Source organism: Nicotiana tomentosiformis, chromosome 4, assembly GCF_000390325.3.
Source record: "Nicotiana tomentosiformis chromosome 4, ASM39032v3, whole genome shotgun sequence".
In the NCBI taxonomy this organism is placed as follows: Eukaryota; Viridiplantae; Streptophyta; class Magnoliopsida; order Solanales; family Solanaceae; genus Nicotiana; species Nicotiana tomentosiformis.
In genome coordinates this window covers 14,768,374-14,839,486 of record NC_090815.1, presented here as the reverse complement: position 1 = coordinate 14,839,486, position 71,113 = coordinate 14,768,374, and the positions used below count along the sequence as shown (strand labels likewise).

The following is a 71,113-nucleotide window of genomic DNA, read 5'->3' as shown; positions in this document are numbered from 1 at the left end:
ATTTGGCCCCAATTTTCCTTCGTTCAGGTTTCGGGTGCCCAGTGTGACCTTCCTTAGTACCAAGTCCCCAGTATTGAAGTGTCAAAGGATGGCCCTTCGATTGTAATACCTTTCAATCCGCAGTTTTTGGGCGGCCAATTGGACAAGGGCGACTTCGCGCCCTTCATCTAATAGCTCCAGGCTCGTACTCATAGCCTCATTGTTTGATTCCTTTATTGCATATCAGAATCTAATACTTGGTTCTCCAACTTCAACCAGAATCAAAGCTTTGACACCATAAACTAAATAAAATGGGGTAGCCCCGATACTTGACTTCGAAGTCGTACGGTTTGCCCATAGGACTTCAGGTAGTATTTCCTTCCATCTTCCTTTGGCATCAGTTAACCTCTTTCTAAGTAGATTCGGCTTGTCCATTCCCACTAGGGTGGTAGGTGTTTATAAGATCCTTTTGATCTTGTGGTCTTCAAGGAATTTGGTTCCTTTGCTTCGGATGAATTGTTTCCCATTGTCGCATACAATCTCGACTGACATTCTGAAACGGCATATTATCTGGTCCCAAATGAAATCGATGAATTCCTTTTCCCTGACCTTCTCATACGCATGGGCTTCCACCCATTTAGAAAAATAGTCAGTCATAAACAATATAAATTGAGCCTTACCGGGTGCTAATAGAAGAGGGCCAACGATGTCCATTCCCCACTTCATGAACGACCATGGTGACAAAACCGAATGCAATAGATCCCCGGGTTGATGAATCATTAGAGCGTGTCTTTGGCATTCATCACATTTTCGAACGAATTCCTTTGCGTTTTTTTCCATGTCGATCCAGTAGTAACCGGCTTTGACTAATTTTCGAACAAGCGATTCGGCGCCCAAATGATTTCCATAGGTACCTTCGTGGATTTACCTCAGACCCTAGACATATTTCAAGTGGGCCATCGAATGCTCCTCTGAACTGGGTTCCGTTTTCGGACATGCTAAATGAGGTTGCCTTTGCACGCAGGGCCCTCGATTCTTTTGTATCTGAGGGCAGTTTACCGGTCCTGAGATATTCCATGTACTTATTCCTCCAGTCCCATATTAGGCTCGTTGAGTTAATCTCGGCGTGGCCTTCTTCCATCACCCATCTCATAAGTTGTACGACCTCTCCTGAGTTAAACTCGTCGTCTTCGACCGGCGACCCCAAGTTAGCGAGGACATCGGCCTCGCTGTTTTGATCCCGAGGTACATATTGCACTGTCCATTCTTTGAACCGATGTAATGTCACATATAACTTGTCCAAGTATCTTTGCATTCGTTCTTCTATGACCTCGAATGTTCCATTTACTTGGTTTACCACGAGGATGGAGTCACACTTGGCTTCGATCACCTCTGCCCCCAAGCTTTTGGCTAGTTCAAGGCCTGCAATCATGGCCTCGTATTCGGCCTTGTTGTTTATCAATTTCACAGTCTTAATAGATTGTCCAATTATATTACCTGTTGGTGGCTTTAGTACGATGCCAAGTTCGGACCCTTTTGCGTTTGAGGCACCATCCGTAAAGAGGGTCCAGATTCCTGAAGAAGTTCTTGAGTTAATTAATAGATCTCTTTCGATCTCGAGTATTAGGGCCGGCGTAAAGTCGGCCACAAAGTCTGCCAAAATTTGAGACTTGATGATTGTCTAAGGTCGATACTCAATATCGTACCCACTTATTTCTATGGCCCACTTGGCCAACCGTCCCGAGAGTTTGGGATTATGCATAACATTTCTTAACGGGTAAGTAGTTATGACACATATGAGGTGACACTGGAAGTACGATTTTAGCTTCCTAGTGACGCTTAGCAGAGCGAGTGCCAGTTTTTCTAGGTGGGGGTACCTAGTTTCGGATTCATCTAAGGTTCTGCTAACATAGTAAATTGGAAATTACGTACCTTGCTCTTCCGGAACTAAGACTTCATTTACCGCTATCTCCGAGACCACCAGGTATAGGTACAATTGTTCATCTGCCTTTGGTGTGTGAAGCAGCGGTGGGCTCGATAAAGTACCTCTTGAGTTCCTCCAAAGATCGTTGGCATTCCGGGTTCCACTTCCGAGGTCCACGAGAAGATATTCTTCTTCTTCAACAGTGCGAAGAATTAGTGACTTTTGTCGGGTGACCTGGAAATAAATCGCCCCAGGGTTGGATACCATGAATCCGAGGAACTTACCTGACCCCACTCCAAACGCACATTTTTTCGGGTTCAGCTTCATATTGTATCGCTTCAGTATGTTGAAGGTTTCCTGCAAATATTTTAAATCGTCATCTTCTCGCAGGGACTTAATTAACATGTCGTCAATGTAAACTTCCATTGATTTTCCTATTTGTTCCTCAAACATCCGATTTACTAGGCGTTGGTATGTGGCACCAACATTTTTTAATACAAACGAAATTACGTTATGATAGTATGCGCCGTATTTAGTGATGAAGGAAGTTTTTTCCTGATTACCCAGTCCATCCGTATTTGGTTGTACCCGAAATAGGCGTCGAGAAAACTGAGGATCTCGTGTCCGGCCGTGGCATCGATCATACGGTCAATGTTGGGCAAAGGAAATGAGTCTTTGGGACATGCCTTATTCAAATCTTTGTAGTTTACACATATTTTTTGTTTATTCATTTTTTTAGGATCTACCACTACGTTTTCTAACCAATCCGGGTATTTAACCTCCTCAATACACCCTATTTTAAGTAGTTTAGATATCTCGAACTGGGATCTCCTCTTCTGATTGACCGGGTGAAACTTCAGGTCCAAGCTTAGCTTGTGAGTGGTTATCTCCAGTGGGATCCCTGTCATGTCAAGGTGGGACCAAGCAAAACAATCTTCATTAGTAATAAGAAATTGAATGAGTTTTTCCCTGAGCTCGAAGCTTAACCACATGCCCAAGTATACCTTTCGATCGGGCAAGCGTTCTCTCAATATGACTTGTTCCAGATCTTCGACCGTCAATTTAGTGGCGTCGGATTCATCGGGGGCTATAAAAGATCTGGTAACCCCGTAATCATCATCCTCGAATTCCCTTTGTTTGTCTGAATATGCCAAGGATGGTATCAGTGATTGCTATTTGGCCCCGTTTTTGACCATCTGGTTCGGATCCTTCGGTGTTGAGATTGCATATGCCGGTATCACCTCCTCGACCACGAACATTTCCTTTGCAGTCGGTTGTTCATCGTAGACTATTTTGACTCTGCCAGGTGTTGAGAATTTCAGTGCCTGGTGTAGTGTTGAGGGCACCGCCCTCATGCTGTGTATCTATGGCCTCCCGAATAAAGCGTTGTACCTCATGTCCCCTTCGATCATATAAAATTTAGTCTCCTGGATGGTCCCGACGGTATTTATCGGTAACGTTATTTAGCCCATAGTGGTCTCACATGCCATGTTGAATCCGTTTAGAACTCGAACTGCAGGCACGATTTGGTCTTGTAGACCGAGTTGCTCCACAACCCTTGATCGAATGATGTTGGCTGAGATACATGGATCAATTAACACACATTTAACCCAAATTTTATTAACGAGTACAGATATTACCAATGCATCATTATGGGGCTCTACGATTCCTTCCGCACCTTCGTCGCTGAAAGATAAAGTTCCTTTCGGTATGTAGTCTCGAGTTCGTTTCTCCCTAGTGATGGATACTTTGGTGCGTTTCAACATCGGCCCTTGCGGGATATCGACCCCACCAATGATCATGTTAATGACATGCTGAGGTTATTCTTATTGTGCATGTTTGTTAGAATCCCTGTTCCTAAAATGATTCTTGGCTCAGTCGCTCAAGAATTCTCGAAGGTGTCTATTGTTGAACAGTCGGGCTACGTCCTCCCTCAGATGTCGACAATCCTCTATTATGTGACCGTGAGTGCCATGATATTTGCACATATGGTTAGGATCCCTTTAGGTTGGATCGGATTGTAGAGGTCGAGGCCATTTGGTATCTTTGATGCGTCTGATAGCTGATACAATGGCGGCAACATCGACATTAAAGTTATATTCCGATAGCTCGGCACTTCTTTAGGCCCGATGGGTCTGTTGAAGCCATATTTGGTCATGATTCCCCGGTTACTTTGTCCTCGATAATTTCTTCTTTCGTTTCTCATGGAGTTCCGACCGGACCCACTGCTTCTCCGATCTCCACTATATGGCTGATACCGATCCATGTTTGGTCTCGGTTCACGATGAAGTCTCTCTTGATTTTGTCGAGGGTTCTAACAGGATAAACAGGCCCCGAGAGGGCCCAAGTTGGTCGTCTTTGACTCTTATTTTTGATTGATACTGGTTATGCACATCGGCCCAGGTAACAGCTAAGTATTCTATCATATTATGCTTCAGCTATTGTGAAGCCACTAAGCTTTGAATATTGAGTCCCTCAGTGAAATATTGAACATCCCAATCATCAACGACCAGTGGCAGATCCATTCGTTCCATTTTAAACCGGGACACGAACTCTCTGAGCATCTCGTTTTCCTTCTATTTGACTTTGAAAAGGTTTCATTTCCTATTCTCGACCTTGATGGCATCAGCGTGTGCTTTTACGAAAGAGTGTGCAAGCATAGCAAATGAGTCAATAGAATTAGGAGGCAAATTGTGGTACCATATCATATCTCCCTTTGACAAGGTCTCTCCAATTATTTTCAGCAGAACGGACTCTATTTCATCGTCCTCCAAATCGTTCCCTTTGATGGCATATGTATAAGAGGTCACATGCTTATTTGGGTCGGTCGTTCAATTATACTTAGGTATCTCGGGCATACGAAAGTTCCTGGGGATCAGCTTTGGAGCCGCGCTCGGAGGAAAATGTTTTTGCACGAACTTCATGGAATCCAAACCTTTTAATATTGGAGGCGCTCCTCAGATTTGGTCTACCCTGGAGTTGTAGGTCTCCACCTTTTTGTCATTAGCTTCGATTTTCTTTTCCCCTGATTCTACCCGTTTCGTCAGCTCCTCGAGCATCTTTATTATCTCGGGGTTAGCCCCTGATTCGAGTTCATTTGTCCTTTTTATGACCAGTTTATCCCTGGGGTGACTTCCCGGGGCGGATTGGGCTCAATCCCGCTTGGTGCACGGCCCTGGTTCTGCAACTGTGCTATCGCTGCCTCTTGAGCCTGCAGCATTTCGAAGATCATTCGTAGACTGATCCCGTCTACTTCAATGTTTTGTGTGTTTCGAGTTGCCGATCGGGCTCCACCACGAACGTTATTTTTGGGGTTGGTAGGCAAGTTTGCATCGATAGCCACATGTGAATTGACGTCGATCGGATCTGTGATCGGAATTCCAATGGGATCAGTACGTGGTACCTTATACTGGGCACTATGTTGTTGTTTTTTACCTTGATGACCGGACTCGTTGTCAACATGTAGGGGTGCTGATTGAGAGTTTGACATTTTGTGTTTTAGTATGGAATCAAAGACACTTCAAAGAGCAAGTGTAAAGTTGTGTGTGTTATGAAGATTCGTATCAAATAACCACTATTATCCTTTATCCCCACGGTGGGCGCCAAACAGTTTACCCTTAAAATCGGATAACAATTGAATTTATATATGGTTTTAAGGATACGTGGTCTAACTTGATACAAAATGAGAAATCAGATTAATATTGAAATAAGCAATGAAAAAATAAATGCAAACCACACAAGTTGAACAATCTTAGCCTTGAAGATTAATCACGCTCGAGTCAGAAATGCTTTTTATCGATACCGGAACAGAATGACAAGATAAATGAGAACTAGAAATAATAATATATTGCTTTGTGATACGTGTTATAATCTTTTGAATGAATTATCAGACCCCATTTATATAGTAGATGAGTCTTATTCTAGGTACATTTCTATACAAGGTACAAATCTCTTGATTTGCTGATTACCGGTTCCTTGCTGATACGTGACGAGATCCTCGCCGTAATATTCGTCCGGTCGCGGTTATTTCGGTCTTCTATTAGTTATCCTCGAGCTCGTTCAAGGCTAAAGTCGACACCAGACTCAATTTTCCATGAAGGCAGGTTTTTCGACCTCGGGTTCTAGCTCGGTGAGACTCGAGGTCGATCTTCAGTCTGTGGTCGCCATGTTCCAAACCTAATCAACCAAGTTGAAGTCGAGTTCGACTTCGACCGTATACAACTTCTTTCTTCTTCTACGTTTTTGTCTTCTTCTTTTTTCCTTTTTTAAGGCGAAGAAAAGAAAAGTCGTCGAGTGCCGAGTTGACGGGAAATTCCATGACGTCCCATAAAAGGATAAATCCATGATGGCATATAGATGATCAAATACACAACAACAACATATAGAAGGACAAATCCCTCACAACATATAGAAGGACAGATACATCACAATACATAAACGATAAATCTGCATCGCCATATGGACGGACAAATCCACATCACCATATAGACGGAAAAATCCACATCACCTATAGACTGAAAAATCCACATCACCATATAGAAAGATCAACTCGCAACAAGAATGGCTTAAGCTGAAAAGGAACTTCAATGTCCATCCTAAGCTTGGAAAATTATAGATCCTTTTAAGGGAAAACCCACTAAGAGGTCGACTTAAGGTGCAAAGGGACTTAAACATCCACCTTAAGATTGAAAAATTATAAAGCTTCAACCCGATGGTTTGGTGGACTTGACGGCTTCGACTTGAACACTTGGCAAACTTCGATGCTTTATCTCGAAGAGCGGTGGACTTTTAAAATTCTTACTTGAAAAATTAGCAGACTTAAAAACATCAACTTGAAAACTTAGAAGGCTTGAATACTTCAACTTGAATACCGGTGAATATGAAGGTTGACGGACTTGAATACTTCAACTTGAAGACTTCAGCTCAAAGACTTGCAGGGCTTAAATACTTCAACTTAAAGGCCAACGAATGCTTGAATACTTCAACTTGAAGACCGGAGGACTTACAAACTTCAACTTGAAAAATTGACGGACTTGAAGACTTAGAGGGCTTAAACATTTCAACTTGAAGACCGGAGAGCTTGAAAACCGACTAACTTAAAGACTTGGCAGACTTTGAATACTTCAAACTGAGGCCATAGCAACCAAGATGAATTCAACTTGGCTTGGCATTAAAAACTTCAATTTGAAGATTTGAACTTCCAATAAAAGACTACATCTATCCATCAGAGATGTCAATTTGCTACGAAGGCTTGCCCCTATTGAACCATCAATCTTTGATAAGGTACAAAGTTCAATCAAAGAATACATGTAAGCCCATTTTTTTAAGTCCCGGTCAAGTGGATTATATTCAATCATGCTTCATTCGAACAATGATTGGGGAAATCTATCTTTTGAACTCATGCGACTGAACTTAGAATAAAACTTGAAGCTGCCTTCGTACCTCGGCGAAGAGAATCAAATCATACCGTAGTTCATAATGGGTAATTTTTTTAGTGTCCTAACTTTTGCTTAGGCTACCTCTTTCGAGGTTTTCAACCTATCAGCCATTTTTTTAACCTGTACATAGTTTATACTCTTGCGAGCCAGGAGTAACATGCAATTTATGCTCTTGCGTTAAGGAATGTAGCAACATGCAGTTTAGACTCGTGCATTCATGAGCATAGTAATTTGAAGATTTAGCTCAAGTTTTAAGAGCTTCGTGACTTGAAGATTTACCTCTAAGTTGAAGAGCTTTGCAACTTAAAGTTTAGCTCGAATTTGAAAAGTTTTGCGACTTAGAGCCTTTACTCGATTTTGAAGAGCTTCCGACTTGAGTTTTTGCTCGAATTTAAAGAGGTTTGCAACTTGACCACTTTGCTTAAATTTGAAGAGCTTTACAACTTGAAGATTTTGTTCGAATTTAAAGAGCTTTACGTCTTAAAGATTTAGTTCAAATTTAGGGAGTTTCGTGACATATAATGTAGGCTTGTATGCCAAAAAGCCTTATAACTTGCAGTATAGGCTCGTACGTTGAAGAGAATTATAACTTGAAGTTTAGGCTCGTGCGGTGAGGAACGTTGCAACATGCAGTTTAGGATCGTGCATTAAGGGGCATTATAACTTTCAGTTTAGGCTCGACCGTTAAGGAGCGTTATGACTTGCACTTTAGGCTCATGTGTCAATGAGCATAGTGACATATATAGACTCTTTGATTTCATTATCGGATGAAAACTTGCCCCCATCCTCGCCTTCTTGTTCTTCTTCTTCATCATCATAAGGCTCAAAGACAATTAGCTCTTGGTCTCCACTTGTTGCCATACTTAGTTCCATATCATAAGAATAAGTTGCTAGTTCTTCAAATATTTTGGGATTTATGCCTTATAAGATATAGCGAAGACCCTAACTTATGCCTTGAATGCACATTTAGATGCTAAAAGTTTCGCTAAGGCGATATTTGCAGTTAAGGATTAAGCTCATCCAACAATTGATAAAGTCAATAACTGGTTCATTCTTTTGTTGATACGAGTGTAAGTTCAATCATGCTTATGATGCTTCTTGTGCTATAGAAATGATTGAGAAACTCTAGCTCCAACTGCTCCCAATTATCGATGGAACCAGATTCGAGATTTGTGTACCAAAAAAATTCATTACCTTTGAGAGATCACGCAAATTGTTTGACAAGATAACCGCCATACGTTCTAGCATTATTGCAAGTTTCAACAAAAGTTTGCTATATGTTGTCTCGGATTTCCCTTGTCATCGAATTGTTGCAACTTAGGAGGTTGATAACCAACATGCATCATCAAGTTATCGATTCTTTGCGTGTACTGCTTGCATATATGAGAGATAATTTGGACGACTCAAGCTTATCTTTGATAGCCTCTATGATAAAGTCCTTTAATTTCTCAACGGGAATCAGACCTTCAGCGAAGACTTGAATCTCCTAAGTTGTCGTTGCTTGCTTTTTGGAGGAGTCTTCTTTTTCTTGTGATATTTGAAGATTTAAAGGTGCTTGTGTGGATTCTCCTGCTACTATTCTATCCAATGTATTTGTTAAATTAGAAAGTTTAGCATCTTGATTACATGCGCTTTGACAAGCTGTCACGCCCTGAACCTGGGGAGCGAGACCGGCACCCGGTGCCTCACCTATCCATGCGTACCAACTTGCGACTAAGGGACTCTGAACATATAATATCATACTTTGGTCGTGGGCCACATTGTAAGACAATTTGCGAACGCTGGCTAAACATCAATATAAAGCTGGGCCGACAAGGCCGTCATAACTACTACAGCTGGCAAACCAACAAAATATACATATAAGGTTTACAATCCCAACATACTGCGCTAACTGACAGGAAATGTCTACAAGCCTCTACTGATGGATGTACTGTGATCGGAATAGGGACCCGACCTACTCATAACATATATACATATATATACAAGATGTACACACAGCTCTAGACCCAGCAACTCCGAAGGGCATGGCGCTTACCGATCAAGCTGAACTCGGGCAACACCTAATGAGGAGGTCTACCCGTCTATCTGTCTGAACCTGCACGCATGAAATGCAACGCCCCCAGTAAAGGGACGTCAGTACGAAATAATATACCGAGTATGTAAGGCAATAGACTGAAAGCTGAAACTAAACTGATAATATAATAAATGAAAGTAACTGGGAGTCAATAATCTAAAGATATGCTCACCTTCTGATACTGACCCAACTCCCTCAATATAATAAGTACAATAGTTGTCCGGCCTTATAAGGCTCGGTATATATAACTGCCCTGCCGTAGTAGGCTCGCTCATAGGCGCTCGGACATACTAGGCTTTGTATCTCGGCCAACTGGGCTTGCTCATAGGCGTTCGACTATAGTAGGCTCGGTATATAACTTACCATTTGATCAGAGGTTGCCCAATAAGGGCCTGCCCATCGATTATAGCTAGATGGTGGTGAGAATATTGTAATACTGTATATGTATATAGACTCTCTGCTCTCTTTATTGGAAGAAGATAATACTCAATTGAATATAAAGTCCCGATAAGGGAGAATACTGAAACTTATGACACTAGGATAATGTATATAAATTCGGGAGTATGAACTTCTCTTTATGCCTCGCTATTAAACACATGTAGTTACGAGATCATGCCAAAATGAAGGAAGGGCTTAGCTTTAACATACCTGAACCGATTCTCGTGACAATCCCTTTAACACCCATTGATTGCGACAACACGTAACGACGGATCGAAGTAGAAAAAAATCCGTATGATATTCTTGAGAAAGATTGCAACGCACTCCCTTAGAATCGCAAAATCTCACGTTGCTAAGATACTAAGAATTCTCGTTTGAATTTTTGAAGACGCTTGTGAGATTTTGTTGAATTGTTGAAGATGAAAATTCTCACATTACTCATGAATATGCATCTCTCTTTATGAAGTAAAGAGATCCTTAAATGCGTGAGCTCCATCCATTGCCTAGAATTGCAATTCTCTTAGAATTGTAAATGCAACATATGTATTTTGATGACTTATATTGGAATCTTTATTAAAGATAGGGGGACCACTTTAGGATGACTTGGCCATAAGATCTTCTAGTTGTGAAACCAAGTACATGACATAAGAGTCATTTTTAGCTAAAGCTTCTTGGCTTGGGAATTTGTCCTCACCTATTAATTATTCACAAATCCTTAATTGCATGATTAATTTCCTATTAAATCAATAATTAACTAATTACCCACATAATTAAGAATTATCTCAAATTACTTAAAATACTATTCGTTTTTAACACACTTTATACATCGTACCATCATGGTCATGTGGTACCTTGTATGACACTAGTCCATACATACCAGGTATTATAGCTCAGATCGTATTTTATCCCAAATTGTCAAACTTTGACGAAACTTATTTTCTTCGATTCGCTTACCCTCTCACTTTCACGAATTTACTTACCACTTGTTTGGAATAATATAATGCTTATAATCTCCAAATAATCTTGTCCTTTAACTGATGTCAATTATCTTACGACAAATTCAACATACAATACTACAGGGTATAACATCGTCGTAACATCGACGTAATACTGCTTGGCGTATAACAAGCCTTCGATTACTTTCGTCAAATTTGCAAGTTGTTCTTCTATGGTAGAAACTTCAATAACCATTGCTTGCATGGTCGACGTAGAAGATGGAGAATGATATAGATCATTATTGAGAAAAGAGCTTAGAGGTCACATTAATTGAGGCTAAAGTAGATTCAACGCTCAAGTCATCATCATCAGCTTGCATGAATAGTTTAACTAAGTTGGGAAAGAATCTTTTCAATCCTTTTGGTGACGTCGTTCCCTTTTTGGGTCGTGTTTACAAAAGATCTTACTACTTTTGAGGACGAAGATCCCAAAATAGGATTTGATACGCACGACACTTGTGTGTCCTAAAGAGCTTGCTTTGCTCCTTGTAACTGTCTCAAAGCTTTCAAAGGTAACATCGAGTATGCTTTCCACATCAGAAGAGAACTTGGAATTAGCAACCCTAATAGAAGTTGATATGGAGTTGATTTTCTGTGAAGCCATTTCGATGTTCTTGAACTTTGGTGATTGAAAAGTTGAGATGAGAAGTAGAGATTGTCCCACTGGGTGTGCCAGAATTTGTAGACAATAAATTTGCGTCGAGAAAAATAAAATCAACACCGAAAATATTACAACAATTGTAGTATTTTATTTCAAATAATATTTGAGTGTTACAATCTCTATGATTCCTCTGATTCTTCTTTTCAACAGTAAATAAATTCAAGGGCCTTTGAGCTTGATTTTGAATATATATTTGTTGTCACGAACGATGATCTTTAATTCAACTAGCACGAACTTTGATTTGAACTTGTACTCCTTCAATCTTGATTTGTTCTTCGTTCTTGAGCTTGAACTTGATTTCTTGAAGCTTGAAACTTGTGGAGGAATTTGCAACGTTTGATCCACGAGCTCTTTCTTGCTTCTTGTTATAACTTCTGGTCCTTTTTCTCAGTTATGAAGACCCTTATTTATAGTTGTGGGAGAGAAGAATTGTGATGAGAACAAACTCTTTCTGACCAATCAGATTGAAGCAATGCCGCATTTGTTGGCTAGAACATGTCACTTGCACATGTGGTGCGCTTTTATTGGTCTTTTAATTTAATTTGGCATACCTTGTCATTTTAACAGGTGGCACAATCTTATTAGATCTTTCATTTGACTTGGCGTGCCAAGTCATTTGACACGTGGTACCAAATTGGGCCCCTATGAAGATGACATATTGGGCCTAATAAAGTGGCTTATCACTTGTAGCTCAACTAAATGGTCTAGCCCAACCAATATTTATTGGACTTAAGTAATTAATCCAATTATATTAGTCCATAACATTTATTTGGACCAAAATATATTTAACTTAAGATTATATCCGAATAAATTTTTTGTACCGATACAAGTTTTATTTCTTAACCTAGCAACTTACCAAAACGATTAGTACAAACAATACAAAGCACAAAAATAGATCTTAGACAAGTTATATTCTCTTTAAAGACTCAATTAACTACTCCTATAAGTCCTAACATTCGGATAATCGAAAAGCTTGGTGGTCCCTTTCCCCCTCTATCTATTTTCCTTTTCCCTCCTCAAAGCGGGACTCTTATTTTTCATTTTTTTTATTTTCCCGCTACCGACTATAATAAAAACAAAATAATAATACAAAAGTCAGATTTCATCAATTTAAACAGAAGCCAACCATTAAAAGCGGTCTCTATCTGTAATCTTGTGCCTTTCAATTCAATCCTTTGTGTGCCGCACTCTTCACCCAGTTGTTTTTTCGCCTCTCTCTCTCTCTCTCTCTCTCTCTCTCTCTTTCTGCCTTTCTTTCTTCATCATCAAAAGTCACTGTAAGTTTGTTTCTCTTTTCTCCATTTTACGCTCTTTTTCTGCAAATCTGAAAACTTTCAAAACCCTAACTTTCAATTCCACATTTGCATTTGATGCTAAAATGTATGTAAAATTCGCTTTTTTATTTTAATTATTTCGATAAGAGTAAAATTTATGCATGCACAATTTTCTTAATGAAAATGCATATGTGTATGTATGTGTGAATCACATCATGCGATGTGGCAATTGAGTGCATTTGAATCTGGTTATGTATTTTCAAATTTTCTGATCTGTAATGGAAACTGTGGCATTTTTACCTTTAAATTAGGGTTTTGAAGTATTTGCTTTCGCTTTAAAATAAATGTACTAGATTTGCAGAAAATGTAGGTGAGAGTTACTTTTAATGTGTTCAGCTGTCAATGTAGTAGAAATTAATTGAATTTATGGTTTACGTAAAATTTGAAATATATTACAGGGCAATCATGAGCAATGAAGAAGAGAAAAGGTGTCCTCTTTGTGCCGAAGAGATGGACTGGACAGATCAGCAGTTTAAGCCTTGTAAATGTGGTTATCAGGTATCAATTCTCTAGCTTTTTTTCATTATAATTTCGATTGTTGTGATTTGCAATTATCTGATAATTGTAGAAGACACATTTAGTGCTAATTTATGAATGATATGTGTGACTTAGCTGCTAGTCATTGCTTCATAAAAAAAAATTGTGATCCAGCTGCTTAACTGCTCATCAAAACGCAAGCAACACTTTCTGGAGTTCTTTTTTACTGTGGATTTTGTGACCTTTTGGAATAGCTAATTGTGTTAAGGTGGTATGTTTGCGGGCTTTGGCACCACCATATGACCTCATGCTCTTCTATGTATAAAAAAATGCAACTATTGCTCTCTTGAGCTCTTCTCATTGTAGCACGCTTTTTACAAGTTGATATAAGAACATGGTAAAAGATTCGTTCCTTAGTATACGTGACTTTGGTTATACTCTTAATGTCATCTTTAATATTTACAAAACAGTAGAGGGTTGTGAGCAGTTGTTAATCTATTTGCATATCAGAATTGTCGTCCTCAGCTGGAGAAACCAATGCTAAATGATTATTTCATGTTTAAATTTTGATCCAGTTCAGAATTTTCAGCTATCTAAAGCCAATTGAAAGGAATAAATAAGATATATCTTAGCTATCACACTTCCAAGTAGTTGATGTTGTCCCCACTATTAGGTAATTGCTGAAATCTTGATAAGACAGCTCGCTTGATAATATGATATTTAAGGAAGGCATTCTAAGATATAGAATTTCAAATATATAAACTGTTTTCTTTTTAATTGCTTCTTTTTTACTTTTATTACTACAGGTGTGTCTTTGGTGTTGGCATCACATAATGGACATGGCAGAAAAAGATGAGTCAGAGGGTCGATGTCCTGCATGTCGAACAACATACAAAAAGGAGAAAGTAGTTAAAATGCAAGAAAATATTGAGAGGTTTTTCCCCTCGTGACTAATTTACTTTTGAAGGTGTTTGGAGACGGAATGTAACACACATTTAGTTTCAAACAGAGCAGGGAACAACAATGTCCACCGAAAAAGCAAACAATCAAAAGCAAAGCCAAAATCTAATGAAATCAAGAAGGATCTCACAAATGCTCGGGTCATTCAACGTAAAATGGCATATGTGATTGGGCTGCCTCTTAGTCTTGCAGATGAAGATGTATGGTTTTTTTTTGTGTTACGCCTTGCTAATTGCTTCTGTATCTTTCTTTTTTTGTTTCTTTTATTTTATATCTTTTAGTGAAGCAACTGGTTTTGTTTATTCCAATTTTTCTTAACCTTGTGATTATAGTAAAATTTCTTTTTCTCCATTTCCCTACTGATGATTCTTACTTTTGAGCAGCTTTTAAAGCGGAAAGAATATTTTGGGCAGTATGGAAAAGTAACTAAAATTTCTCTGTCTCGGACTACTGGCGGTGCAATCCAGCAATTTGTTAATGATACCTGTAGTGTGTGAGTAAATGATTCATATCTTGGTTATCTTGGTTTTTAGGTGTTTATTACTGAGGGATTTGCTGTTATTGGCTGTTTGTTTCCTTAGATTCAATTAGTCCAAGTATTGTCTCAAACAGTGGGAGTTCATTTTTATTTTTCTCTGATATTATGTACCCAGTACCTTGATATGTTCCCATTACTTCATTCTGATTGGTCCCTCGTTTAGATCTTATTTCTGTGTTAGGGCAATATTATTATTATTATTATTTTTTTTTTTTTTATGACCGAGAAATCTGTTTGGGGCCGATCCTTTGGACCAATCGCAGCCTTCGAAACTCTGTGGATAATGGGCCCGCCCCTCTACCCTTCTCCACTTAAATACCAGGCTTTGCTTTTCATGGTGTGGGAGCTTGAACCTGTGACCTAAGACACAAATCCACCACCCTTTGCCACTTGAGCTAGGCCTTGGGGGCATTATTATTATTTTTTTCAAATGCAATATTATTATTTTATGTTGCTATGGTCTAGTGTCTTGGGTTTCTTCCTATTGGTCTTGCTGACAATCATTCATTTCCTGAAATTTCCACTGTTGCATTAATACTAATATAATGTTCTAGTTATTATGATCCTTTCAATTGTAGGTTCTTGTACCCTCAGCTGTTTTTTTGCCTAGTTAGTCTTTTGTTAACAATTATACTTTGGTTATGTCCATCTCAAAAAATTATACCTTGGATATGTATGTTCTTTTGTTTTGCTTTTCCTTTTTGAATTGGTTTTAGCTTGGGATATATATTTCTAAGTCCTGTTGTAGAAAAACTCAAATCTCTGAATTCTTTCTGAAGAAATTTTCAAGTTTAAGGTTAAAAAGTGAGCCAGTTTTCACAATGTTGACAGCGGTGTTGGGTTGTTGAATATTACTAAAGCGTATAATGGTTAACTTGTAGTTCCTTTTTCAATTATTTTAAAAAGTTTTCAATCAGGATGTTGCAAGATAATAACTATTGTTGTATCACTAGTTGAAACTTGAAAGAGGCGAAATTGGTAGTGCTTAATTGAAAGGTGGCCATAGCCATGATACATGATCTGTAAGAGGCTGGAATTGTGGAAGCTGTTAAAATTACCTAGTTGCCTAAACTGAAAGAGGGGGGGGGGGATAGAAGGTTTAGTTTGGATTTTGTTTCAATGCAATGGAAGTTGAAACTGTTGGACTCCTGGTGTATTCAGATAATCATAACAGTGTCATATACTTGTGCATTTCTAAAGTGTGCATAATTTACTGTTCAATTTTGATTTGATTGTATGTGTTCCCCCCCAAGATTGTCGATCTCATATTCGATCTCTTTCTGCATCTTGTTTCTTGCAGATATATTACGTATTCAAAAGAAGAGGAAGCCGTACAATGTATTCAGTCTGTACATGGTTTTGTCTTGGAAGGTAGGTATTTGAGGTAAGCATCTACACCCCCTCCTTTACATTCTTGGTCATGCAGGCATAATGTCATTTTTTGACAGTGAAAATGGCCTATGCAGAGCATCCTTTGGGACTGCAAAGTACTGTCATGCGTGGTTGAGAAACATGGTATGGAGCGCATGCTTTTGTGATCGCCGTTTTTCCTATCACTCCCTTTATGAGCGCATGTTATAATTTACCGAACAAATGAATAACCAGTGTTGACATGCTTTATTCGTTTGTCCAGCCTTGCGGTAATCCTTCTTGTCTATATTTGCATAGCATTGGTGCTGATGAAGATAGTTTTGGTAAAGATGATGTAGCTGCAATTCATACAAGGTATTAAGCACACAGAAATTCCTCTTAGCCTCCAATATAAATGTGTTATCGCCCTTTGATGTGCGCATGCAATTTTAGGTTAAAATTGAAAGGGCAGTATATGACTGCATCACTGATAAGAAATTATAGTTGTCTTATTTTTCCAGCGTCCTCTTATGGGTGGGATGAAACATAGTGCATAAAAGAAACATTCAGTTTCTCAGTTTAGCAATACTAGCGAAATCGTTTGACAATCCAATATGTGGTCCGCAAGCTTTACATGCAGAAACTGGTATTCCAAGTATCTGATTTTGATATTTGGTTGACAAGAATGATAGTCCTGTTGTACCTTAATAGAGATATCGTTTTGGCCAACTATGTGTCGTAGGCTGCCTAAAGGTGCTGAAGGTCTCTTGAATGTTCTCATGTAGTCATGATCGACAAATGAGGGAAGTCAAATTGTAGTTACCCATATTGAAAGAGTGTACGTTCTATTTCCCAATGTGCTTCAGTAGTTTTCTTTTAATATCTCAAACTTTTTGCGATTGACATTGAAGTTGCATGATAATATCCGATGAAACATGCAAACTCTTGCCTTATACTGTTATGTGAATTTATAATCTTCAGAGAATTGATGAATGCCAACCTGTTTATTTTCTGGGTGAGATCATAAAGGATTTGTTATTCAACAACAGTTACGCCTCAATCCCAAGCTAGTTGGATTTACTTTATGAAATACTCAATATCATAAATGCTCTATTTGGGTCCATAGTATTTCAATACTCGGTACTTTAGGATATTTCACACTAGGGGCTCTCTAATGTACTTTAGTAGTTGTATCTCTAATATACTAAGAGTTTTCTAGTAAGAGGATTATTCATTATCTATCTACAATATATTAAAAACTGGAACCCCTTTAGCTAAAAGTCAAATTACAAAATTATCCTTATTTTAGTAGCTTAATATGAAATTACCCTTCACTTAATTTTTTTTAAAGAAAAAACAAACAGAAAACCCTACACATACGTGCCTCTCTCAACAATCGCACCCTTTTGGCGCCAGATGCCTTTTCCAAAATGCCTTCATCTAAATTTTGCTCTCTCAAAAAATCAGAACCCCAGTTTCTCTCAATCTTCGGTCTTTACCATTAAAGCAACATGTGGAATCCAAACTCTACTCCACCAAATTCTTATCTTTTTCACTTAGTCTTTTCTTACTAAATTTTTCCTAATCTCCTTTATCAGCTTTTTGGCACTATTACTATTCTATCTTCCCATACCTAATTCCTAGCAAAGTCAAGTTGTAAGTTCCTTGGTTTTGTTCTTTCGTTGATTTTATTATAATTTTACCTTAATTAGTTTCTGAATCATTGTTTACAATTATTCAACTGAGATATATTCTCTGAATGGTTAGTATTTGAGATGACTAGCGTATAAATAAAGGATAACTGTCTAATTATTTAAATGGTTACTTAAATGTCATTTTAAATAATTTAAATACTCTATTTTCCTACTAACAATTCTTAATTAGCAAATCGTCATTCATTAAAAGTCACAACCCTTGGAGAAAAGAAAAAGCCTAACTAATGAACATGCACAGACGTCTTTGTCAGCATTATGCTTTAGCAAGTTTGCAATTCTCAAGTGAGAATTGAATTCTGATAGTAATTCAAGTATTCGACACAGGCATCTTTGTTACATTAAGCATTGAACTTTAGCAGTTCTCAAACACATTTATTTAATTATGATAGTAAGGCCTTCTCTCTCTCTTTTTGTGGCTTTTCCTGGACCGAGATGTTTACGTATTAGAAATATCACATAACTAAACTATGGTAATTCGCAGTTAGAGGCAAAACTTCAAAACAAACTTTAGGTGGGTTGATTATATATTCTTTGACACATAAAAGTTCTGCTCTCTTCATCCTTCTGCTCCAGTTATGTACATACACACTTATGTGACTATAAACACTAATAAGAAATTATATATATCTATGCTTCCTTGAACAGGTTAGTTTGAAAGAAATACACCTATCATGCTACTTAAACATTTGGACCCTCAAATGGCTTATGCAATAGTACAAGGATGAGTTGTAGAGGAACAATATTGATTTTCTATTATAAAATGATGTACTATATGACTTGGCATACACGTGCACTGCACATGCCGAGAAACTAACTTATCTTTATGTTTATGCAATTATTTTTTGTGTTTTTGATTCTAACTATTTTAATGTTATTATGGTAGAGTCGCTTTTCTACTTTATTCATATTTTAGTTTATGTGCTTTTGGCATGTCTTGCTAAAATTTTTAGTCCAAGGAACATATGACAAATAAATTGTGTTGATGGATTTCTAATTTACTCCTTTGTGAGTTAAATAATCATTTCTTCGACAATAGTTTTTCCAAATATTTTGATAGAATCATTTTTCTATTCTATTCACTCTTAGTTTATGTATCTTTAGTCTTTCTTTCTTAAATGATATGAAATATATTTTAGTATAGATATTTTATATATATATATATATATATATAGGATACACGTGGTGCAATGCATGTGCAGAGAGACTAGTGGATAAATAATGAGGAGGCAGTTTGTGTTGTCCTCGTTTCCCATTTATCAGAATATATGGGAATTGACAAGCTCTTTTTCTTGCGCTAATTGAATGTTGGGACTTGAAAAATCTTCGATATTCTGAAGGAATGCCCTGTGGGTTTTTTCTAGTGGACCTCAGAGGTTCCTGAAGTTTATATATCTGTAATGGTCTTAGCTAAAGGGTCTTATGTATTGTTGTCGTTGCATAATGGTACATTTCTCTTGGGTATGTCTAAGCATTGGTTTCATTTTGTTGGTTATTCAGGAATAGAGTTCAACAAATTGTTGGTGACATTAGTAATACGATGAATCGCTCAGGAAATGTCTTGCCACCCCCGATTGATGAATTATCGAATACATCGACTGAGAAATCTAGCATTAGAAATGCAACAAGTGTAAGAAACCTTGGTGTTTGGTTCTGCTTGTGGAGTTGTTAATTTTTTAGCACAGTATCTGAAAAATAGTTCTCATGTTTCAGCACAAAAGTCGCTGTATTTTTCTTATAGTGTATACGGATTCTTTGGTTTGAACTGCAAACATGTTCATCAAAAGCTTTTATGTGATTTAGGATGCAGCAAATGATGCAATGAATTACAGTAGCTACACGGCTCATGGAATTCCTTATGATAAGGATGTAGATGCTGGTGTGCCGAACCGAATGACAACTTTTGTAGATATTGTTGGACGGTCCAACACTTCAGGTGCAGAGAGAGATGGAAATAGCAGTGATGATTGTAGGATTTTGGATTTATCTTCTGACCTATCTTCAGTAACCATTACTAATGATAATCATGGTCGTGAAACATATCCGAACACAACTGTGTTCAAAGTTCCATCTTCGCACCTTGTCAATAATATGTGGGGGAACCAAAATTTTGTTGAATTTTCTGATGAACCATTCAGGGAACATTATATATCTTCTGATGATCAAGGACCGAAGGATTCAAATAGTGTGGCTCAAAGGGCTTTTCTTATGCCATCTCGTTCTGCTCAATCCACAGAGGACTCTGGTGATCATTCATTTGTACATAAGTCATATAGTCCTAGTGGCAATGGAAGGGATTATGGAGCTTTACATAATCAAGTGGATGAAGCTTCTCTGCCACTTTCGTGTGTAAATGCAATATTAAATGAAGGATTACATGATATGAAATTCCAAAGATCTGTCAAATCTGATAGGGTTTACAGAAGTTCTACCTCATTCTCCAATGAAGAAATAGTGCAGCACCTACGGAGGATTGATAGTGATAACTCGACTAACTATGGGGATTCATCATTCAATGCTGTAGAAAGCAGTATTATTTCAAATATTATGTCAATAGACTTTGATTCATGTGATGATTCAATGGCCTTGCGTCGTAGCTTTGCTGGCGTGTATAATGAATCTGATGGGAAGCTTGGTGCTACCTGGAACTCTTTGCACAATGATCAATCAGGGTTCTCTTTTGTGAAGCAAGATGACTTTTCAAGGCAAGGATGTGATTTAGAGTCTCCTTTTAGTAATATTGGTCAGGTATCAAAGAATTCATCCATCCCTCAAGATTTCAGAGAGAACAAGGATCAGTATGTGCAGAAGGCTCCGTATCAAAGTAAGTGTCGGCAAAGCTTTTCCTTATTTTATCAAGTAAAACAGATTTTGCAACATGTATTTATCCTTAATTGATTTTCTTCTTATTTTCTTTCTTTCAAGTGGCTTTCCAATTTTATGTTACTTATTCTAATGTACCTATTGGATAGGAATTCTGTAAAATCAGTAAAGAATGTTATAAAATTGGGATCTTCTAAGATGTTTGCTGCTGCATGCACCTTATTTTCTTGCATGTTAAAACTATTTTCTGTTGAAATTAGTCAAATCCTCGCTTATCTATAGGCTTTTCATTCTTTAATTATTAGAATAAAACATGACACTATCTTTGATTTCCTAACTCTGCTTTGTGTTAATGTGTTAGTTTCTTTCAGTTAATATAGTTTTTGATAATGATAATATTGTATTCATCAGTACATTAAAACCTGTACTGGCAATAGTATTTACAAGTTGTGTACGTTTCAGTTAATATATATAAAGACATTTTGTCATAGTTTGACAAGCTTTCTGGCTTATAGTTGATTGCTATTATCATTCAAATAGATAAATACACTATTAGCACAAGTAGCTTGAGAAATGGAATTATTATCTTTGCTTTGTTTGGTATTGCTCTCAAGGGAGGAAGATCGGGTAAGTTTGCCAGGCTTCAAATTGTATACTAATGAGGAAATACAAAGGGATTTAATGTAAGGGGTTTATATATACATATGCATTTCTGGTGACCTCTGTTATTTAATTGAACCAGTTGCTGCACCGTAGTGTTCTATTTCATACTTTTGAGCATCTTTGTACTGTAGTAGAGTGGTACATTATTGAAAAATGTTGCAGTTTATTGGTTTCCGTATACTGAAACTTCTGAGCTGTCTAACAGTCACTAGACCAAAAGTTTTGGCTCCACCTGGATTCTCGATGCCCTCTGGGGATCTGCTTCGCGGTTTTGCTTCATCCGATGAAATAGGACGATCTCTCTCCGGTAACAACCACATTTCAGTTTTTCGTTGCATGATAAGCTGTGGTTTGTTGTGAGTGAAGTTAATATATAGTTTCTTTTGCTGTTATTTCTACAGGAAGTCGTTTAGTAAATAGTTCTTCATCAAGTCTGCTTCACACACCATCAACTGGAAGTATTAGCAGTGCAGGTGATATTGATTTTGTTGAACCTGCCATATCAAGCTGTGGAAGCGGCAAGCCAACAAATGGTTTTGATATCTCTGCCCTGGAAAACGGGTCAGCTTGTGTGCCACAGAGGAGAGCCTTTGAAGACCAGGCAAGAATCTGGCATTTGATGCAACAAAAATCTGTAGATCAAGAAGGGAAATTCTCTCAAGTTTTTGCTTTACAAACACCGTCTGTTCATCAATTACAAAGATTTCCTGGTCATGGCGGGGATGAATATTTTGGTCTAGATGATATATATGGCTTCTCATCGATGGTGAACCAACACCAAAGTTTTGATCCATCTTCCTATTCACAATTTCCACAACAAAAGCTTGCCAATGGTAACATCTTTAATGGCTTCCAGCACAATAGTTTCCGCGATATCCATCATAGTAATGAAGTAGACTGCTTGACAGAACTCCAGAAAAATGAGAGATTAGGTTTTAAAAATTTCTATGCTGGATATGGAGATATGATATTCCAGGCGCCCAGGTCTGGCGATATATACACCAGAGTTTTTGGAATGTAACCTGTGACTCTAAAAAAAGAATGAAATTGTCCCCAATTACTTTGTTGCTATGTTGTCTGCAGAAAATTATAAATATGGAGTGCCAATTTCTACTTACCTGGTATTGACTGTTTTGAGTTTTTGTTTGGATTTGGATTTGGGGGTGGGGTGGGGGAGTGGTGGGGGGGGGGGGGATGGTGGTGGAAATAATTGAGCCAATTAATTGTTTTTCATTTTCCTATCATCCGTTAGTTGATTAAAAAAAGCTTGTTGGTCACATATTAAAAAAGTTGTAGCAACTACTAACATCTTAGCTAAAACAGAGAACTAAAACATAAACTGCATTGAGATACGACCTTGTGTGGCTAGAAGTTCAGGATTTTTAGAAATAACTTTCTCAGCTATTATCATAGTAATTAGTTTCTTAAATGCTGCAAGAATAGAACGTTTTTTAACAATATTGATTGTGTCACTTCTCATGATTAAAATCTTGTTTTTTTTTTTTGGTCAAAACAAAAAGTTCTTGACTAAAATCATATTGATTCAATTTTTCCCCCGGCTCACTAGCCAATTGACCAATTGCTCGACTATACCACTCCGTGGCAGCTGCTAGACTTAGTTGCTTATTGTCCCACTACGAACCAGGCTACAACAAAGCTCATCTTCACCTATTGTCATGCAAGAACACAACCATGGACCCAGAGGAACTCAAGATGTAGCTAAACCAAGTCATCCATCAATTTGAGCTCAGACCACTAAGTTGAATATCATCTTTTTCAAAAATAAAACAGATTGCTATGCATAAAGGGGGAGGGGATTACAAGGTGAGAATCAACAAACCTCCACCCACAAGTGGAAGTTTTGGTTGCCAACTAACCGAGGTCCAATTAATTAGTGGGTGCCGGTCTCTTAAAGGATGGAGGGCATATTTTTGCGAAAGTATAATGGTGAGGATGGTAAATATGAACAATATTTGAAAGCAGAAGGGTAAATATGACCCTTTTCGTTCTTTTAAAGCATGCTTAGTTCTTTTTTTTGTTAAGCATGCTTGCTTGCTCTGAGTCAAGGGGCATTAAGTTTTGGGGGCAAAATCAAACTTCATGTGCCTGATGAATGCCAAAAGAAACTTCTTGCATTTCAAAAATCTTTTGACATTCTCCTTAGACTGCCAAAGTAGAAGGAAGGCTATGAAATTTTGGTTAAACTGATTTTTTCAGTGATACATCAATTTAATTCACATACAAACTGTTTAGCAGTAAGCTTTGCATAATTGTGGATGCTGTGTAATGGCAGAGCTCAAACCTGAGACTGCAAAAAGAAAACAATGGCGGTGAATATGGGTATAAAACAACTTTTGGATAAAGAATATCGAAGTAAAGGCAGTAGATAAGCGATTTACCAAGAAACGTTTTTTATAGCTTTCCAGAAGCTCCTTTGCGTCGCGTTTAGTTACTGTATAAGCCTCAATTTGGTTCATCTCCTGCAGTAAATGCACCACACTAGATCAAGTAATGTTGCGCTGAGTCATAATGTCTATACAAATATTTATACACACGCGCAGAAAATTTTGCTATTAGGGCGGTAATAGCTGTTATATGCTTCTATTATAGAACGGGTACTATCAGATCTAAGTTAACTAAAGACGCTATGTGGGCATGTAATTGTACGTACGCTCTTTGACTTCAAATTATAGGTTGACCTGTAGATTCTCCTATTATATGCTAAGCATAAGGATAGCACTATAGAACTCCGGTAGAACGTCAATATAAACCTTTTCTTATAACCAAGAAATCCCCGAAAGACAGTGGTGCACGGTTCAAAACTTGGTGGATGATGGGCCTGCCCCTCTACCATTCTCCACAGATACCACGCTTTTGTATGTGGCAGGTTTCAAACCTGTAACGTGCGCTTAACCCACACATCAAAAGTTGCCCTCTTACCACTAGACCAAAGCTTTGGGGGCAGAACGTCAATATAAACTTGAAAGAAGCAAACTCCAGTAAAAGCTTAGAGAAACACCATGTTCTAGTACTCAAAATGCTTATATTTTGGTATATAACTCTAGATAAAATTATATTCTGGCAGTCAAACCATGCCATTGGAAAAATCAAGAAACGTTAATCCCCGTGATACCTCGATCCATGCTGCAAGTTTTGTCCTGCCTGTTGTAATATCAAAGTTCTTTACATCGAGCAAGAAGGGCTGGAATCTTTCAATGAATGGAGCATAAGCTATATCCACCTGTCCATCAAACATATAAGGTAGTAAATATTCAGGCATTTACAAAAAATAATCCCATGGTGAACATTAACAGCTTGTTTGGATGGTTATTACATATCGTTCCATAATGTATTGTATTGTATTATATTGTTTTGTATTGTTTGATGAATACAATGTTTGGATAGATTGTATCATTTGCCGTCGTTTCATCATATCACGCACATCAATATGAAGAATAAACTTATAACATTATAAAGAAAAAGTAGGGTACGGGATATAATTATTATAGAAAAAGATGGGATAAAAGATAAAATAGGATTATATAGTAATAAGGAAGGACAAAATGAGTGAAAAATACAAGGTAATGAATCAAAATAAGCATTGTATTTAAAGTAACAATACAATAGGTAACAACTTTCCAAACAAACTGTAACCGTCAATTTCACCTTTTCACCTACTAATCCATCTACGGATAGTTTTCCGCAATTGAATTTGGAACAACCAAAAATAAGGGATGGATACTCACCAGACTGAACGTACCAAGGAAGAAAGGTCCATCAACAAACTTGGAAAGAGAAGTCTCAATGGAATCAAATGCTGCAACTACACCAACAGCACATCTCAGACTCAAAGCTTCTATGCCAAAGCAAGTATGTAATTATAAAGGAGTTAAAACTTACTTGCATCATTTACTGTGTCTTCCTTGAAAGACGAAATTACAGCTTTGTAAAAGGAGTCAAAGTGGGAGAACATTTCTTCCGCGAATTTTCTCTTGGAAGGATCCTACAGAAGTTAGCACACAAGTTGTGAAACGGCAAAAGTAGGAAAATCTCAAGGAAAATCCTATCAAGAACTTACGTCTGGGAAAAGTGAAGGTCCTTCAAAGTTACTGTCAATACATCTAATTAGATCCATACTCTCACCCTTAACTTCATTGTTGTGTTCCAGTGATGGTACCTGTGCAAGAAAAGAAATAAGTTCTTGGAGCTGTCTTGAGATGGAAAGGGCGAGCACATGGATCAGCACAACAAAGTGACAGTGAAGTGTAATGCAATTAACAGGTGTGTATATTTCGTCACCTAAACCTGTGAGTTAGCAAGACCTAAATCTGCTCATTTACCTTTGATCTATCATCCATTCAGATATAAGCTTTTCTTTCTTTTTCGCAAAATTTCAGCGTTCACGATATGTAAGCTAATCGATGATGGCACTTAGACCACATATCAAAGAATCTTGCAGATGAACCTCAAATACAGATACACACACACACACACATATATATATATATAGAGAGAGAGAGAGAGACACAATCTGGTTTCAACACATCGTTTAGGAATCGATAAATTACGTCTTTCTTTTGTAGATTTACTGTGCTAAAACAACAAGCGGACCAGCTTATACTATGGTTATTATGGACTGAGGAAACTTCAAAGAAAGGAGATACTATAAACCATTTGAATAATAGTCGCCATTTATTTGAAACAGTAATGTCACTTTCACCTTGTTTGCTGGATAAACCTTCTCCTTGTACCAATCTGGCCTGTTCTTTAGATCAATAGGAACCAGCTTTATCTTTTCCTGCAACCCCTGATTCACATACACGAATGTATATCACTAAGTTTATAGGTAAATGGAAGGAATTCAAGTACACACTAAATATAATGTTTAAGCAAATCCTAGATCAATGATTGCTTACGGACCTTATAATTTCTAGCAATCCACGTACGTTGGGCATATGGGCATGAGTAAGAGATATAAAGCCTTCAACCATGAAAATGAAGCAGAATTGATAAAATTCACCATCACAGTTAGAGATAAATACTATATCGGGTTAATTTCACATATGGTCACCGAATTTTACCAATTGTAACACTAAAGTCATGAAGCTTCTTTTTGTCACAACTTTACACACTATAACTAAATTCTACACCTATATAACAGTAAAGTCGCCTTGATGGGAAGGTTTTATCGTCAGTGGATAAAGTTCATTGAACTGTTATAGTGGGTAAAGTTCATTACTTTAAAGTTCGGTGGTGGTGTTATAGTGGATAAAGTTCGGTGGCAATTCGAGAAATTAACAATATTATATCCTACAAAGTATAAGAACCAAAAGGCAAAAATCGCATCTGAGCCAAAAGAAAAAACAGCAGTAAAGTAAAGGCAACTAACTTGGGAGTTCCATCAAAGATAGCTGGTGGCTCTGAAGAGGAATCAAGAGCAGGAGGAAGCACCTCTCTGGAACTTCTGAGTCAAATAAGAAATCAACTGGTGAAACTAACCAAAAAACAGTGAACCCAATTGAAGCACAACAACAACAACATACCCAGTATATTACCACAAGTGGAGTATGGGGAGAGAATAGTGTACGCAGACCTTACCCCTACCTTTGAGAAGGCGGTAGACCCTCGGCTCAAGAAAGATAAATGAAAGGGGCAATAACAAGCAAATCAAATCTGACAACCGAAGCGAAAATACAAAAGCTAACACTAAATAATGCAAACAGAAAACCGAAACAAAGGCAACAACAAGTAATAACATAAGCAATTGAAGCACCTCTTAATTAAAAGCCACAACTAAAAATCTAAGTTAGAAGACAAAGGAGTTTAAGAATAATTGTTTAAGAATATAACTAGTAAATAAAAAATGTATTTTTTTTAACAACTTAAGCTTTTAGATGAAATGGTTACACGCTTTAATATGATATCAGAGCATATAGAGATCCTATATTCGAGTCTCACCACCACTCAACCAGGCCAATTTGTGTGTGGGCGTGTTGAGGACATACTTAAGTAAATAAAATAGGGTGTCTCTAACATGAACTCCAGAAAAACTTAGCAAAATAATGGAAAAAGAAAACTACCCAAAAGCCATTACTGAAACAGCTGGTGGAGCATAGATTTTGGGGCACCAAATGTGATGCCGTCTTAATGGGTGTTTAGCAGTAAAAGCGAGAGAATTGAATTTGGTCGGTAAAGGAGTAAGATTAGGAGGATTGAAATGGAAATGAAATTGATATCCAATGCTCAAAGCTGCCATTTCTATTTTCTTCTCCTTTGGGTTTTGTTCGGGAGAGGAGGTTCGTTAATCGTTAGTACGTTATATTATATATATTCCTTAAAAGAAAAAAAGGATCGAATTTGCTTATCTACGAGACTATATATAATAATTGAGCAACTCTGTACTAAGTTATATTTTGTCTAATATTCTCTAGGAAAAGTTTCATTTTTGTCCTTGATCTATATAGCTTCAATCTTAAGATAATTTTGAACTATAATAAAAAATTGAAGAGTAAATTTAAAATTTTATTCTCAAACTATGGACTTGTTGAGTTCATCCATTTCATGTTGGAGTTCTTTTAGTGATGAACAAAAATAAAATAATTTGATAATTACAAGAGTATAAATATGCTAAAAATATAAACAAATTTAAATAATTTCGAAAAGTATAATTGTGCAAGACAATTTACATTTTTTTTCTCTTCTGAAAAATATTTTTGAAAGATTATACTCGTGCTTTTTTGGACGGAGGTTATATTACTTCACAATCATTTCAACTCTTAATTTGATATCACTCATTTAACCAACTCTTAAATATTATTATCAATCTATTTCAATAACTTTATCAAATATTGTCCAATTAGCTAATACTTTTATCAATCTTCAACTAATGTATTTTTTTGAAAACTAATTTTCAAAAGTCAAACACCTAAAAATATTTTTCAGCAAATAAGGTCATATTTTAGAAAATATTTTTCGAAAAATATTAAGCAATATATATATATATATATATATATATATATATATATATATATATATATAGAATTCAAGTGAATCTTCCGAAAATATCACCAAATTCACCTTTAGCACAAAAGATAAGGCAACCAAAAGACATTAGCAACATCCCTTATCTCTCTCCCAATCGAAATTCTCAAGCTTTCATCAATGGAGGCTACTTTCTTCACCTTACCGTCTTCTACCTCTCACTCCTACCCTTTCTCTCTCAAATCCCACTTCAATAACCCCCTCACTTTCCCCACCCACCCCCATTTCAAACCCAAGTCCAAAAATTTAACCATCCGTTCAGCTATTAGCAGAACCAAGAAAGAAGAAACAGTAGAAACTGTAAAACAACAGCTCGAAGATTGCTACCTTTTAGCTGGAATCGGTTACAAGGGCTTAACAGTCAAACAATTTCAAGAACTGAGATCCCAACTGCCCGATACTACAAAACTTCTCGTCGCCAAAAACACCTTAGTACTTAAGGCAATTGAAGGGACAAAATGGGAAGCGTTAAAGCCGTGTATGAAAGGAATGAATGCGTGGCTATTTGTACACAGTGAGGAAATTCCTGCTGCGTTAAAACCTTATAGAACATTCCAGAAGGAAAAGAAATTAGAGGAAAATGATTTTACTGGTGCTGTTTTTGAAGGGAAGTTTTATGGGCCTGAGGAATTTAAGGCACTTGAGACTTTACCTACTCGGGCTGAGATTTATGCACAACTTCTTGGGTCTTTGAAAGGACCGGCTTCGGCTGTTGTTGGAACTATTCAAGCTCCAGCTAGGAATTTGGTTATGGTGCTTAAAGCTTATGTTAAGAAATTGGAGGAAGAAGGTGGAAGTCAATAGTTTCGTTGTAATTTCTTGGATATGGTATGTTTAATGTTATGTTAATTTGATTCAAAATTTGAAATTTTGTTTGGACATGTAATTTTGTAAATTTAATATTTGGTAGAATGGTAATTGATTGCTGCAATTTCTTCTGATTTGTGTTCTTATATTAGGTGGATAAATTTTGTTAGTTCATAACTGTGACATGTAGTTTCTGCACTTCCCATTATTATTGATCCAAGAAGATAATTTGTCTTCCTGCCCCAGCTCAGTATATTTGTTAAATAAAAAAAAAGGCAATTCGGTGCTGTTTATGCGGCTTGAACCCATGACCTCCTGCTTACACAACGACAATCTTACTGCTGTGTGAAATGCTCCCGTTCATATATTGTCAAAAGAAGAGTAGAATATATTAGCAATAAAAAAAAGCAGTAATCCTGCCCATTGTCGAATGCATCTTCCACTTTGTAATTGAAAAGACTGAATCCTCTCGCTTCGTTGCTCAGTCCGTTATTATCTCCTCTTTTCCCTTTCCATCCTATCAAAAGTAACTTTTAGTTTTCTGTGGCTATAATATGGTGGATGGTTTCTCTTTAAAATAAGTTTAGTGCCTTTTGGCTGAGGAAAGGATGGATTAGTTTCTGTGGTAGATGAAGAACATTCTCTTAGAACTTCAGTGTTGTTTTCTGGAATTAGTTTAAGGCCTCTTAGTTTGGGATAGTGTTTGCAATGTGTTTATCTGGTGCATTAAGCCATCTGGTTTTGAATGAGTGAACAAAATCTGAGGTTTGTTGTATGTCAAAGCATGCCTTTAATTCCGCTTTAGAAAAGCTACGTCCTTTGGAAGCTCGGGGGATTAGGATTCTCTAGATTTTTGAGCAAATGTGTTAGCCGAATGGTTTTCACTAATTGAAGGAACTTTTAGTTTAACCCTACGCCAGAGCGGACCTGATCATTGTTGAGAAAAAGCAGTATCTGTTCAAGCTTTGGAAATTTGGATTCTGCTAAATGGTTGCGCAGATAGGCAGCAACAATAACAACAACAACAAATCTTGTGTATTTCCACAAGTGGGGTCGGGGAGGGTCGTGTGTACGCAGACCTTACCCCTACCTTTAAGAAGGCAGAGAGGCTGTTGCGCAGATAGGCATCAGGTTTATTATTGCAAGCCAAAATTTGATAAGTATGCCTTCTTTTTATGTTTAGACTTTACAAAGTAGTAGGCGTACAACGACAATTTACTATTCTTGATCATGCCAAAGATTTACATACACGCTACAGATTGGGACCTTCGGATTCTATGAGATGCACAGTTCTACTGATGGTCCGCAGTTAAGAGAGGGTAAGATTATTCACTCATAATGTGAAGGAAAGGGACTAATCACAAGTTATTTCTTTGAATCATTCTGATGTTAAGTGAGAAATCAGCATAAGCTAAGGCCTAATTGAAAAGCAAGAAAATGTTGACGACCATCGGTTTGGCCAACCTTTAAAATATGAACTCTTCTTTTACTGCTCCTCTGCAATAAAAGAAATTTGATGTCTCAGCTAATATATATATGATGTAGAGATTTCTCCTCTAGTGCTACCAACTATCAGTTCTGCCTTCACTTGAAAATGATGGAACTTTTTTCTGCATTGGTGGTAGGTGCAAATTCATGTGCATCTCATATCTTTTCTGTTTATAACTTGCCAGGTTCCTGTGCTGGTTCTTGTTTGACTTTGCCATTCTTGTACCATATTCTGTTTTAACTACTTTCTAAGATAAATTTATGCCATCTCAACTGAAGTTTTCATCTCAGCATATATCTGTTTTATGAATATAATTTGAACAACTTCTCCAGAGTTCGGATCTTTAAGGTTTAGTTACTCATCAAGCATGTTGCATGAATTCTTCTGTATCTCACAAACATTTATATGTGAATCAGTTGACAAAACTAGAGAGGTGCAATAGTTAACTCTAGCTTCAGTGGCTTTGTAGTGTTCCCATTGCTTATTCGACTCCATTTATACTTCAGGTTGAAATTTGGAGTCGCTGGACATTTATAGCCTGTTTGGCCAAGCTTCTAAAATCAACTTATTTTGAGAAACGCTTTTTCTCAAAAGTACTTTTGGTGAGAAACAGTTTGTGTTTGACTAATTAATTTAAAAGACACTTTTGAGCGGCTATTAGTATTTAGCCAAGCTTTTACAAAGTGCTTCTAATTGTATTTTTTTTCTTCTTAAAAGTACTTTTCAGAAAAAGTAGTTTTGAGGAGAATTTACTTTTTTCTGCTTTTCCAAAACTGCTTCTGCTTTTACGCAAAAACACTTTTTTTTCTTCTACAAGCTTGACCAAACATTTCAACTTTGAAAAAAAAAAACTTTAAAAAAATAAAGTGCTTTTGGCCTTGGAGAAACTTGACTAAACAGGTTGTTACGCTCCGGTACGTCACTGTGTTTTTATTTTGTTTATTTCTTGAAAATGTCTAAACTTACTCGCTACTATACGGAATATCTTAATTTTAACATTTGTTATACTTTGTGGTATAATATTTGTTATACTTTGTGTGACCTCCACAAGGCAGGGGTAAGATATGCCTATATACTAGCCTCCTTGTACTCCATTTGTAAGAATACATTGGGTATATTATCATTATTTTTACTGTTATTATCATACTTTGTGGACAAGAGTGTATTGCTCTAGTGGTAAGCACCCTTCACTTCCAACCAAGAGGTTGTGAGTTCGAGTCACCCCAAGAGCAAGGTGTGGAGTTCTTGGAGGGAGGGAGCCGAGGGTCTATCGGAAACAGCCTCTCTACCTCAGGGACGGGGTAAGGTCTGCGTACACACTACCCTCCCCAGACCCCACTAGTGGGATTATACCTCAGGGAAGGGGTAAGGTCTGCGTACACACTATCCTCCCCAGACCACACTAGTGGGATTATACTGAGTTGTGTTGTTGTTGTATCATACTTTGTGGTTATTTATACTCTTGTAGTTAGCAAATTTATCTTGTATTTGCAATTGTCTTTAGAGCTTTAATGTGACATTTGGAAACGAGTTCCGAATAGACCCCTCTAATTTTGAGTTTTGACTATGAACTCATATACTAGTTTTTCTGTCTGCAAAATGTATATAGTATATGATTAATAGTTAGTTTAATTAACCTACACAATTGTTAATAGGGAAAATGGCCAAATATACCCCTGTACTTTCAAAAAATATTTAAATATACCCTTCGTTATACTATGAGTCCAAATATATCCATGCCGCTATAATTTAGGTTCAAATATACCCCCATTTAAACGGAGGGACACGTGTCATCGTCCTGTTGGCCAATTCTAAATATCTCCTAATTAATTAAAAAGACTCATTACTCATACTCGAAAAGCAATTTTTTTTTGTAAAAATGGGAAAAAACTGAATTCTTTTTTACTAAAAACTGAAAAAAACAAAAATATTTTTTTTCAGTTTTTACAAAAAGATTGCTTTAAAAAAAAACTGAAAAATATTTTCTAAAGCAATGTTTTTGTAAAAACTGGAAAAAAAAAAATTAAAGTAATTTTCTAAAGCAATGTTTTTGTAAAAATTGGAAAAAACTGAATTTTTTATTTCCAGTTTTTAGAAAAAAATTGCTTTAAAAAAAACTGAAATATATTTTCTAAAGCAATTGTTTTTGTAAAAACTGGAAAAAAAAATTGAAAAGCAATTTTCTAAATCAATGTTTTTGTAAAAACTGAAAAAAAACAAATATTTTCATTTTTTTTTCAGTTTTTAGTTTAAAAAATTTCAGTTTTTTCCAGTTTTTACACGCTTTAGAAAATTGCTTTTTAGTTTTTTTCCCAGTTTTTACAAAAATATTGTTTTAGAAAATATTTTTCTGTTTGTAAAAACTGGAAAAAAATATTTTCGTTTTTTTTATTTTTTAGTAAAATGTTTTTTTTAGTTTTTTCCAGTTTTTATAAAAAAAATTGCTTTAGAAAATTACTTTTCGGGTATGGGTAATGAGTCTTTTTAATTAATTAGGAGATATTTAAAATTGACTAACAGGACGATGACACGTGTCACTCCGTTTAAATGAGGGATATATTTACCCAAAATATAGTGGCATGGGTATATTTGAACTCATAGTTTAATGAAGGGTATATTTAAATATTTTTCGAAAGTAAAAGGTATATTTGATCATTTTCCCTTGTTAATAACATAACTGTGTTATGTCAAAATGGTGATTTTATTCTCAATGCGCTTTCTTTCTTTATATTTCATAATATATTTTGTAATAAAATGCTTCATCTACTCACCTTTTAATTCAAAAACTCTTGTTGGTCCTTTGGTAAATAAAATAACAATTGGAGCCTTACAAGCAACCGTAAACAGGATAAATCTTGTGATTATTTCAACTCTGAATAATTATTAACATAATTTAGCTGGAATCACATCGCAAAGATCAAAACTTAATGTAGGAGAGTCAAATATTATGAGAGTCAAATCATAAACAAACTCATTCCTTTGTTATATTGATAGTTACGAATCTACAAAGTTGAGCCTCGAATTTAAACTTCCTAATGTTTACAGTTTAAAAATCTCAAATTAAAAGTACTTACCTAATTATGACTCTTCATACGTTAAAATATAATATTAATGCATACGTTAATCATTCAAAATTTTACTCTGTTTCAGAAAAGAGTGAATGTGTTCAACATACCACGGCCAGACCTTCTAATTTCCGCTCTTAATTAGGACATTGATTTCACAATTCTTAAAATAAAAAGTAGATAATAAGAAGCTACATAAAAATATATTTAAAATGGTAACATTTTAAGAATGTTTAAATAATTTATGAAAAAGTTGTAGTAAGAAAAAGTTATTTGACTTCTCAAATAATAATAATGTCATATAAAGTGAAAAAAGAGATATGATTAACTTATTCTTTCTCTTTCAAGTTTCTAAAGTTTGATTTTCACACTATTCTCCATTGTTGTAAAAAATATGAGTTTATGTTTTATACAATAGAAAAATATTTATAGAATCAAATTACTTTCTCCGGTCCATTTTAGTTGTCATATTTCTCTCCTTTTATTAATAAAAAGGGCATTTAGATTGTTATACCCTTATTTACTCTCCACATTTAATTTTTTTATGCTATATAATTAATACTTTTTACGTTCAAGAATAATTAATATTAAAGACAAAATGAAAAGGAAATAATAATTTTAATCTTAATTTTCTAAAATAATAAGTATTTTGGACCAATTATTTTTAGTAACCACAACAATTAAAATGAATCGCAAGGAGTATTTGTTAACAATATATGTGCTTATAATTTATAGCATGTTTGATCAAGTTTCTAAAATCAGCTTACTTTGAAATTTTTAAAAGTGTTTTTCAAAAATGTACTTTAATGAAAAATGGTTTGTATTTGGCTAATTAATTTGAAAATCACTTTTGAGCGGCAATTAGTATTTGGACAAGTTTTTAAAAAAATAATTCTACATATATTTTTCTTAAACTCAGAAAAGTACTTTTGGGAAGAATTTTTTTTTTACTTTTAAAAGTTTGGCCAAACACCTTAATTTTTTTAAAAAAATACTTTCAGCTTAAAAAAAAAAAAATACTTTAGGCAAAAAAAAAAAAAAAATTACCAAACAGGCTATTAAACTTAAAATGTAAACCATGGCGGATTCAATTTTAACCAATTTTGTCGAAACAAACCAAAATTTGGCTTAAATCGGCAGAGACGGGGCAAAGCGCATAGGCCTTCCCTTAGAAAAGAGCAACATTACTCTTAGCAGACTGTAGAACCCGAAAGTGGAGAAGAATTTCAGTATCTTCAGAAATGGACGATTACACAAGAGAAATGATGGACCTCAAAACCCTAGTCACTCGAACCCTAGAGAAGAAAGGCGTCCTTGCCAAGATCCGAGTAATTTACTATTTACCCCTTTTTCTCCTCTGCATTTTCCTTTTTTTAAAAAAAAAATGTATTCTCTTCTAATTTCTCCTTTACTTGACCTAAAATGATGCTAGGATCCGATCTGGTAGTTATCTATCCATGCTTTACAAGACTCTTTATTTATAAAATAAAATTCATGGGTAGTGAGAATTATCTATGAACTTTTGGAATGACTGTAACAGCAGCTTATAGAAATATCAAATTTCATGCTTACAAGATAAAGATATTCAACTCATTTTTCCACTCGCATCGCACTAATTCTTTTATGTACAACAACTACAACAACAACAACAACCCAGTATAGTGTGTATACAGACCTTACCCTTACCCTTGGGATAGAGAGTTTGTTTCCGATAGGCTCGGCTCAAGAAGATGACAAGAGACAATTCTTTTATGTACGAAAAAAGAAAGAGGAAATAGAGTTAGAAAAAGGCTGAAAGTGAATGTGTACCAGGTTGGATTTTTAATGCTTGAGAATTGTAGCGAAAAACTAAAAACTGATGATCTCTAATTGTTATGTCACATTTGCTTCCCTTCCTTTGAGTTGGATCATTCTTTTTTTTTTTGTTGTTGTAGATTGCATACCCTATGAGATAATTTTACAATTTTACATATTTTACGGTGTGACGTTTCTTAGGCCGAACTTAGAGCGAGTGTTTTCGAGGCAATTGAAGAGGAGGATAAGGTAATTGAGAAGGATGAAGGCTTGGCCCCTGCACTATTGGGTAGCTGCAATGATCAGGCAAAACAACTCCATAATTCGCCTTCAGGTCATTTTAATGTTTTTGTCCTTTTGTCATTCTTCTGCTTATAAATCCTTGCCAATGTTTGTATTAAAGATGGAAGGTAAAACATACTTATCTTGTCTAGAAGAATTCTATCTGATTTTAGTAATATATCAGAAAGCTGAGTTCTTCTTAAGTACTGCAGCAGACCGCTGGCTAAAAGTTTCAATCTATTGACCTTTGGTTGCGCAACCTCCATCAGTACTTTTTAGGACTTGGGAGTTCAATCTGAATATCTGTTTTAGGATCTAGTGCTGTGAACCTCCCGCATGATAAGTCTATATCTTGCTTGCAGATGGCTACACCTTTTTTTCAATAATTCATGATTTGGCTTTTGGATCCTTGTTTTGTGAAGCATGATATTATTTTCCTGTTTCAAACTGACTTAGTTTGTAAGTTGTGATGAAATAAGATATCTAAAACAAACTACAAAGTACCATCCCCAAAATCAATTTCCAGTACTTTTATATTAAATAAGTCTTAGCGAAAGTCCTAGAGAGTGTCATCTATCAGCAAAGTTAAGCATGTACTTGAACTCTGCATTTGTATCTTAAAAGGCGTTTTCTGAACGAGTCCCGCCGAGAGCCCCGGGGGTAAAAACGCACCCAGGCATACTAGCGTGGCAGAAGTATCTTGCAACATAAGTCCCAACCCTCCGGGCATTCGCTTAGGCGTAAGTCCCAACTTTTTGGGCGTGCCTAGATAACATTTCCAAATTGGAGCCAAAATTGCTTAATAATTCCCCTTTTTAGTATGATAATACTCAGAAGTTAACTCATAGTAAATTTTCAAAGTAAAAGAACTCAAAAGTCAAAAGGCTTTTTCTAATTTCATAATCCCTTCTCTTTGTTGTTTAGAAACAAATACTCTTTGGCCTTGGTCTGCAAAGTGTAAACTACAAAGCAAGAGCTTTTTCCTCAATGCTTGCTGCTTCCACGCATGCATATTTCTTCTTTATGCTTCATTAAGTTTTCTCTCTCTCTTTAATCTATTCTTTTCAAGTTTGTTTTGGTTTTAGAATTTTATAAACTTGAAAACCAATTTTATAAAACCTATCTTTTTGTAGTACCTGCAATAGGAAGGATCAATTTAAATGGTCAAAAGTCTTTTCTACATCCAATTTGCAAAGGATCCTTTTTTCTCCTTTTTTTTCAGTCCCCAACCCAAAACTTCATTGGCTATGAGGGCAGCATCAGTTATCTGTCTTCCCTGAATGAATGCGTTCTGATATCCACAAAAAATTTGCTGGTCACTTTCTTCAATCTTTCAGCTAGAGCTTTGGCAGCTATATTGTAAATGCTACTAATCAAACTAAGAGGCCTGAAATCCTTCAATTTTAATACACCTTCTTTCTTCGGTATTAAAGCAATAAATGTGGCATTACAGCTTCTGATCGTCTGCCCATTCTGATGGAAGATTCAAGTGCTCCCAGAATGTCATTCTTTATTACTCCATGCCTTTTGATAGAATGCCATAGTAAAGCCATCTGGTCCATATGCTTTATTAGGTGCACTAGACTTGATAATTTCCAGTACCTCTTCCTCTTCTTCAAATGGCCTTTCCAACCAATTATATTGTCCATGCTCCAAAGATCTAGCTGGGGCCTGGAAGTGCAAGGGGGTGTTAGAGTGTCTCACATTGGTTGAGGAATGGATTTTTGTTATATTGTTTTGACAATCCTCATCTCATGAGCAACCTTTTGGGATTGAGTTAGGAAATGTCTATTTCCTTTATGGCCTCCTTATCCCTTTTTAGTCATGCCTACTATTTATTGTATTATGATTTTCTTTTTGAACTAAAATCTATCAATGTGGAAGGTTTTGGTTAGACCTTACTTGTATACAAATAATAAAAATAAAGATATGAAGGGGAGAAACATAATGGCTTTTGCTTCTCATACATCAGATCAATTCCATTACAAAAATTAATATATGATACAGCTATCTAAATGCAAATTCTTTTGCTGGAAGTAGTCCTCATTTTGACAAGAATTCTAGAAAATTTAACTTTAAAGAGAAAGAATCCTCTCTAGAATAAAGATATTAAGTTTCATGGATATGCCTCTTCACATGTGATTTACAAAAAGCATAAAGCGACTTAGTTTACAAATACTAAATTTTGAGGGATATACCCTTCAAATTAAAAACTTTTCTTGTTACCTTAGAATTTTCCGAAGGTACCTAGACATGTCTTATCGGAATCTAATTGTGATGATAATATACCTGTTATTGCACTCTGTTTGTCTAATGATCAATGCATCAACATTGATGTGTTTTAGCTCTAAGAAGTGTTAAAATTTGATACATCCTCCTACAGTAGATCACTTTGCTTGTTCGTATTAACTTTTGTTTTTCCCCTCTCTTGATGTGCAGGAAGGCTACTAACTGCACTTATATGTGAATATTTGGATTGGGCTCAATTAAACCATTCACTTAAAGTTTATTTGCCAGAGTGTAATTTGGTAATCATGTACAGGGTTCTCCCAGAGTGAATATATACCGTTCTTTGCAAAATCTTGTCAGTATCTTGTTCTACTTATGAAGGACCCGTTATGTGATTGTGTAGCCAAAGGATTCATGGAAATCTGAGCTAAAAGAATTTAGCAGCAAGAATGGATATGATCTTAACAGGAATGGTGATAGCGCTCCCTTGCTTTTGGATGTTCTTGAAGGATTCTTGAAATATGAGGTTGGGTAAAACCTTTTAGTTTAGATGTCAATATAGTCCGACAAATGATAAATTTTTTTTGTTTACATTTTGTTATGTGTAAACTATTTTTAAATATAGTATTTGCAAATAACAGTTTCCGGTACAATGTGGGTCAATATGCAAGTTTGTGGTTAGGAATTATAGTAAGTATTGTTACTAAAATTTATTTTTTTGCAGAATTTATCTCAAGCAATGGGGGCTGGAAGGAGATTTACTGCACCAGATGCTGGATCTCTTTCCAATACTGAAGCTAGGAACATTAGGAAACCTTCATCTTCAGTTGCTGGAGGCTTACCTCCATTGGGAAGGTTAACATATAAAACATTATCACTTCTTCTCTTATCTTGTCATTTGAATTTAAATTTGACTTGGGACCATTTTACACCACAGGCCAAGTCCTGCTGCCCAGTCATCTGGTAAGTAGTCTAGCTGATCTTTCTTTTTTCCCTTTGTTTTCCTGTTGGTAATTAATTCCCAGATAAATGCATGAATTTCTGATATTGTTGAGATTCTAGACAGAAGGGCAGGTTCATCTATATCTGGATATAGGAAAGATGAATACAACTGGAGATACGAAAATGATGAGCTTCCGCAGGATGTAATGCTTGCCTCATCTGCCTTAGAAAACCTTCAATTGGACAGAAAAGCTTGGAACCTTACCTCTTCATGGAGGTCAGTCTTTAAACTTTCAGTGGGATTTAATTACAGATTTGATTTTAATGTAATTATCTATTGGCATGAGTTCCAAAGAATTCATATGTTTTAAGATCTGGCTTGGAGGGTTCGTCAACTTATCAAAATAATCTGGCTTGGAGGGTAAATTTTTAGAAGAAAGGCAACCTTATCGCTTCTATTAAGGCAGTATTAGTAATGTGCTTATTGTGAAATTCATTTATGTAGCTTAAGCTTCAGAAGAGTCAGATTGTGGTGTAGGTTTTATGCTACTTTTCGTTCTTTTGATGGGAGGGCTTATGCTACTTATTTATAGACATTTCCGTGATGAATGGGACGATGTCAATGTAAAAGCAGCTTAAATATGATGTCAGTGTGGCCTCTGTTTTCGGGGGTGGGGTGGGATGGGAATGTAGGCATTACCAGACAGGTTCATAATTGTACTCCATAATTGGTGTGCAACCTGACAGCGTAGCAACATGTGGTCCATAGCTTTACTCAACCTCTTACACGTAGCACCTGTTAGGCTGTTAATATGCAGGACACCTCAGGTCATTGGACCTTGGTGCTAACCCAATTGAAGCTTGTATGGATTTAAGATTGACAGTTCATTACTATATTGTTTGCCATTGAAAAAAAAAATAATACAAACGAAAAAGACTTCTCTCATATGAATTTGTTAAAATCATTGGTTGGATTGATTAATTGCATCGTGTTTCTTCGTCTCATTAGCAGAGTTCGAAATATTGACTCAAATGTGTAAATTTCACTGTAACTCCCAATTACGAATTAGTGATTTGAAACAAAACCAACAGTTAATTGAATCAAAGGTGTTAACTCTATGAACATCCGTAATTTATGAGTTTAGGCCTTGTACACTTGATTCCCAAAATAATTTTCATACTTCAAAGGCCTCACATTGATCTCAAAGTAGGTAAATAATTCAAATGCGCTAGTTGCTTTAGGTGCGATTAATAAGTAAATTATCATGGTTATGGGTACGGTTTCCGTGGCATAGCTATGATACGTACATAAAAAATTCAAGTGCGCGTTCACGCGACTTGACCCGAACTTCAAATAATAATAAATTAAACATGTCGTAAATTGCGGGTGCGTTTCACGTGGTGTGATTTACGATGGGTATAAAACGACAAGTGTATGACATCGTAACTTGTTCAAATAAATTCCATAAAAATACCAAAAATGATTAAAGTAAATAGTTAAAAGCGGTAAAAGGTAAAATGCACAATAGGTTTTTAAATGTGTAATAATTAGACAATTAAGCCGAGTGTAATTTGTTAAGCGACCGTGCTAAAACCACGTAATCCGGGAGTGCCTCACACTTTCTCCTGGGTTAACAGAATTCCTTGCCCGGTCTTCTGTGTTTCGCAGACCATAAATAGAGTCAAACTTCCTTGAATTGGGATTCCAAATTTGGTGATTCGGAACACCGTTAATTAAATAATTCCGAGTGGCGACTCTAAAAAATTAAAATAAATTAATCTAATTTCAAATAATGTCACTTAAATTGGAAAAACTCCTTATCCTTGAAAAAATGAGGTGTGACAACAACCCCCCCCCCCCCCCCCAACAACACACACACACCAAAACAAAAAACATTGCCTTGAAAAGTGCTCCCATTTTGTTTGACCTAGTAGAAGTTTTTGTTACATGAACGGAGGGAATTTGTTCAATTATCACAGTGATGAGCGACGACCAAGATAATCTGCTGAAGTTCTTGTAAAACTTGCATACTCTAATTTTCCACCTTCGAGTTCACTGCTGATACTTTCTCACCTTGTCAGTCCTTTTCCATAAGAAGGTTGAGGTCTCTTCATTTGTCAGGCATTGCATAGTTGACCTTAAAGTTCTACCTTGGCTTGTAAGATAACTTTTATTGACTGCACCAAGGTTCCTATCAATATACCAATGGTCGAATGGGATAAAAAGCATTAGCCCTTGTTACTAAGTGTGTCTCCCTTGTCACAGTTTCTTCCACCCTATGTGTGTGTGCGCGCGTATGGTAAAAATGTCGGTCTGTTATAGTTAAGAACATGTTGTACGTCATTATAAATTTCATTTCCAATTAATCTGAAAAAAGCACATTGCATGCTTCAAAAGTGCTCCCATGCTATTAGATTGAGTAGAAAATTTTGTTATGAAGTGATAAACGATGACCAAGAACTGATGATAAGCTGCTGATTTTCTTGGAAAAAATTGCATACTCTAGTTTTTCCTTTTATTGATGTCTCCGTCGTTTGTCATACTTCCTGAGCGGCTGTCCAGCAAATGGAGTGGTATCTCAACTTGTGTTGAATTGGATTGCAGGCACAGAGGTGATGACATGTCTGAGGATGATAGCAGGGGAGAATAGATGAGATATGTGGTCTTCAAATCACCAAGATGGGAATTGATTATATCCTTCTAACTTAGAAATGCAATGTTTTGATGTATGCTGTGTATGATTCAAATACTATATTGCTTGTAATTCGTGTGAGCTTCTCATTTTCTTTCCTTTTTTCCTGGATCATTTATCATCCCCCCCCCCCCCCCCCGTGGCTAAGCAGCGGCGCTTTAAGATTTTTTTTATCATATGACGGTTGCTCGAGTTGGATGCCCAGCGTGATTACTAGAAGCTGGTTCTCTGTGGTATTACTGTTTGCAGCAACTAATATGGACCTTTATTTGTAGCACTTAGTCTGACTCATTGACAGTAGGGAGACTGAAAGTCCTAAGAAAAAGTTCAGTTGCTGAGCAGGCTTATAAAAAGTGTAAAATCCTACTTGCTTACTGCCTTGTAGGAAAACTGGAAAGTAACCGTTTTTTGAGTATTGCTAGTTTAAATCACTGGTAGATGTTCTTTTCTTCTTCTTTAACGAAATACCGGGACTGGTAGCGTGGGTTTCGAATCTAACTTCGCGACTGCTAATTCGTGTCAAACTTTTTTTCCCATGCCATTTGGAGTAGAAATGTTTCTAAGTGTTACAGTTTTTTGGACGAGTATTTGATGCGTCAAATGTGTAAAAAGCGCCAAATGGGACAAAATCTAGTGAGTTTCTAACTTTAGAGAAACATATCAGTGATAAAGGTAAAGATCATAAAGAATCAATTTTATATTGGCCTCAATATGAACAATTAATTGTTTCGTTTTACTTTCAGCTTAGTGTACACAAATATGATTAGTTAATCAAAGGAAGCGTGTTTTAGATGGATTAGTTGCCTTACAAACCTAGAAACTGTCGATTTATTATAGACCTTAGTAGGAAAATAATTATTCAGCCGTTTATTGCTACCCCAAGGTATTGTATCCATCAATGTGATTTATACATTTGAAGATAGAATACAATTGAGAACGATTTTACAAATACAGTAATCAAAAGTCCCTTTTGCTTTACATTCTACCGATTATTGTCACCTTTAATGAACAAGCAACAGATTATACGAATGCCCTCAAGGGAGTGGATAAAGGGAAGAAAAGAAGACAGATTATTCCTCCATTATCCCACATCTGGTGTCTCATGAATCTGCATCTTTAGGCCTGTTGCACTTTCTCCTCCAACAGATGGCCGTTCATTCCTCATTCACAGAGTTGGTGTCATTAACCTCCTCGGCCGGCTTCCCCTGTTTCACTCAATTATTTTTATACTAGATATTAGAACCAACCATGGTTTGACTGTTAAAGGAACAAAGAAACAAGAAGGCTGATATATTTTTCAGACAGAAGCCATACTGCCATACTACAACTTCAACCACCTATTGAAAGTCTGAAGTTATGTAACTTTTCAGTAAGGTAACCTGCAGTTATATTCTATTGCATCTTTCTAGCCACTTGTTTAAAAGGAGATTTGCATCCGAATTTCTTTGGCACTTTGTAAGCACAAATGTGTTGACATGTATAATTACACATGAAAGCGGGAAACATATGGGACGATTTCATATTAGTATTCAGTTATTACTTTTAACATAATAATCTAGCTGGGTAATAAAGCATGAGAATAGAATGCATAAAGCTTGAAATTGATGTTTGAAAAAAATATTCATCTTTGTTCAGTAAAAAAAGAAAGAAAAGGATATTGATGTTAGTAGAAATGTCCAGTTTGCAATATATCTGTGGATGGTGAAATACCAGCAATAATGTCACAGCATTTAGCAAGTTAGACAGGCTAAGAAATATAGTGAATAGAACTAGTCATCTTTCCAGGTAAATCATGACGGCTGGAGTCTAGCAATCTTACAAGTGCACATGTGATGTCTAATAACTGCCAGAAAGGTGATGACCCAATCAATTGATTTCATCCCTAAATTGGAGAACAGGACTTACCTTGCTGCTGTCACGCCAGCCAAGTCCAAACGGTCTTGAGAGCAAGCTGATCTTTCTAGCAGGTATCTCTTGTGATGAATCTAGGTTGCCCCCTACAGGAGATGAATCTTGCTGTGTGGATCTATAAATAAACGCGTTCTTCCATGTTAGAGAAAATACAAGATTTGCATTAACAAGGTAGTATACTTTTCTTATTACTCTTTACATAGGCATGTTATTGTCCTTTGGCAACTGATGAAGCAGTTTCAGTGGCAAGGAAATGACTAAGTATGAAATAGTGTCAGTAAAGAACACTATGATTACCAGGGCATATGATAGTGTGTTTAATACTGCAACAAAAGTAGTACATGTAAGTATGGGTATATACCTCGGAGAAGGTAGTACTTTATCTTGACCAGATTGGTACTGCAAGGTAGCCTCCAACATTGTTTCTGCCATAACCACCCTCTTTTCCATCTCAGCGAGGGAAGCAGTGGTTTTGTCATACTTTTCCTGCAGGTTGTCAGCAGTGACACACAAGATGTTCAACATTTCAGCCAACTACTGTCATATTTCCAAATTTAAGTTCCCCTATCATGCATGAACTTATGAACTAGATAAGCTTGAGTAGAGAAACACAAAGAATCTGATGGAGTAAGAATTCCCAGATAAAGAATTAGAAATCCAAATATTTCACCAAGAAATTCAATCAAAGAAGAAACCTGTAGCACTTGAGAGGCATGTCTTTGAGCTGCTGCATCTTGTTCAGCGTATATACGAGCATCTTCTGTTACCCTCTGTTCTTGCTCCACCCTCATCAAAACCTACAAAAATTAAATAAATAAACCCAAAATTGAAAGAAAGGGGGATTAGGAGATAATGTTCCGATACATCATCAAACAAGTAATGAAAATTGTCACCTGAAGCATGGCATTCTCTTGTTCTTGCTTAGCAGCAAGTGCCTGTCGAAGCTCAGCAACCTGTCTTTCTAATTGCTCAACCTGAGTCCATATGAAAATACCAATGTTCAAATGTAATTGTGTTAAATTCAAAATTTTCCAGGAAAAGGAAGATGATATATGCCAAAAGCAACCATCACTTTGTGTAGCAGAGTACGACAAATAATCAAATGCACAGCAGGTAATGGTGATGGAGTCTATTGTGCTAACCATCTAGAAATTCCTCAAGTCTACTGAAATAGATGTGTGGAAGCACATAGTCACAGTAAGCCAAAAGAATTCATGGCACATTGTGTTATTTATCGAGAATGTGGTTCAGGTGTATATTCGGGTATGAAAAGTTGCATTTATTGTTCATAGTCAAGTTCAACCTGGGATACTGCTGAAGGCAAGAGCATACTTATAAAACCACCATTCTCCCATAGATCAATGTAAGCAGGAGCAGATTATACATGTTAGAAGAGACAGGGAATCCGGGCTAACATTAATTAGATTATTAGGTGGCTCCGCTTATACCTGCTCCATGAATAGGAGAGGTAGCTAAATGCAAGCTGGAAGGTTAGGTGGCTCCGCTTTTACCTGCTCCATGAATAGGAGAGGCAGCAAAATGCAAGCCGGAAGGAACGGACTGGAAGCGCGGTTGTTCTTTTTCCTTTGTTTTGGGTGTTTGGGAGGAAATGAGTTGGGGATATAACTTCCTACTCTGAAGAAAGACATAATTCATTTATAAAGAAGCTTCTCAAATACCCTTGCGCTCAACTGCCGCCGGTTATCCTGCTTGACCATCTCCATCAATGCTGTTTCCAACTCCTCAGCTCTGTGGACAAGGAAAAAAAAGAGGAAAAAGATATCATTCCCCTATCAATATGAGGTCTAGGTCCCTTAGCTTTCTATACACACTAAAAGGTACAAGAGTTCTTCATTCTGAAAGCTCTCAAATAAGATTTGGAGTAGATACTGAGAAATATGCAACTTCAATGAAACCTTCTACAGTTTAACAGGTTGCTCTCTAAATGGACAATTGAACTGCCAGTCCGCAAACATCAAGATTTTCCGTTTCTTTTATAGAGTTTTTGTAATTTTTTCAGTGAGTTAAAGGCTGGCAGGGATGAGATCAACTTGCCCTTTCAGAAGCTTCCTCGTCCTTGAAACATTAGACCATAGCTGAACCTAATTACATTTTGAATAGTTTAATTTGCACCACCACTTATCATTTAGTCTCTCTGCTCCATACCTGAATCTTGATGGTGCTGGGGGAGGACAAGAATAAGGAGAAAAGGTGGTAGAAAATCATAATAGGCTGGGTTTAGACGGGCAGAAATGGGAGAGTACATGGCGTCAGTTCTTTTTTTACTTTCTCCTTTTTCTTAAAAAGAGGTCATTGCCGATGCAGCCAAAGAACAACATTTGGCTTCAGATATAGTTTACAGCTTGATCGTAGCATAAAACATTAATTTTTGAAATTCTACCCAAAAGTATAATAATTAGCTGTTTCAAAATCAGTACATTCACACGGAACACAAAGGAAAAGGAGCTAACACTGGAACTTCATACTTTCCCAGGAATAGTTTTGAGAAAAGCCAACCTGCACAATATTGTGCTCACTAGATAAAGAAGCATGGACATGTAAAATATGCACCTGAGTTCAGCAGATCGTTTCTCCTCCAGCAACTTGGACAACTCAGCCTTCAGCCAAACCACCTGATAACGGTCATGTAGTAATGTAGGCAAAATAGATGTAAGTCAGAATTGTCTGCGAACTAATAGGTTATGCTATTGGGAATATTACTTTTAGGATATCCAGAATAACTGATAACTTACTCCCACAAATTTCTAAATATTCAGAACAAAATGAAACCAGAAGAAGGACAGGAAGGAAGTAATTGGAGTTGAAAGTAGGTAAATAAAGGATAACAGAGATAGGGAGGGGAGGGAAACAAGAATGAAGAAAATGAAAAGGAGAAAGTAGACGGAGAAAAACCGGTGAGTGCTTTACCTTTAGAAATTTAGACAACATGCGTTTTCTTAAATTTCTAACTTAGCCAACTAAAATATGTCCTCAAATGAACTGTCACTTCAATTTCTTGACAAGCAGGGTCTTCATGTCTTACATTGGATTATGTCACCAGTTTGATGTCAATGCAATTCTCTTGCTTTGTATAGCCAATACTATTTGACCTTGAATAAAGTTATGTCGGGAGAAGGCAGAGCATTAATTATCACCTAACAAAATGCTGGAGTGTCATTAGTTAAAAGACTATACTCCAGCCAATGACTATTTCACCTTTCATTAGTTAAGTAGATTGACCTAAGTACCACAAGATTCTTCAGGGTGGACATAGCATTCACTTGAGAGTAAACGTATATGGGATTGGTATACAAGTGATTCATTGGGCATCTGTTAATGATTACACTCACATAGTATATTTTTTTTTTTGATGAGGTAAGATGTGATTGCACTCGCATAGTAAACAAGACTGATTAGAGTTATATGGCGTTTATTGTCTCATCCTATTACAAGGCTGATTGAGGCCCTCCAGGTAAAGTAACTGACTCCCAAGAGAAATACTTAAAAGGGTCATTTGGTTCATGGACCAGTTATGCCTGGAATTATAATGCATGGATTGTTTATAGGGTGAATAATAATGTAGGGATCATTATATGGAGCTTGATTACTTTAAGGATTTTTTGGCCTTTATGTTGTAGACTGTAACTTTTCTCCAAAACCCAAACAATTTGGACAAAAAAGTCAGATATGTGACCAGCCTATACCTAATTTCACAGTTCTGGACAAAATTGATGGTCATATTTTATTTAACACTTATCTTTGAGAAGTTACTTCTACTGCCTTCTTTAACTATCTGTGCGCATAAAAAGAAAGTGGGACACGAGACCAACTCACTTTCTCGATGAACATCACAAAACCTTACCCCTTAACGGAAACCCCCAATCTGTCTCCTTTTCCTACTTGTTCTGTATTTTCCCTAATTCTCGGGATTGTTTAGCTATAAAACTGCAACAAAAAACTTCCCCTGCAGCCTCTAATCCTCAAAAAGAAGAAACAACATTGATTTTTACCACATCAGGCCTGGAACCAAGGTGTTGCAAGCTAGTTACACATTAGTAAGCTAGATCACTTTTAAGTAAAAAGAGTCGCATATATCCCCATTAACTAAAACTTATGCACCCCGTTTTATCCATTCTCCTTTTCAATTCTGCTTTATCAGGCAATTCCCTTCCAAGCCATTTTGAAGCAGACAAAATTTACTTAAAGAGAGAAGTATCTTACTACTCAATCCTTACTTTATTAATGACCGTCCAAGTTTCACTCTTTTTATATAGACCCAAGTTTCAGTTTATAAGCACATTTCCATACGAATAACACTATTGTGCTGGAAAGAAAACTAATTTCAGTACATTCTGCTATTTCGGATAATCATATGAAATCAATTCTGGAGTCCCCATTTAAGCAGCAAGAAGATAAAGCTGGTAAACCAGGATTAATAAAAGATGATCAGGAGGGGTGCAAGTTAAAAAGACAGACTTCAAAGAAAGAATATGTATGGGATCATAACATAGGAAGAAAATTACCTGCTCTTGGAGATCCGGCGCAGAAGCTATTTCCACATCACCATTAAGGCTCGTGTAAAGTTCATCCACATTAGCAGATCCAGTATCTGCCTGAGATGCATCACTATTTGTCAGTTCATAAGCTTTCTGATCTGCTTCAGTGGTTCCGACAACTATAGATCCAGGATCATGCTTAAAACCGCACAGTTTAGAAGATAAACCCTGACAATTCCTCCAATCTTGAAGTCCTTTGGACCTTTCTTCAACCGCAGCCTTCACAGATGGTCGATGCTTGTTTCTTAGTTCTTCTAATCGAGCTTCATTCACATTTTGATAGCCCATGCAGGCTGTCAGCACCAATTGACTGCTATCAAATGTGGATCCAGCAAGTGACTGCAGCAGGGTAATTGCATCCCCTGCATCTTTTGTGGTAACTAATGCAGGTCCTGAACAAGACCAAATATGTATATCACTTTTGAGCTGCACAAACAAGAGAATTGAACGACAATGGCAAGGAAGAAAAGAACTTGCATTAACACAATGTTTAGAAACTTTCCAGCTCTCATGAATTTAAAAAAATTACCATAAAGCTCCATCAAAGCGAGTGCAGTACGGAATAACATCACTCGATTTCCTTCAAACAGAATTACATCCCAGACCCTAAGGACTAAAACCAAGAAAATTTCATGAGAAAGGAAGCAAACAACCAGTAAGACAATCCAAGCGCCAAAAATAAGCTTAAGACAATTGACGTCAAATTTAATATCTCGTCAACTTAAAACCTAATTAAATATGTAGTATCAGCCATACTACAGATCAGACATTTCAAGATGAGATAAAAACAACTGACCACTTTCCCATGGAAGCATGTTCATAAATATGGAGAGGAACCATGGTCCAGTAACCCATGCTACCTGCACTCCCAGGTAATCAAGATGATTAACTGCGCAGATGCATCAATGGGGAAGGAAGTCAAAACATATGGGAAGCAATATAATCAGTAAAGATCTGGAGAAGGAGCTTGAATTAAAGAAGTGGGAACAAGAGATATACCCAACTTCGGAAATTTCTCCCGCACCAACACCTCAAGAACAAGTTGGTCAACCTGATAAGAGACAATGTAGCAAATAAAAAACTGTTGATATCTTCATATTTCTCACAATGCAATTTATTCGTGTCAAACAAATGAAGGGGAAAAGTAATTGTTAGCAGATGAAATAGTGAACTACAGCTAGTAGAAGCAAAACTTGTTTGTTACCTGAGACTCTAGCATCTCTTCTGAGTAATAGCCATCAAAATAGTCATCTAGAATCCCCACTAAAGTCCTGTAAGTTTAACAACATATTTATTTAACTAAGCCAGACTGACCAAATATACAGACACACATTTAGCACTTCAGACCAAACTAACTCTTAAAGTGCAAGGTATTAAAGAAGACTAAAGCTGTTCCAACTCTGAATTGCAATTTCAAATAAACCAATAGCAGCAACTTTATTTTAGAACATAAATGAAGACATATCCATCTGGAAGAACAAGATGTAGATAAAGTTCAAAACATACCAAAAGGCGTTTTCCTCAGGCATCAGAAGCAATAGCAAACCAGCAAAAAAATTCATGGCCTGCATTATTAGATGAGCAAAACTGAGCAATGTAACTTAGAACGAAAAGAAGACTTGCGTAGTGACCAGACGGGTGAACCACAAGTTGAAAGAATCAACACCTTCATACAGAACTGGAAATATATCACCATGTTTACAATCATTTTCAGAAGCAATAGAGAATAAAAAAACAACTTGGTAAAATTCCCAAATAACGAAATTCAACGAAATATTAGACATTTTGACACTGAAGAAAGAAAACCGCGTCTACAACACTTCTTATGACCAACAGAAATCAAATAATAGAGAAGTACTTGATGGAGAACCTGAAGCTGAAAAATAAAAATTTGTGGCTTAACCATTTAAATTGCACGTGAATGGAAAAAAGAGGAATTTAGAACTATGTAGCAAATTTTATCATTCGCTCATCCTAAATTTCATCTTTTCCTTATCTCCAATTTTGAAAAATTTGCCCCTTTATATATCTTCATTCTATCTTGCTCATCCGAAATTTTTTGAAAAAAAGTTTTCAAAACTTTCTTATATGATCTTTTGGTACCGTGTTAGATAATAATAGGCATTCAAAAGAATGTGGAAAGCATTTCTTTCAGGCTACAACTATTACTAACTCTCAGAAACTCCAATTGGGGGCGGCTGTCATTTGAAAATTTATACAGTAACACTGTAAAAACACTTTTTATATGGTGCTTTCTAAACACATTTTAATTTTGCTTAAATGATTGCAGACAACTTTGCAAGCAGATTTCAAAGAAATACATAAACAACACTGTAATACATAAATTTCAATCAAAAGTTGGAAGCTGTAATCTAGCAACTGAAGACAAAGGATGCTTTGGGCGGTATTTCAAACTTCAGCAACTATATTACGTCCTCTCAAAACATATTTTGAACAAAAACTTCGCACTAGTTATTTCTAGCTCTCTAAATAAGCACAACAAACGCCAAAATTAAATCGATAACCAGTTCATGATGTTTGATTTGCCAATTCCTACGGCCACATGGTCAATCCAAATGTCAAACATCAAAGCAAACATAATTATTCCCCCCCCCCCCCCCCCAAAAGAAAAGAAAGTAAGAGACCAACAACAACAGAATTACCTGGCAATAGCCAACAAAGGGATTATGCCGAGCATAGGCAGTAAGTAAACGTCTTAAAGCATTTCTTCCATCCTCATCTAGAGCAGGATGTCCAGGAAATGTTCGTGGTAGATCCTGCATGAAAGATACAAGACAAGATTGAAGCCAAAATGGATGTTCAATGACCTTTTCAATCTGCCTTCATGTAGACGGTACTGAAAAAGGAGTTGATAAGTAGCATGCTCAATGACCTTTTCAATTTGCCCTCTCCATTTTTCAGGAAGACATACAGTATCTATGCTTGGGTCCACACAACTTCCATTACTCTTTGGTACAATATTTTTACACTCTGCATCATTACCAGATTTAGTGCCTAAAGCAAGCAAATCCTGGTAATAGGTCTCCACTCGGCGTGCCTTCATGCCCACAAAGGCTTGCCAAAGCTGTGATTCAAGTATCAGCATTACATAAACAAAGCTAATGCATGAACTCAGATGACTTAAAGAGCAACAGCATAAGAAAAGTTTGAGCATTCTATCTAACCTCTCCCCTGAGAGCCATGGGTACTCCACCATGAACAAGACACTCCAATTCTTCTTTCCAAGGAGGTAAAGACTCATGATCCTTAGTAGCCAAATGGCTATTATTTTCATTTAGAGGAACATCTTGCATGGAATCCAGTTCAGATCTGTCGAAAGATTCTGATCTTGCTAAATCATAAAACTCGTCGTCCGAGTCCTCTTCAGATTCTCCTTTTGTGGCTCTAGCCTCTTCAATTGCAGGAAGATGCTCCTGCAGACCACGGTCTTGCTCGTTTTTGGCCAAAGTTTCCATCTTTTTTACACGAATGCTCATTATATCCTCAATGGCACGTAGAGTTGGTCTAATCTCCGACCATATTTGGGCCTGATGAGTTTTCCTCTCAACTGAGGTTATTGTATCATCCTTCTTTCTTGCACCTTCAAGATGACCCTCAGAACGATGCTTTTCATCAGTTTGGTTATTGGTTTCATCTGCATTCTGCAAAAAGGAGCTTGCATCCTGCATGGATGATTCAGTACCAGGCTTGCCGGAGTTGCCGTCTGCAGACACCCCATTTATGGCCAACTGAGCAGGCTCTGCCTGCCGTTCCAAAAAGTCTGTCCACCTATCCGACCTCTCTTCCTCTTCTTCCTTAAAACAACGAAACAGTTGACACAATCAGAGAAAGTATTTAAATTAAGACAATCAAAGAAAAGTTTCTACATGGGAATGGTTGCTGAGAAATTTGGTAGAAGTACAATAGAAGGAAGCTGTTCTCAACGTGATACAGCTGGTTTTTGATGCTTCTTATGTAACTAACTAATTAGACGGAAATTCTTCTAGTTTAATGCTCCTCTTTCTTCTGTTCCTTCTCTCTTCTTTACACAAACTTCCTCACCAATAAACAGGATACTAATTAGTAAACCTGTAATCATGAGAAGATAATACCTTGTAGATATTTGCATATTCATGATATCTTTGTACATGCTGAGGCCGCACAGAGAACCCATAAGCATCCCTGTCCATGTTAGTACTTATATGTATTAGTCAAAAACTTTTAAGGAGAAAGTTTTACTAAAACAAAATCTTTATGAGCAGAAGTTTCCAGAAACCACATTAATTTAGATATTTCTTCTGCATGACTGAGCATTATAAAAATCAAAATAAGACAACCTGAGCTAATTGAACACAGTAACTGCCTATTAAAGCAGTATGTTTAAAAGAAACACTTTGAAAAATTTCAAATAACATTTCACCAAGAGTTCAGTATAATTACTTTGTAAAGCATTTTTAGTGTTTAATATTTACATATGACCTCATACAAAAAATTTATGCTTTGATTTGACGGTGGAGCAAATTATTTTTGAATTGAAGGACAAACTTTAGGCCTTGAAGCAGTTCCATAAATTCCAAGCTTGAGCTTTTGCCAAATGTAATTATGGCGGAACTTCTGGTACAAATTAAAGAAACTTCTAAGCATTTACCAAATACTTAAAGATATTCGTTCATGTTAAAACGCAGTTACTTGTCAAATGCACTACACTCCCAATGTGGCCTAGATGAGTCACAAATTAAGTGCATTAACGGGAAAAAATGTGAAGAGCCATTCTAACCATCAAGAAATGCAAACCAAGTTCGAAGCACATCTCTTTACTGCTCTACTTTTGCTTTTATTTTTCCTCGTGCACGCCTCTCGACTATTCAACCTTATACATAGCATCCATCCAATAACTCTATCCACTCTACTTTTTTCATTGTTTACCAGCTGTCAGCTACTAAAATCACTGATTACATTAGAAAACAAGTTTTCGACAAAAAGCTCAGTTTTTAATAGCTACTCAACACCTCAAATCTTAACCGTACTTACCAATATACTCACTTGGAACTAAATCATATCAAAACAGTGAGTAGAATCTTACTAATCATGTAAAAATCGAAATAAGTTCATCTGAATACTAGAGCACTTAATATCATCTATTTTCTATATTATTTTTTCGGCGAAGTATATAATCTAGAATCAAACAGAGAGGAATAGTTCACAAAATAGAATACAATGTGAAAGGGACACGTGGAAGGCAGAGAATAGATAGTACCTCTTGTGGTCGATTGAAATGATGCAAGGATTCAACACAGCTGTTTCTGCACTCGCCTTCATTGTCGGTAAACAGTATCAAACACTTGGCCAAAATCCGTTGATTCTGATTTGAATTTCTTTCCTATTTCTGACTTTCAAATAAATTTCAAGGCTTTTTCTTCCATTTTTTCAAAGATTAAGTTAAACACTTCAAAATGCAGTTTCATATAGTTAAGTCGGTGACTAGCATTCTACTCAATGTATGAGGGAGGACACGTGGCATTCACATGGAAGAGCGAGTTTAGCGTCAGAGTGAATTTTATGAGTGAAAGTGAGGAAAAGGAGGAAAGATTTCAGTGTTGAGAGATTTCAGGGGAAGTGTGCTTTGGATCAGGTAAAAATTACAGGGCCAGTGGCTGGCCCATGTCTTTTGTCCAAACTCCCAAAATTTTCTTTACTTTTTCTATTTATCGATGAGGCCGAGGGGACCAAAATTTTATCATTTCGAAAGTAGGAGACTTTTTACCGAAAGTAAGAATCTAACTCTTTTCCTTTTTCTCTCTTTATTTTACGTAGAATATACTATGTAGCACTCCTATTTATTTGTTTTACGCCCGTTATTAGTGTTCGTATTGCAACCCCATTAATTCGAATTCGTTATATTTAATAATAACAGTATAATTTCACTAGTGAAATTTAAGAAGGATAGTGTATATATAAATATTATTCATGCCTTGTGAATGTAAAGGGATTGTTTTCAACAGACACTTGGCTCAAGAATAAACATAGTCACAATAATATTGAAAAAGAAATGCAGTAATAGAGAAGCCATGCAAAAAAAAAAATAACAATGTCAAGATAATAAGATAATCGAAGCAAAAGAACACATGTAGTAGTAAAAATCTAAGGATAAGAAAATACGAGAATAGTATTAAATCTACTGGTATAGAAAAAAGATAAGCTCGACAACCTACTAATCTTCTACCTATCAAGGGTCATGTTATCGCTAAGCTGAAGTTATGCCTTGTCATGCCAAATCACCTCTCCTCGACACTTCTTAGGCCTACCTCTACCTCTTTTTAGACCCACCAAGGCCAACCTCTCACACTTACTTACTGGTGCATCTGTACATCTCCTTTTCACATGCGCGGACTGTTAGTAATCTATATTTGCAGAGTAATTCTAGAAATAAAATAACGTAAAAACAGAAATATAAAATAAACAGAATTTAATCCAAGTCCACTGAATTCACAGTGTTTTCTTAAGGAACTTAGTCCCCTCCTAGTACTCCGAGGTTGTGGACTATTTCCTCCCAGGATAAAATGGATTACACATTGGTGTAGTGGTACTTCAAACCCTAGTGTTTCAGCGAACATAATGATTGGTAGCAAATTACACTTACTGTTGCTTTATTTTCTAGTTAAAACAATGCAGAAGAAAGAAGGAGAATTCAGAATTTCATAAGGAAAATCTGAGAAAATGGCCTGCTATTTATAGCCAATAGGTTGGGTTCAAATGAAGAGGTGCAACTCTTCATGATGATTGTTTGCGTAAAAACAGTCATTACGTAAATGGCTATTTACGCAAAATAAAACGAAAAAATCAAACGTGGAGGAAAATTAATTTACTGCTACAAAAATGGCTACTTTGGATTAAAATAATATTACGTTAATCTTAATATTAACAAATAAATTTGGTCCAAAAAATTAATCAATCAATCAGATCATTTGACCAAATTCAAATCCGAAGTCAAGCCGAGCGAGCGAGCGAGCGACGACGGCGCGAGACTTGCCTTCTTCTCAACTCTTTAAGAGCTAGAAGAACAGCAATTATATATATACCCATCAAAACTCTTTTTCTTCTCCAATGTAGGACAATGTCCCTTTGTCAAAGAGAAAAATTTAAATATTTTATTTTTTCCTTAATTTCTCATTCACTCTATTTTAAGCTAAACCAAGTTTAAAGCCAACAATCCCCACATAAATGAGGAATGGCTATATCACAGAAATATGCATGAAAACAGTATGATTCGCAAGCAATGATTAATCGCATCTGGATAAGTAAGTTTCCCTTTGAACTTTCCGTAGTGAACTTATGTCGGATATACTCGGTCAATCGGTAGATTTGATATTTTTGAACCGTCGAACTTTGGTGTATACCTAGACAACCATAAGCCACACAATCAACCTTTAACCGTCTTTGGTTCTCATTGTTGTGTTCGTTTCAACCATGAACACCGCATGTTTCATAAGTGTATAGAGAACTGGCCTTGCAAAATTCTCCTCGATGCGGCTAACACTTCACACTTACATAGGTGATTCCTAAATGTGTCATCCCGTAGATACACTCTTTGATATACCTCGTATCAAATTTAGAAACCATTAAAATTCCTTAATATTTTATCCTTGGTACTGAACATTGTCTCATCACGAGAATGGACCAAAATTTTAGTTGACAATGTTGAACCGTCATTAATGACTTTGTTTGATTTCCTTGAACCTAGATCTTGGGATCTCCAGTCCTCTAGGTAGAGTTACCGCCACAATGACTTGTCCTCGGCCATAGTCCCATTCCCCTCAATGATCTTTCAACTATCTATGTGGTTAGGCTTTTTGTAAGCGGATCTGACACATTATCGCTTGACTTAACGTAGTCAATTGTGATAATCCCCCTAGAAAGTAGCTGCCTAACGGTTTTATGTCTTCATCGTGTATGACGAGATTTATCATTATACATAACACTCACAGCCCTTCCAATTACCGTTTGACTATCGCAATGTATGCATATTGGTGCCAACGGTTTGGGCCAAAATGGAATATCTTCCAAGATATTTTGGAGCCATTGAGCTTCTTCGCCAACTGTAATGACCCAATCGGTCATTTTAACTTTAAGGAACCCGTTCCCTAAAATAAAACTCCCCGAATATACTTTTATTAATTTATGACTCGCGGGGGATGGTTGGTTCGGGATTTGAAAGTGTGTGGGTTGAAATCGGAACATTTGGTTCCTTAAGTTAGCTTTAAAGGGACAAGTTTGACTTCGGTTAATATTTTAAGAAAATGACCCCGAAATCAGAATTTTACGGTTCCAATAGGTTCATATGATGATTTTGGACTTGGGCATATGTTCGAATCGGGGTTTTGGATAACCCGGGAGCGTTTTGCCGCTTAATAGTAAAAATCAACTATTTGAAGCTTTAAAATTCTTTAAATTTGTTTTGAGGTAAGTTTTTGAGTAATTGAAGTCCGTTTGGAATTCCGAGTTTGGGAATAGTTTCGTATAGTGATTTAAGACTTGCACGCGAAATTTCGTGTCATTCCGAGTAGTTTAAGTATATTTCGGCGCATTGGAAGTAATTTGAAGAACTTGAAATTCTTAAATTTGAATCAATTTGGTTTAGGGTATGATTCTTAGATTTGATGTTATTTTACGCGTTCTGAGAGTTCGAGCGAGTCCGTTTTATGATTTTAAACTTGTTGATATCATCGGGTGGGGTCTCGGGGACCCCGAGTGTCAATCGGACAAGGCTCGGACCAAGTTAGAAGTTGGGAGCCAAAACTGAAGCTCCCAGTTACTGTCAGAATTGCACCTGCGCTTGGCCAGTCGCAGGTGTGACATTCGCAGATACGACAGAAGCTCGCAGGCGCGGCACTCGCTAATGCGAGATTTCTTCACAGAAGCGAAAAAGGAAAGGGGAGGCCATCACCGCAGATGCGGAATTTTGGCGCACCTGCGATCGCGCATGTGCGAAGCAGTGTGCGCAGATGCGAGCTTGGCCAAGGCTAGTGAGACTCGCACCTACGAGGATTTTTCCGCAGGTGCGAAAGCCGCAGATGCGGTACCTCTTCCGCATGTGCGAAAATCATTGTTGGACAGAATGGTTAAAAATCGGGGCTCAGACATTTTGAGCCCATTTTTCCTCCATTTCCGGGCGATTTCAGAGCTTTTGAGAGGGGGATTTCAACTAGCAATTGGAAGGTAAGTTAATTATACACCCCTTGAGTTAAGTACATAGATTATAGGTAGATTATAACTAGTAAATCTTAGAAATCAAGGGTTTAGATAAAAAAAAAAAACCTAGATTTTTATAAAAATGAGATTTTAACTACGAAAATAGTTATGAAATTGGATAGAAATTATATGTTTGAGTTCTTTAGATTATGAGTAACGTTTTCATCCGAAAATTTTCGGAATCCGGGCACGTGGGCCTGGGGTGAATTTTAAAATTTTTACTATTTTGGATAAGGTAATTTATTTAATAGATAAATTTCGAATCATTTAGCATATATTAATTATTTTGTATAATATTTGGATAGTTTCAGATTTTTCGGCGTCGAATCGAGAATTCAACGCGACGTGGTAATCGAAAAGTGGACTTTGAGACGAGGTAAGTCTCTTGTCTAATCTTGTGAGGGAAAAATTACCCCATAGGGATTAAATTGAATAATTATTGCTAATTGCGGGGACTACGTACGCACGAGGTGACGAGAGTCCGTGCGTAGCTACTATTAATGCTAAAGTCCGGGTAGTTTAGGACTCAAAGTATGAATTACTTGTGTAAATTCTATTCTTTGTTTAATTAATATTAATTGATATATATATGAATATATTGTGAATTGTCAGATAAAGATATTAAAGGATGAAAATCTCATATGCTTGATTTTCTGTTTTAAATTAATTAATTATTAAAAGAAATTGTTCTTCCTCCCGAATTTATCTTATAATAAATATACTATCCTTCCGGAGGTGCATAAGAAAATGCCCTCCTTTCTTGTGGAGCGGGCCGAACGCCTCGACAAGATAGATGCATCTATGGATCGTGCCGCACGTCCCTCGACAGTGTACACGACACTCTGGATCGGGCCGTACGTCCTCGGCAAAAATCGTGCTTAATAATAATAATCACACGATACCTTAATAGCTTATTTCACCTTGCGAAGCCAATTGATAAATTTGAGAATCCTTGAAATTAATGAATTATTATGCGTGCTTGTTAAAAAATTAATTGTTATTCCTGTAAATGAGATTTAATTGATAAATTGGAAATTATTTGAATTGAAGGAGTTTAATTAATATATTGAGAATTGTTGCATTTGAAGAAATTTAATTATTTTCGCTGGTTAAATAAATTATTGTAAATTCTGTGAATCATATTGATTTAAATATTTCAGTTGTATTTCAATTATTATTATTGACCCATAGTGAGTGTCAAAGTCGGCCATCTCGTCTCTACCACTTCGAGATTAGGCTTGATACTTACTGGTTACACGTTGTATACGTACTCATACTACACTTGCTGCACTTTTTGTGCAGGACCTGCGACAAGTACTAGTGGGGGACCTATCGTCTTACATCCACGCTATCCAGGGACATAGTGGTGAGGTATCTTTCTGAGCCGTTCTGCAGATACTAGTGTCTCTCCTTGTATTTTTTATTCTGTCTATTTTTATTTCAGACAGTATTTGAGGTTTTGTATAATCTACTAGATGCTCATACACTTGTGACACCAGGTCTTGGCACACACATTGGTAGAATTTGGTATTTTATTATTTTTCTTGATTTTAAATTTTTTCAATATATGCTTAATTTATTAAGTTGGCTTGCCTAGCTGTAATGTTGGGCGCCATCACGACCTACAAGTGAAATTGGGTCGTGACAACATGGTATCAGAGCATTAGGTTCACATAGGTCTCACAAGTTATGAGCATGCCTAATAGAGTCTTGCGGATCGGTACGGAGACGTCTGTATTTATCTTCGAGAGACTATAGGGTGTTAGGAAATTACCTTTCTTCATATTCCATCGTGCAATTGATGCAGTTCTAAATATCCTTCTCTTATTCTCTCTCAGATGGTGAGAACGCGCTCGAATGAGGTTCTAGATCAAGGAAGAGCTACTCCCCCAGTTGCTAGAGGCAGAGGCAGAGGGAGGGCTCCAGCCCGCAGTATAGGGCGAGGACGTCCCAGGACTGTTCCAGTTATGCCGCCAGTGGGTCTAGCAGAGAACCCCATTGTTGAGGAACAGGATGAGGTGCATGTGGCAGAGCCAGCTCCGGTGGATTTTACATCTGCACCGGGATTTCAGGATGTCATGGGTCTTATGCTGTGGTTCATGGACAATATGACTCAGGCCGATTTATTTTCGGTAGACCCAGCCACATCTCAGGCAGGCGGGGGAGCACAGACCCCTACCGCTCAAACTCATGGACAGGCAGCTGCTGTATATCAGACACAGGGTGCACTACCCGTGGGAGGAGCCCAACCAGTGGCAGCAGCTACACCTGAGCCCAGGCGAGCTGTAGCCGCTGATCCTCAGAAACTATTGGACAAATGGACTAGACTATATCCTCCTGTCTTTGGGGGTGAGCGACATGAGTATCCAGAGGACTTCATTGATCGTTGCAGGGATAGACTGCACAACATGAGGATATTAGAGTCTTATGGGGTAGACTTTGCTACTTTTCAGCTAGAGGGCAGAGCCCGTAGATGGTGGTAGTCTTATATTCTTGGCAGACCAGCAGATTCTCCTCCCATGACTTGGGACAAGTTCACCCATATCTTCCTGGACAGGTATATTCCACCCTACCAGAGGGAAGAGTTGCGGTTTTAGTTTGAGCAGCTCCAACAGGATCAGATGTCAATGACCGATTATGAGGCGAGGTTTTTTAAATTATCTCGCCATACATTTATGATACTCCCTACTGAGGCGGAGAGAGTGTGGAGGTTTGTAGCCGATTTACATACTGGCATTCATGCCACTATGGCTCGAGAGGTTGAGATGGGTACTTCTTATGAGCTAGTTGTGGAGATAGCCCGGAGAATTGAGGGTGTGCGTCAGCGGAGCCGAGAGCAGATTATGAGAGATAAGCGGTTCAGGTACTCTGGAGAGTTTAAAGGTGCTCTGTCTGGGAGAAGAGGTCAGTTCGTGAGGGGCCAGTCCAGCAGACCCCCATTTCTAGCACCACCACCTCCTCGGGGGTACTCCAGTGTGACCTTATCTCAGTGCTATACCAGAGAGTTCTTACCGCCCACCAGCTATTCAGGGTCCTCCCAGTGGGTATTCAGGTCCCCAGGGCCAGACTCTTAGTCAGCAGCCCATCACACCGAAGAGTTATTACGAGTGCAGGGATCCCAATCACATGAGGAGGTTTTGCCCCAGGCTTCAGGGTAGACCAGTACAGCAGGGTCAGTAGCCTATACTTACCGGACCAGTTGCTCCATCAGTAGTCCGATCACCAAGAGGTGGAGGACAGGTGGGTAGGGCCATCCTAGAGGTGGAGGTCAGCCAGGCGGAGGCCAGCCAGTTGGTGCTCCAGCTCGGTTCTATGCTTTTCCAGCTAGACCAGATACAGAGGTCTCAGATGCTGTGATTACAGGTATTATTTCTGTTTGCGGCAAAGATGCCTCAGTATTATTTGATCCAGGATCCACGTATTCATATGTGTCATCTCTATTTGCTCCATTCCTGGGTGTTTCTCGTGAGTCCTTGAGTACTCTTGTTTATGTGTCCACTCCTGTAGGCGATTCTGTTATTGTGAACCAGATCTACTAGTCTTGTATTATTACATTATGTAGTTATGAAACTAGAGCAGATCTCTTATTGCTCGAGATGACCGATTTTGAAATTATTCTGGGTATGGACCGGTTATCTCCATATCATGCTATTCTAGATTGTCATGCCAAAACTGTTACCTTGGCTATTCCATCTTTGCCTAGGCTGGAGTGGAAGGGTTTATCGGTTAGTTCATTTAATCGGGTTATTTCTTTTATAAAGGCTCAACACATGGTTGAGAAGGGTTGTTTGGCTTATCTAGCCTATGTTCGGGATACTGCTACAGAGACTCCGGCTATTAATTCAGTGGCAGTAGTTCGGTAGTTCTCCGATGTATTTCCTTGAGATCTTCCAGGTATGCCACCTGATCGGGATATTGATTTCTGTATTGGCTTGGCTCCAGATACTCAACCTATATCTATTCCACTATATCGCATGGCTCCGAAAGAATTGAAAGAGTTGAAAGAACAGCTTGAAGAGTTGCTAGCCAAAGGGTTCGTCAGACCGAGTGTATCGCCTTGGGGTGCACTAGTATTATTTGTGAAAAAGAAAGATGGCACAATGCGAATGTGTATTGATTATCGCCAATTGAACAAAGTTACTATTAAGAACAAGTACCCGTTGCCATGTATTGATGAACTATTTGACCAGTTGCAGGGTGCTAGGGTGCTCTCTAAGATCGACTTGCGATCGGGATATCATCAGTTGAAGATTCGTGATTCGGATGTTCCGAAAACTGCTTTTCATACTTAGATATGGTCATTATGAGTTTTTGGTGATGTCTTTCGATTTAACTAATGCCCCAACAGCGTTTATGGATCTGATGAACAGGGTATTCAGGCCATATATTGATTCTTTTGCCCTTGTCTTCATTGATGACCTTTTGATCTACTCGCGTAGTAAGGAGGAACATGAGCAACATATGAGATTAGTGCTTCAGACATTGCGGGAAAAAAAGCTATATGCTAAGTTCTCTAAATGTGAGTTTTGGCTAGAGTCTGTAGCATTTTTGGGACATATTGTATCGGGCGAAGGTATTAAAGTTGATCCCAAAAAGATTGAGACAGTTCAAAATTGGTATCGACCCACTTCGACGACTGAGATCAGGAGTTTTCTGAGTTTAGCAGGTTATTATCGCCGGTTTGTGGAAGGTTTTTCATCTATTGCAGCACCTTTGGCCAAATTAACCCAGAAGGGTGTTCAGTTTCGATGGCCCGATGATTGTGAGGCAAGCTTTCAGAAGCTCAAGATAGCATTGACTACATCACCAGTGTTAGTGTTACCTTCCGGTTCGGGAATGTATACAGTGTATTGCGTCGCTTCACTCGTTGGTTTGGGTTGTGTATTAATACAGGAAGGGCGAGTTATTACATATGCTTCACGTCAGTTGAAGCCCCACGAGCAGAATTATCCGGTACATGATTTGGAGTTAGATGAGATTGTTCGCGCTCTTAAGATTTGGAGGCATTATCTTTATGGGGTGTCCTGTGAAGTTTATACTGATCATCGCAGTTTGCAGCATTTATTCAAGCAGAGGGACCTAAATTTGAGGAAGCGCAGATGGCTAGAATTACTAAAAGATTATGATATTACTATCCTATATCATCCAGGTAAAGCAAATGTAGTTACAGATGCCTTGAGTAGAAAGGCGGAGAGTATGGGTAGTTTAGCTTTCATTTCAGCAGAAGAGAGGCCATTAGCTTTGGATATCCAGTCCTTGGCCAACCGACTTGTACGGCTAGATATTTCAGAGCCCAACTGAGTTCTTGCATGTGTCGTAGCTCAGTCTTCGAGAAACGGTACTACGAGGTAGTGCCAAGGAAGTTACTATTGGTGCAGATGGTGTTCTGCAACTCCAGGATCGTATGTGTATTCCTAATATGGATGAACTGAGGAAAATGATCCTAGAGGAGGTACACAGTTCTCGGTATTCTATTCATCCAGGTGCTACGAAGATGTATCGTGACTTGAAGCAGCATTATTGGTGGCGACGAATGAAAAAGGACATAGTTGAGTATGTAGCTAGGTGTCTAAATTGCCAGCAAGTTAAATATAAGAACCAGAGGCCAGGCGGCCTACTTCAGCAGATGACTATACCAGAGTGGAAATGGGAACGAATTACTATGCACTTTGTAGTTGGGTTGCCGCGGACCTTGTGGAAGTTTGATACAGTTTGGGTCATTGTTGACAGGTTGACCAAGTTGGCACATTTTATTCCTGATGTGACTACATATACTTTAGAGAGGTTGGCCCAGATTTATATTCAGGAGATAGTTCGGTTGCACGGTGTGCCAATTTTCATCATATCAGATAGAGGCCCTCAGTTTACTTTCCATTTTTGAAGAGCAGTACAGAGAGAATTAGGGACCCGTGTAGAGCTCAGCACAGCCTTTCATCCGTAGACCGACGGGCAGTCAGAGCGGACAGTTCAGATTTTGGAGGATATGCTCAGGGCTTGTGTGATTGACTTTGGAGGTCAGTGGGATCGTTTCCTTCCTTTGGCCGAGTTTGCTTATAATAACAGTTACCAATCCAGCATCGAGATGGCTCCATTTGAGGCTTTATATGGTCGACGATGTTGTTCACCTATCGGATGGTTTGAGCCTGGTGAGGCTAAGTTATATGGTACTGATTTGGTAAAGGATGCCTTGGAAAAGGTGAAGTTTATTCATGAGCGACTTCGCATAGCACAGTCCAGATAGAAGAGTTACGCGGATCAGAAAATGCGTGATTTATCATTTATGGTAGGTGAAAAAGTTCTCTTGAAGGTTTCGCCGATGAAGGGGATTATGAGATTCGGGAAGAAGGGCAAGTTAAGCACAAGGTTTATATGCTCATTTGAGGTGTTGAGACGAGTTGGGGAGGTTGCTTATGAGCTTGCATTGCCTCCTAGCCTATCGGGAGTTCATCCGGTTTTCCATGTATCTATGCTCTGGAAATATCATGCTGACCTATCACATGTGTTGGACTTCAGCACAGTTCAACTAGATAAGAGTCTGGATTATGAAGAAGAGCCATTTGCCATTGTTGATAAACAAGTTCGCCAGTGGAGGTCCAAGAGGATTTCTGCAGGAACATACTTTTATTAATTTATGACTCGCGAGGATGGTTGGTGCTGGATTTGGAAGTGTGTGGGTTGAAATCGGAACACTTGGTTCCTTAAGTTAGCTTTAAAGGGACAAGTTTGACTTAAGTCAACATTTTGAGAAAACGACCCCGGAATCGAGATTTGACGGTTCCAATAGGTTCGTATGATAATTTTGGACTTGGGCGTATGTCCGAATCGGGTTTTGGATAAACCGGGAGCATTTTGACGCTTAATAGTAAAAATTAACTATTTGAAAGTTTAAAATTCTTTAAATTTGGTTTGAGGTATGTTTTTGAGTAATTGAAGTCCGTTTGGAATTCCAAGTTTGGGAATAGTTTGGTATAGTGATTTAAGACTTGCACACAAAATTTCGTGTCATTTCGACTAGTTTAAGTATATTTCGGCGCATTGGAAGTAATTTGAAGAACTTGAAATTCTTGAGTTTGAATCAATTTGGTTTAGGGTATGATTCTTAGATTTGATGTTGATTTACGCATTCTGAGAGTTCGAGCGAGTCCGTTTTATGATTTCAAACTTGTTGGTATATTCGGGCGAGGTCCCGAGGACCCCGAGTATCAATCGGACGAGGCTCGGACCAAGTTGGAAGTTGGGAGTCAAAGCTTAAGCTCCCAACTACTGTCAGAATCGCACCTGCGCTTGGCCAGTCGCAGGTGCGACATTCGCAGATGCGACAGAAGCTCGCATGCGTGGCACTCGCAGATGCGAGATTTCTTCGCAGAAGCGAAAAAGGGAAAAGGGAGGCCATCGTCGCATATGAGGAATTTTGGCGCACCTGCGATCGCGCATGTGCGAAGCAGTGTGCGCAAATGCGAGTTGGCCAAGGCTAGTGAGACTCGCACTTGCGAGGATTTTTCTGCAGATGCGGTACCTCTTCCGCAGGTGCGAAAATCACTGTTGGGCATAATGGTTAAAAATCGGGGCTCAGACATTTTGAGCCCATTTTTCCTCTATTTCCGGGCGATTTCAGTGCTTTTGAGAGGGGGATTTTAACTAGCAATTGGAAGGTAAGTTAATTCTACACCCCTTGAGTTAAATACATAGATTATAGGTAGATTATAACTAGTAAATCTTAGAAATCAAGGGTTTAAGTGAAAAACTTAGATTTTTATAAAAATGAGATTTTAACCACAAAAATAGTTATGGAATTGGATAGAAATTATATGTTTGAATTCTTGAGATTATGGGTAACGTTTCCATCTAAAAATTTTCGGAATCCGGGCACGTGGGCCCATGGTGAATTTTAATTTTTTTTTACCATTTTGGATAAGGTAATTTATTTAATAAATAAATTTCGAATCATTTAGCATATATTAATTATTTTGTATAATATTTGGATAGTTTTGGATTTTTCGGCGTCGAATCGAGAATTCAACGCGACGTGGTAATCGGAAAGTGGACTTTGAGACGAGGTAAGTCTCTTGTCTAATCTTGTGAGGAGAAAATTACCCCATAGGGATTAAATTGAATAATTATTGCTAATTGCGGGGGCTACGTACGCACGAGGTGACGAGAGTCTGTGCGTAGCTACTATTAATGCTAAAGTCCAGGTAGTTTAGGACTCAGAATATGAATTACTTGTGTAAATTGTATGTTTTGTTTAATTAATATTAATTGATATATATGAATATATTGTGAATTGTCAGATAAAGATATTAAAGGATGGAAATCTCATATGCTTGATTTTCTGTTTTAAATTAATTAATTGTTAAAAGAAATTGTTCTTCCTCCCGAATTTATCTTATAATAAATATACTCTCCTTCCGGAGGTATATAATAAAATGTCCTCCTTTCTTGTGGAGCGGGCCGAATGCCTCGGCAGGATAGATGCATCTATGGATCGTGCTACACGTCCCTCGGCAGTGTACACGATACTCTGGATCGGGTCGTACGTCCTCGGCAGAAATCGTGCATAATAATAATAATCACACGATACCTTAATAGCTTATTATATCTTGTGAAGACAATTCATAAATTTGAGAATCCTTTAAATTTAATGAATTATTATGCCTGCTCGTTAAGGAATTAATTATTATTCCTGTAAATGAGATTTAATTGATAAATTGGAAATTATTTGAATTGAAGGGATTTAATTAATATATTGAGAATTGTTGCATTTGAAGGAATTTGATTATTTCCGCTGGTTAAATAAATTATTGTAAATTCTATGAATCGTGCTGATTTAAATATTTCACTTGTATTTCAATTATTATTATTGACCCATAGTGAGTGTCAAAGTTGGCCATCTCGTCTCTACCACTTCGAGATTAGGCTTGATACTTATTGGGTACACGTTGTATACGTAGTCATACTACACTTGCTGCACTTAGGCTTCAGCCATTCCTCTAAGTCCAAAACTTGTTCCGCGCCTCGTCCGATTAACACCCGGCCCCCTGGGGCCCCGCCCAAATATGCCAACAAGTTTGAATTCATAAAACGGTCTCGCTCGCACCCTCAGAACGCATAAAACAACATCAAAACTAAGAATCACACCCCAAACCAAATTGAATTAACTTATGAACTTCAAGTTCTTCCAACTTACTCCGAACGTGCCAAAACATACTTAAACTACTCGGAATGACACCAAATTTTGCGTACAGATCTTAAATCACCATACAGAACTATTCACAGGCTCGAAATCCCAAACGGACCTCGATAACACAAAAAATCTAGTCCAAATCAAATTTAAAGAACTTTAAAACCTTCGATGCGTCAACTTCCAATATGAAGCGCCAAAACGCTCCCGGATCATCCAAAACTCGATCCGAACATACGCCCAAGTCCAAAATCATTATACAAACCTATTGGAACCATCAAATCCCGATTTCGAGGTTGTTTGCTCAAAACGTTGACTCAAGTCAAACTTAACCATTTTGCCAACTTTAAGAAACCAAGTGTTCCGATTTCAACCTGAACCCTTTCAAATACCGAACTAACTATCCCCGCAAGTCATAAAACAGTAAAAATACATGCGGGGAGTCTTATTTAGGGGGACAGAGATCTAGAAGGCAAAACAACCAGTCGGGTCATTACAATTGCGGTGAGAATAAGGAACTTTTCAGACAATTTAACATGAGTACTTCATTTGGATAGTCATTTTTTTGTAAAATGAAGAAACATCTCAACTTATAAGCTCAAAACTGAAAATTCAAAGTATCCAAACCGATTAATCCGAAAATCGAACTTAAAAAATCTGATCCAATCCGAACTTATTTGGATTGGATTTGGATTGTCATTTCTTCGATCCAAAAACCAAAAATCCAAACCGAAATTTTTATATGCAATCTGAATTTCCCAAACGCCCACTCCTAATCTTCTTAATTTGTAATTTTGATAAGAACTTTATGGATATATTAGTCGTGCTAATAGAAAATTTGCTTATCATTAACTTTTTTACTTAACACCTCAACTGTTTAAAACTAATTGCAGCTTTTCTATCAAACCACGTAACTGTTTATTTTAAAATCAGTTTCTATATTTAAAAGTATTTTTTAACATTTAATGTTTACTTTGAATTAATCCAAGTGACTCCATTATCATGCTTTATTGCAAACTGGTTTTTAATCTCAGCCCATAGGTCTTTGAGTAAACAACAACAACAATCCAGTATAATCCCACTAGTGAGATATGGGGAGGGTAGTGTGTATGCAGACCTTACCCCTACTCTGGGGTAGAGAGGTTGTTTTCGATAGACTCTCGGCTCCCTCCCTCCAAGAACTTCCCACCTTGCTCTTGGGGTGACTCGAACTCACAACCTTTTGGTTGGAAGTGGAGGGTGCTGACCACTAGAGCAACCCACTCTTGCCCCCATAAGTCTTTGAATTATTTATATAGAAAAGAGAAGTCGGTCGACCAGGGGTATATTTGTAATTGCAGCTGATCTTAATTGAATTTTTATTGCTCATAACAGGTAACCTTTCTGACATTCTTCATCTAGAATCCTCCACAGCTAAGTCCTCCAACTTTCTCTCACCTTTACTTTGTCCAATCGTCTTTCATCTTTGCATCTATTTATTTTCTAATTATTTCACTGCGGTATCCTAATGGTTAATATTTTCTTACCCATAGTTGAAGACAAAGGTGAATTGGTGAGGTATCTGCCAATTTTTTATGTTTACTTGTAATTTTAATTCTTTTCAGTTCTTTCCACTCTTTATGCTTTGACTGATGCAAAGGGACTTGTTCAACATTTTGGACTAACTTTTCTCATTACGTAAATAAAATAGAAGATTGAAGTTTGATTAAATATGGTGAAATCGATGACAGGTTGTGCTCTTGACATCGGTGGTTTAATGAATTAAGAAGGAATTAGACTTCGAATGCAACTGTGTTTCACAATAATGATAAAGTTATGTGCTATTGCTTTCTATATACTTGTGCCGATCAAAGAAAACGCTCAGCTTCGTTCTTGCGGGATGGAGCACTTTTGGAGCTTTCAAACTGCTGAATTAAAATATTAAGGTATAACTCTTCAATTGCTGTTTTTTTGAAGTGCTTCTGTGTTTTTATTTCTTTTCTTTATTTATTATATTTAATAAGATAAAGATCGATTCTCTACTAATATTGAAGTGTAGTTCTTTTGAAACTTTGATTTCTTTTGAGGTGTAAAACCGGTGAAGATTTTGATGATCGCTGATTGAAAACTTTAATATATAATCCCCTTTTAGATTTTTGTTTACATTGCTCGATTGCTTTGCGCATTGATTTCTCACCTATGCTCTTATAGTCTTGTTCTTTCCCATACCAAATTTTGTCTTTTCTGTTGTTTCTCTTTTAATTCTTCTTCCTAACCTCCTCTTGAATGAGGTTTGAAGTTGATCCATTGATCCGAAATGACAACTTTTTATTCTTACTTCCTTTATTTTGGTATTTCTATTATTAAAATATTATCCGGAGTTGCATATATAATGTGCTTAATTTGTTGTTATAATCGATGTGGAGTATGTGATTTTAAGATCATATAGGTGATAAATTGATAATTAGTTTTTGAATTATTTTATAGTTTAATCGAAAATAATAATAAGAAAGGGTATTTTCAGCTTGCACCTTTAATGTAATAACATACGTTAACTCTTGTTGATTAAGGAAACATGAAAAGACTATGTAGAAGGTTGTGAGCTTATAAAATACTCACGATATGATTTTTTTAAACTAGATATAGTAGCCCGATCACAGCACGAGCCACATCAGGAATGCCTTTAAAGAAGGATTCTATTATGTCGTGTCCGCATTCATATTGCATATGCTTAAAATTCTTTACTACTAACTTACTAGAAAGGAATCTGCTGCCTCAAGCAAAAGTGGGGAAGAAAATATATATGTTCTTAATATACTGAGTAAGGATTTTAGATTCAAATAATATGTCAAATCGTATGTGCTCAAAACATAAGACTTATCAATTTGGATATATCTTTCTAAATAAGATATCAACTAGGATATTTTTTTCTGTCATTTTTTTCATTCAATTGAAATATATTTCCAAAAATTTTAAGAAAAATACTATAAAGGGCATAGAATTTGGCAAAGTGGACAGTTGACAATTACAATGGTGACAATTATAAGGAATGTATCTGAAAGTTCATGTAGCAAAAGCATGGAGGAAGTCACAGTTCTGGTGCTTTTTATGGACATGGATGAATATGATTCTCTCTTTGAGGTGAATTGCTGCATCTAATAAGAAAAGTTAATATTGATTTATATAAAAGAGCCATATTTCACCGTCTCTTACAAAAGATCATTCAATTCTCTACTTGCTGATTTTTGTTTCTGATGCATTCTAAATTCTTAGGTGTGCAATGATGAAAATGTGTGTCTGGTTTATATGAACAAAAAAACCTTAGGTCAGTCAATATATTCAAGATTTTTATTATGAGATTAATATCGTTACTTTCTGTATTTTAATTGCTCATGCACAAAGATGAAAGGATAAACTTTTTTAGATCAATTGATAGGTTGTGATCAAGTTGAAAGAGTAAACACGTTGGTGGAGCTTTTTCTAAAATGATAAATATAAATTTTCTCCCTACAATATTGTGGTAGTTAACAACCGGAGTTGTTTATAAAGTATGTGATAGAAGTGAGGCATAACTATTCAAGAAAGATTTGAACGCCTAGATTTGTACCTTGGGCAAAGATTGCTCGGGATCTTCTGAGCAAGAACAAAAGCCATAAACAAAAATGAGTTGATAGAAATTAAAAACTTCCTGATCGAGCCAAGTGAGGGCTCACGGAGAGTGTTGAACATTAAGAAGATTTTTTTACTAACTTATTAATTTTTATTTTTTTGTTTTTATGTTATATTATGTATAAAAATATTTATGACATAAATTGGTTTGACTATTGATAATTTTTACCTTAATATGTAAGTTATACTTCAAATGAGAAAATAATAATCTTTTCAGCGAGAACTTTGAAGATTTGATTGTAAGGCCACGAGAAGGAGGAATTTTAGATTTTCTTGGAAATCTTGGACCTTCCGAGTGCCTCATAATGTTTCTAAGTTGATTTTGGTAAATAGTACATGTTGATAAGTGTGAAGGTCAATCTTTTATTTGTCACATTCAGTACTATATATATATTCATTAGTTTTATCCGCACTTATTTTCATAATTATGACCAATATATGCCTTTTCTTTTGTATGTCGATTCCTTTCAAAGGTTAGTCATAATAAATTATATTTCATCATATTCTATTCGTGATTTATTTGTAGGTTGTGTTTGAGACTTCACTTCAAAAATTGGTGGCTCGATTGAGTTGTTTTTTAGAAAAATACTGGGATGCCTGTGTGTAGGAAATTTAATCAAGTGAGTTTAGAGTGATATTAGAGACACAATGTGATATTGTTTATTAGTTAAGTGATTTTGTTTGCAAAAACTTGTTCCTCTTGTGGAAAGTGAATAGTATGACTTTTCACATTTTTGTCTTTGCTCAAATAGAACAAGTTGTATCAAGATGGTATGAATGATACTGATATTATTATCAAGTATATGTATCACTAAAACTGTTGAAACTTTCTAGAACCATAGTCATCTTGCTAATCCAGC

General features: G+C 37.0%; 5 protein-coding genes and 1 long non-coding RNA gene across 9 annotated transcripts; 4 read left to right on the top strand and 2 right to left on the bottom strand.

The window, feature by feature from the left end:
* Positions 1–12,614: 12,614 nt before the first annotated feature.
* Positions 12,615–22,483, top strand: LOC104095563 (uncharacterized). 2 transcript variants are annotated; one of them, XM_009601715.4, is made up of 12 exons: positions 12,615–12,786; positions 13,242–13,341; positions 14,127–14,254; positions 14,330–14,480; positions 14,664–14,773; positions 16,119–16,202; positions 16,285–16,333; positions 16,452–16,543; positions 19,381–19,510; positions 19,684–20,704; positions 21,572–21,673; positions 21,768–22,483. In XM_009601715.4, the coding sequence occupies exons 2-12, from the start codon at positions 13,249–13,251 to the stop codon at positions 22,385–22,387; spliced, it is 2,580 nt and encodes an 859-aa protein (XP_009600010.1). In that variant the 5' UTR covers positions 12,615–12,786; positions 13,242–13,248; the 3' UTR covers positions 22,388–22,483. The 2 variants fall into 2 exon arrangements, with proteins under 2 accessions (XP_009600010.1, XP_009600009.1); XM_009601714.4 differs by having other exon boundaries at positions 12,783–12,889.
* Positions 16,552–17,599, top strand: LOC104095562 (uncharacterized). Its single transcript, XR_686146.3, has 2 exons — positions 16,552–16,814; positions 16,911–17,599. It is a non-coding gene; the product is annotated as an uncharacterized lncRNA (long non-coding RNA).
* A 995-nt stretch (positions 22,484–23,478) lies between the features above and the next one.
* On the bottom strand, positions 23,479–27,702 carry LOC104111555 (protein IN2-1 homolog B-like). Of its 2 annotated transcripts, none has more exons than XM_009621276.4 (10): positions 27,447–27,702; positions 26,756–26,830; positions 26,287–26,347; positions 26,087–26,173; positions 25,445–25,543; positions 25,267–25,369; positions 25,113–25,189; positions 24,500–24,607; positions 23,766–23,846; positions 23,479–23,674 (listed from the first exon to the last, which is right to left on the bottom strand). In XM_009621276.4, exons 1-10 carry the CDS (start codon positions 27,620–27,622, stop codon positions 23,663–23,665), a joined length of 879 nt encoding a protein of 292 aa, XP_009619571.1. In that variant the 5' UTR covers positions 27,623–27,702; the 3' UTR covers positions 23,479–23,662. The 2 variants fall into 2 exon arrangements, with proteins under 2 accessions (XP_009619571.1, XP_009619573.1); XM_009621278.4 differs by having other exon boundaries at positions 26,756–26,827.
* A 719-nt stretch (positions 27,703–28,421) lies between these two features.
* LOC104111556 (large ribosomal subunit protein uL10c) lies at positions 28,422–29,348 on the top strand. Its single transcript, XM_009621279.4, has one exon. The coding sequence runs from the start codon at positions 28,528–28,530 to the stop codon at positions 29,209–29,211; it is 684 nt and encodes a 227-aa protein (XP_009619574.1). The 5' UTR covers positions 28,422–28,527; the 3' UTR covers positions 29,212–29,348.
* A 5,520-nt stretch (positions 29,349–34,868) lies between these two features.
* Positions 34,869–41,807, top strand: LOC104111557 (protein TONNEAU 1a-like). Of its 2 annotated transcripts, none has more exons than XR_689740.4 (8): positions 34,869–35,096; positions 35,764–35,896; positions 38,284–38,372; positions 38,477–38,599; positions 38,798–38,928; positions 39,011–39,036; positions 39,140–39,292; positions 41,621–41,807. XR_689740.4 is itself a non-coding variant. In XM_009621280.4 (8 exons), exons 1-8 carry the CDS (start codon positions 35,010–35,012, stop codon positions 41,664–41,666), a joined length of 792 nt encoding a protein of 263 aa, XP_009619575.1. In that variant the 5' UTR covers positions 34,870–35,009; the 3' UTR covers positions 41,667–41,807. The 2 variants fall into 2 exon arrangements, 1 of the variants encoding a protein (XP_009619575.1); XM_009621280.4 differs by having other exon boundaries at positions 34,870–35,096; positions 39,136–39,292.
* Positions 41,808–42,552: 745 nt separating this feature from the next.
* On the bottom strand, positions 42,553–53,829 carry LOC104111558 (uncharacterized). Its single transcript, XM_009621281.4, has 18 exons — positions 53,433–53,829; positions 52,288–52,357; positions 51,361–51,990; positions 51,069–51,260; positions 50,839–50,952; positions 49,682–49,740; positions 49,380–49,446; positions 49,175–49,226; positions 48,972–49,064; positions 48,705–48,788; positions 48,143–48,567; positions 46,191–46,252; positions 45,299–45,368; positions 44,513–44,593; positions 44,315–44,416; positions 43,981–44,105; positions 43,614–43,734; positions 42,553–42,913 (listed from the first exon to the last, which is right to left on the bottom strand). Exons 1-18 carry the CDS (start codon positions 53,492–53,494, stop codon positions 42,863–42,865), a joined length of 2,460 nt encoding a protein of 819 aa, XP_009619576.1. The 5' UTR covers positions 53,495–53,829; the 3' UTR covers positions 42,553–42,862.
* Positions 53,830–71,113: the final 17,284 nt, after the last annotated feature.

Coding starts and splice junctions, on each gene's coding strand:
- LOC104111558 (XM_009621281.4), bottom strand. CDS start 53,494: ATGAAGGCGAGTGCAGAAACAGCTGTGTTGAATCCTTGCATCATTTCA. Junction 49,227..49,379: donor AAGAGATGCTAGAGTCTCAG/GTAACAAACAAG, acceptor GTCTCTTATCAG/GTTGACCAACTTGTTCTTGA. Junction 49,065..49,174: donor GGAGAAATTTCCGAAGTTGG/GTATATCTCTTG, acceptor GCATCTGCGCAG/TTAATCATCTTGATTACCTG.
- LOC104111556 (XM_009621279.4), top strand. CDS start 28,528: ATGGAGGCTACTTTCTTCACCTTACCGTCTTCTACCTCTCACTCCTAC.
- LOC104095563 (XM_009601714.4), top strand. Junction 14,774..16,118: donor GTTAATGATACCTGTAGTGT/GTGAGTAAATGA, acceptor TGTTTCTTGCAG/ATATATTACGTATTCAAAAG. Junction 21,674..21,767: donor AATAGGACGATCTCTCTCCG/GTAACAACCACA, acceptor TTATTTCTACAG/GAAGTCGTTTAGTAAATAGT.
- LOC104111557 (XM_009621280.4), top strand. CDS start 35,010: ATGGACGATTACACAAGAGAAATGATGGACCTCAAAACCCTAGTCACT. Junction 38,600..38,797: donor AAGGATTCTTGAAATATGAG/GTTGGGTAAAAC, acceptor ATTTTTTTGCAG/AATTTATCTCAAGCAATGGG. Junction 38,929..39,010: donor GGCTTACCTCCATTGGGAAG/GTTAACATATAA, acceptor TTTACACCACAG/GCCAAGTCCTGCTGCCCAGT.
- LOC104111555 (XM_009621276.4), bottom strand. CDS start 27,622: ATGGCAGCTTTGAGCATTGGATATCAATTTCATTTCCATTTCAATCCT. Junction 26,831..27,446: donor GTTTCAGTAATGGCTTTTGG/GTAGTTTTCTTT, acceptor TATTTGACTCAG/AAGTTCCAGAGAGGTGCTTC. Junction 25,370..25,444: donor GACCTTCACTTTTCCCAGAC/GTAAGTTCTTGA, acceptor TAACTTCTGTAG/GATCCTTCCAAGAGAAAATT.